This window comes from Takifugu flavidus, chromosome 4 (genome assembly GCF_003711565.1).
Source record: "Takifugu flavidus isolate HTHZ2018 chromosome 4, ASM371156v2, whole genome shotgun sequence".
Classification (NCBI taxonomy): domain Eukaryota; kingdom Metazoa; phylum Chordata; class Actinopteri; order Tetraodontiformes; family Tetraodontidae; genus Takifugu; species Takifugu flavidus.
The window spans coordinates 6,930,924-6,991,871 of NC_079523.1; the positions used below are offsets into that span (position 1 = coordinate 6,930,924).

General features: G+C 42.9%; 3 protein-coding genes across 3 annotated transcripts; 2 read left to right on the forward strand and 1 right to left on the reverse strand.

Moving 5' to 3' along the window:
- Positions 1-7,304: 7,304 nt before the first annotated feature.
- Positions 7,305-35,159, forward strand: LOC130524375 (neurexophilin-4). The gene is made up of 2 exons (XM_057030452.1): positions 7,305-7,746; positions 33,813-35,159. Exons 1-2 carry the CDS (start codon positions 7,693-7,695, stop codon positions 34,617-34,619), a joined length of 861 nt encoding a protein of 286 aa, XP_056886432.1. The 5' UTR covers positions 7,305-7,692; the 3' UTR covers positions 34,620-35,159.
- Positions 35,160-36,334: 1,175 nt separating this feature from the next.
- shmt2 (serine hydroxymethyltransferase 2 (mitochondrial)) lies at positions 36,335-51,375 on the forward strand. Its single transcript, XM_057030451.1, has 12 exons — positions 36,335-36,487; positions 41,530-41,721; positions 43,267-43,346; positions 44,636-44,836; positions 44,988-45,069; positions 46,636-46,758; positions 48,224-48,363; positions 48,583-48,745; positions 49,006-49,105; positions 49,682-49,837; positions 50,276-50,383; positions 50,478-51,375. The coding sequence occupies exons 1-12, from the start codon at positions 36,455-36,457 to the stop codon at positions 50,603-50,605; spliced, it is 1,506 nt and encodes a 501-aa protein (XP_056886431.1). The 5' UTR covers positions 36,335-36,454; the 3' UTR covers positions 50,606-51,375.
- A 5,026-nt stretch (positions 51,376-56,401) lies between these two features.
- LOC130524631 (cytochrome c oxidase subunit NDUFA4) lies at positions 56,402-60,575 on the reverse strand. Its single transcript, XM_057030913.1, has 4 exons — positions 60,396-60,575; positions 58,458-58,543; positions 57,373-57,436; positions 56,402-56,575 (listed from the first exon to the last, which is right to left on the reverse strand). Exons 1-4 carry the CDS (start codon positions 60,435-60,437, stop codon positions 56,519-56,521), a joined length of 249 nt encoding a protein of 82 aa, XP_056886893.1. The 5' UTR covers positions 60,438-60,575; the 3' UTR covers positions 56,402-56,518.
- Positions 60,576-60,948: the final 373 nt, after the last annotated feature.

Sequence of the window (60,948 nt, forward strand, 5' to 3'; positions counted from 1 at the left end):
CTCCCCATCAAGAGGCCGTGGGAAGTTGAGGATTCCCCCCACCAGCATGGCCGCGCTGGAACCAAGCAGCTGGAATCATCTGCGGTGTGCTACACAGGGAGTACACAAGGAGTTAAGGGTGTCATGGAGAGATGAAGAGAGGTAATGTGTGCTAAAGGATAAAGAGAGAGGTAAGCAGTGGGAGGTGAGAGGTAGATAAGCCTGCAAAGCAAAAGATAGAGCAACACAGGTAGAGAGAGAGAGAGAGAGACTCAGTTCCAAGTGCTCTCAGACAGGCCCTCTTCCCCAGAGACTTCCTATCATCGGGGAGATCTTTGACTCGATAATCCTGCCTCTTGTCACATATATCACCCTGGATCCCCTAAAATGCACACAAGTACGCAAGCAAACTCACACACACACACACACGCACACGCACACTAACACAAGCAAATACACTCCCCCCCACCAGTGCACCCCTGCCCCAGGCCCAGGGGAGTGAAGAGCAACAGTAGCTGTCACTGTGCTTATACCTCCAGGCAGCTTGTGGGGCAGGGTGGTAAGAGGTGGGAAGTTGTCACTGTGCCCAACTAAGAAGTCACCTTTCGGGGATATGAATCTTAATGAAGTAAGGATGGTGTGTGTGTGTGTTGGGAGGGGGGGGGTAGAGGAGGGTGGAGCAGATGCGGACGTGTGTTTGTGTGTGACAGATGGGGAGTTGCAGAGCGCTGACAGGGCCTGTATGCTTCCTGGCTGCCAGATTATTTCTGGTAATTTATAAGCGTTGTTGCTTAAAGTGGCTTTTATCTTCAGTGGCTTCTGATTTGACTCTTCTCAGAAGCTCAGCAGCTCTGGAGACCAGCAGTCCACTCTGAGGTTCTGCTGTGTTTAGTTGTGTGCCGATAACATATTTGATTGTGTGTGTGTGTGAGCCCAAAGGTTAAACTTCAACACTTATCTGCTGTAATGTTGTTTTAATTTTACTTCTTATTTTTGTTTGCAGTTGAGGATAAGAATAAAAAGCAAATTTATTATGTTTTTATCAATTTCTCTGCCTCGTGTGTGTATTGAGGGTCATGGCTGGGGGCTGTAGAGCTCACTCCAGCAGCCACTGGACAGGTCACCAGCCCATCATAGGACGCTCAACCTTCAGTCACACCTCCAGATGTGCACTTTGGTTTTTAGGACTGCAGCAGCTCCACCGCTCTGACGCCTCTCCCTTAATGCCTGCATGTTTGTCTGGTATATACTGCATGTATCTCGTGTGTAATAAAGGCTGAGTAATTAAGTAAAAAGAGTAATTACCTTACTGTGGGATTAATAAGTTATGCTTTGGTTCTTCCCTTCACACGTTAAAAAATGTGCAGTTATCCCAGATCCAAATTAACACTTTAAGTTTCATAGTTTTTATATTCTAAATAGGGAAACTACTGGTCATCAATGTAATTTTGCAGCAAAAAGGTTTCTTTCTCTCTCACAGTCCAGAGACACACGTTATCCTAACTGGAGACTCTAGATTACTGCTGTATGAAAGACTGAATGAGCAAGTCCAGTATAGTTCAGAATATGTGAGGTGGTGGGGGCTTTATTGTCTTTCCCATGGCAGCTTTTTCTAGGCCTTTTCCTACAGCAGAGCTCATCCATGTGTTGTCAGTGTTGACTTCTTTTCTGAATCACTCAGTCTGTCTCTGGGACACGGCGTGCTTTCTTTGGCAAATGGTTTTGGAGCTTCTCTTACCAGTGAGCTCGCCAGTTTGGAGCTGGGCAGATAGTTGCCGTCGCTGAAACAAATATAGGAGACATGTGGCAGCAGCCATTGACCCATTTTAAAAGGTAGACAATAAAATAAATACATGACAAAAAGAGATTCCATTACACAGATCCCAGATAGAACACAGGCAGACTGTCATCTGATTTAAATGGACTACATCATTGGAGGCATTTGGACAGAGCCATCAATGGAACCAGAGGTCAGAGAATGTTAAGGGTTATTAAACATTAGTTGCACTCAACAGCGCCTCAAGGCCCGAATCGACCCTTTCATGACTCGTATCCAAAAGTTATTTGTGATCTATGCAACAGTCTTTATAATTCATGGACATCCCGAGGCCTTTTATGGAGTCACTGATGGTGAGTAAGGTGCATATATAGTGTGTGTGTGTGTGTGGGGGGGGGGGGGGGGGGGTATCTTCACTACAAAGGTAACACCACTGCAACTTATATTTAAAGAGGTGTTTTTTGCAACTTTATAAACAGAGATTCCTCCTGAGTCAGTGTGCTCCAAGAGCAAGAATAGGATAAAGATGACCCCTCATCATGCACTTGAGGTCATAGTAGGTCAATGTCCATAGAGCCCAGGGTGACCCCACCACCCCAATCTGGAGCAGAACCCTTTTATGTCCCGTGCTTAAACCAGGTCGCTGCCTAAACCACCAAAACCTGAACAAGATTAAGACAAAAGTAATTGAAATTAATTCCTATTGGCAATGGCACCACATTGATGACGAGGCTACAATTCCTGCCTGGTTCTTCCCATTCTGACTTCCCAAAAACTTTGAGGCTCTGTGGCAGTGTCAAAATAATTCCAGCTTCTATTAAGCCTGCCCTGTTCTGACAGACAGATGTAATCAAATCCAATTATCCCACTTCTCCCTTTGCTTCCCATTAGACTCATCTCTCATTCTCCTCTCAAATTCCCTTCCTGCAACAAAACATTTGAATGACAACAGCCGAGTCCTCACACACTCAACACACACGTCACACTATCACTCCTCCGCCGTGCGTCTCTCACCGTCGCTCCTGTCCACATGCTCTGCTTTGTAAAAGGAGAAGCAGGGAAATGACTATTTCCACGCACAAAAGGCTCCATTACTGTCAGATGACCTCACGTCATTGTCTCCCTTAACCCCCGACTTAGACACCCAAGAAATCAGGGCTTCGACGTGTGTGTCGGCAGGTGTGTGTATGACATCATTGTGCGTGTTCTGGCCATGCAGCAGAACAAATGACATTTGTTCGGACTTTTTTTTTGTATTCATGTTTGCAGTTACTGCACATCTTTTTTTATTATTATTATTTAATGAAAATAGTGCACTAACAGTGGTTTATGTTGCATTTTCAGGCATACAAATTATTTCAGAAAAGATGATTTTAAAATAATAGAAAAAAAGAAAACGTCTATGCGGTGTTTAAATGCCTCTATATTATTAGCACCTCTACAGAGAGTAAGAGAAAAGTTAATTAGCTTTTCAGGTTGACCTTGTCCAGTTGATTTTCTGTCTCCTTCAGCCTCCCACGTTCCACCTCCCTTCTTACTGGCCCTCCTCGGTGAAAAGAGCATATGGTCTAAAACCAGCGAGCAATGATGATGCCTTTATTTCCACAAAATAATCAGGATTTAACAGTGTTCATGCGAGAGATGATGCTTTCTTTTCTTTTTTTTAGCAAAACAAGCAAGCTCTTTTTGACCTCCACTTTGCTCTCTGACATTGTAGTAATATGTGACACACAGGTGTTGTGCCCATAAAGGTGGACATGACGGCTATAAACTGAGCCAAGAATTATTAAATGCTTTGATGTGGTTATGTGATTTGGTTATATGCATCATTACAACGCAAAGTTAAGCTCACCTGTCCTTTTCATCTCTTTGGCTACTGTCTTCTGCCTCCCTTCCTGTCCCTAGCTTCACAACCCTCGCCTTGATCCCAAACGCCATCATATTTCTTCTTCTCATAAATTGTTGAGGTTTCTGTTCCCATCAGGTGCTTCGCCTGACTCCAGCATACACAAACTGACGCGGTTATTTTTCAACATCCACACCTTCGGTTAGTTTTCTCATAATTCATCATAGTAGTTTCATGTTAAATTGCCACTCTATAACCGAGGTGATGAATACATCCAAATGAAAACATCCCCGATGTTTGCAGTTTTGGAGATGATTAAAGTTTCTGCTGAGGAGAAGAAAAAAAAAGAATGACGCAACCGTCATTTTTTTGGATAAGTAGATGCGCTCGCCTCTTGTTCCGAGCATGTTCATTCATTTAGAATAACCATGCAGCCACCGAGTGAGTTGGAACAGAAGCCCCAGTTTAAAGTGGAAGAGAGCGGGGGAGCAGCTGGACCAAATTCACCTGCCACTTCCAATGTGTATCAGAAATTGCACTCACCACCAGCAACCCCACTCCAACAGTAGGGGAGGGACTGCAAAAAAGTAAAAAAAAAAATAGTGGAAACTGAAGGCCAGTGTGAGCTTGGATCACACAAATCACGGATACTAGATCGAATCGAGGGCAGCGACGGAAATGGGAAATGGCTACATTCTTTGAGACCTGCTGTGTTTGATAGACAAGGTTTCATGCTTCATTAAGGTGAAGGAATGGCTGTAACATTGATTTACAGCCGGTGTCCAATCTGACAGGGAGTAAAGCACAACTTTTGTTGTATCTGTTGACTTCGGAGCTACAGTGACCGAGTGGATGACCATGGTTCTAATTCATCGTTGAAATTAGGAAGCGTGTGGTGGTTGTCAACATTCATCGTGTTTATTTCAAACTTGCTGTCCGTGATACGTGACCGCTAAGCATCTGTGGTTCGCTAGGTAATGCATGTTTAAAGGCAGAGCATTGAGGGCACAAAACACCAGAGGTGCCAATAAGGAGATTCAGCAAGGAAGAGTTCTGTTATTTTGGACTCAAGGTTAGGACCCAAAAGCACAACTGATGGGCAAAAATCGCTTTGTATCCTTCATAAATAGCAAAAAAAATAAATAAAAAAAGAGGAAAACCTAAAAACACAAAGACTTGATCTGATGAAACCTGACCTTAATTCTAAGGATCATTTTTCGGAGGTAGACCATGTTGTGCTCATCAGCTGTCCACCCCCCTCCCTGCAGGTCTGCTGGTCCAGACTCAGCCAGAGACCAGACTGGAACCCAATCAATGATCCCTATCGAGATCTGAAAAGGGCTGTCCACAGACAGGTCCCATGGTACCTGAGAGAGCACGATGAATTGCACGTTATCGGCCAGGTGATGGGCAGGAACGAGAACACGGGGAAAGAAAGATCACATAAATATAGAAAGCATCAAAATAAAACTAAACAGAATAACAACAACGGAAATAGTTGAATTGAGTTCGCAACAAGCTGAGCTGGCACAATGCTACTAACTGGCTTTTTGGTTAAAAAATGAAAAATAAAAAAGGTTAAAGTAAATCTGGATACATTCACTTGGATCGAAATGTGATTAGTATATTTCAAATGAATCATGGTGGTGCAAAGAGACGGGAAGCTATGTTTTTGTCATTGGCCAAATAATTTCAAACCAGTTTTGGAGTGCAGATCACCTGGAGAGATAAGCATGCAGCTAAAATGAGAGTGTGTATCCCGGCAGGATCATGTGGTCAAAGCGGACATGTGTGACATCTTCAGCAGCATTTATCTGTCCAAGCGACATCTGGCAGATGCGCTGTATAAGGAATAATTACATTTCATTATTGTTTGAGCTGAAATGATCTCTGCTTCTTTGAAGACTGTATCCCTCTTTTTATAGATGTTTGGTGCCACTGTGATGAGAACTGCACCATTTAAATGTCAGAATGATTATGAAGCATCCTGGATGCAGGAAGGCGGTGAAGATCTGCAGATCTGTGGCTAAAACGCACAGATCCCAATGAACCAAAGCGCGGCTCTTCCAGGCTGTGCTTCTGCGTGCAATGACCCGATGCCTCACATGGAGGCAGTACTGCGTCACGGTAACGCTGAGGAGAGACGCAGACAGGCTTCGCCAGGCCTGCGAGGGACTGCGTTCCTAATCTAGGGTGTATAAATCGACCGCAAAACAACTGATATCCTGATTATTATCCTCAGTTTCTCGCAGAACATTTGATCCCAAATCTGCTGTTTTGTGATCTACAGCGATCACCTATTTTCTTTTGTGCTTTTAATTTAGTTTTCTTGTTGTCTAATAAATAGGCGAAACAAACTGACACAGTAGTTGGAATACACATACACATTTCCTTATAGGACAATATACGCTTAGATGTCTTGAGCTTAAATGTCTCTTGGTCAAAGGTGAGATGTGAAAATATTACCTGGCTTTTTTCATTCGCAGCTAAATGCCAGGACTGTCTCTGCGTCCCGCTGTGTCCCAGTCCGCTGTGTCCACACTCGTGATGTTAATAAAAAGATAATCCTGGCCGGAGCTGCTGTAATTCACTACTGACTGCCTTCCACTGGTCCCCCCGCCTGTATCCATACCCAGTCTGGCGTCCAGCCCTGATCAGACGGAGCTGACCGCAGTGACTCCTGCTGCGATAAGAAACTGTCAATTAGGCAGATGGCTGACTGAGATAATCACAGGTTTGTGGAAAGTCTTGATACACCGTTAGTTTTCAAGGTACCATCAAATTCATGGTAGAAAATGCTTCTTCCGCCCCCCTTAACGGGTAGATAACTGCTGGTGCCGAATGCTGTATATAGATTATTAATATTGATGAAAACCACAAACAAACACAAAATAAATGAAAACAGTCACATGGAGAGATCGAGTAAGACACAGTGGGAAAAACTAATACACTCTTAGCAGCTCAGTCAATCATCCAGACAGGCAGTTATCCAGGGGGGACAATTCATAATACGGAGACAGAAAGTCAAGACGGACATTATACAGGGGAGCCATCCGCAGCCAGCCAGTCAGAAACGTATGGCTGATTGACAGTATCTTGTAAGCCTACACAAACAGAAACTCCATCAGACAAACACTCCTCCACAAGGACGCACACTCCAGATAGGCGAGCAAACACTGCGCGTCCCAGATCAGTTCATTTTAAAGGTCCACAATCAGGCAGGCAGCAGCTGGGTCTGGCCATCGGGGAGAGATGCAGGGCCACGCTGCCCCAATATATCCATGCAACATTAATATTTCAAAATTGTTTCTCTCTGAATTTATAGTCCAGCCAGCTTGTGCCATCGGGTTCCATCACACACGGGCACTTACAGTAAATGTTGGGCGAAAATAATGGCTGCTCACATGAAGATGAGAAAGGAATCACTCTTTTCCTGGACTGAACTGTCACACTAAAACACAGTCAAATTACATAAAATAAAGCCTCTCAATCCAAATATGTGCTCAATTTTCTGTTAGGAAAACGTTTAAATCCTCCTATGTTGGTATTGTGTAAACAATTTTTGCTGCAGTTACACAACTAAGACGTGAAGTTGTTTGGCTTTGTGGAACTTAAAGAAACCCCATAACCACAACCGTGCCAGTGAGGTTGCCAGTGCATGAGATCTGCTGTGCGCGGCAGGCAAGGGATGGGAGAGGGGGGAGAGAGAGAGAGAGGGAGAGAGAGAGATCTTCCTTCTAAACCAACCATCCAGCGATGGCCGATGGTCTTCATTGAAACCCTCTCTTTGACTCCAGCCCGACTGGACGTGCAGCAGGAGCGTCCGCAGACAGCATGGATGTGCCACATGAGGCGAACCGCAGAAACTGAAGCGAGCGCCGCGTAAAGTTTCCCCTGAAGAAAACAGCGTGGCCGCGACCGAAAAAGCGCCCAACTTTACGCGCCCTCTTGCTCGCTTTTCTTTCACTGTCCGTTTGTTGGGATTGTTTTGGATTCCGCCGTGTGGCTTTTTTATGATCTCCCGGGGACACGTGTAGTTTTTTTTTTAGTTTTTTTTTTAGTCGGGGTGGTCTGCCATAAGTCAGGAGACATGCAGCTTCTTGGTTGGACCGTCCTTCTTCTGTGCCAGTGGATCCTGCGTAAGGTGAGATTCTGACTTATGATTTCTAAGCATTCGAAGGAAACAAACATACAAACACAAATTGTCTTTTTGGAGGTGTGCGCGTCTGGTGCGTTTACGGCCGCCATGTACGTCTCAAACATGAGGGTGCAGTCCTTAGAAATTAACTTGATGGAAACTAAAATAACGCTCAGTCTTTAAACTCGTTATGATTTCAACAAGAACTGTTTCCCGCATCTCGTTTTTAAAGTTGGCAAAGACGCGTCGGCGTTGCTACATCGAGTTTTGATAGTTCTAATCATAATATGACTTTTGCCTCATTAAAACGCGCGTAATTTCTCTTCTCTCCGCGCGTTTCTGCTCCACTCCAGACACTCCAGCTGCCCTCTTATCTATTTATTATCTCTCTGCGCTCGCAGCAACTTCTATTAATTTTCCTTCTGAAGTTTAACACGCCCGTGGCTTGTGTTATTATCTCAGTATCGGAACAGTTTTGTGATCCCAGCTTGGCTCGGACGCTGCTGCCGCTGCCGATTGCGCGCGTCCGTTTGACGCGCGTACACGCGCGCACATTTGGCTGTTCTATTAGCGTTGACTGCGTTGCAGACACAGTAATAATACTAACATTTATGCTCATGAAGAAAACATTTGAGCCACACAAGAGAGGGCTAGAAGACCCCCTGTCCTTGATGCACAGTCTCCGAGTTATGAAAGGGAATAAAAACATGACCTTTCACTGTGATCTGCTTCTCCTTCCTCTGCCTCACCTCTGACTCTTCTTTCTACTTTGACCATCTTTCCTCTCTCACACATTTGTCTGTTTCTCCTCTATCCCCGATGATTGTACATTTGGTTGTAAAACGTGTTTAAAAAAGACAGTGTTGTTAAGAGAAGAGGTGGAGGGAAGTTCTTCCAGGTTTTTTCCAGGTTTCTCCCCAGACATAAGAGTATAAAATGGGGACTCAGAGCAGTTGTGTGTGTGTGTGTGTGTGTGTGTGAGGGTTTTTTTGTTTTTTTTCCAGAAACACACTGCTGACTGCTGGCAGATTGGGGTTAGGTTGTATTGTGACAGGTAATAACACGTACGCTGCTTTTGAAGATTGAATGCAAATCATCCTTTATCCTGGGCGGAACAGCTCTCCTTCCTCATGAGAGCGCAAGTTGGGTTCGACTATGATGACCGACTTGCTATTAGATTATGTCAGCTGTGCTTTTCAGTAATGCGCCATTTGAATATGGGCTGGATCATTCTCCTTTTATTTATATATTTATTCATTTTTGAGGGAAGAAGGAGCCATAAGAGACTTGTTTGTTTTCAGCAACAATGTGGCGTCGACGACACGCCGATTCTGCTGACATAATATGACACGTTAACGTCCCGAGAGCGCCATTAGTTTGAGGGATTAATGGGGGAGAAGGCGAAGGTGATATTTTCACTGTAGGGAGGAGGAATGAGGAAGAGGAGAAGTGAGTGGCGGGGAAGCGAAAAGCACCCCGAACCACATCTCTAACTCAATTTCATGGCCACTTTGAACAAATCTTTAGCGAGCTATTACTGTACAGCGGGTTTGAGGCCTGTTAAAATGCATGTGTACGTGCATCAGCGTGTGAAGCGAAAGAAGACCAAATACCCTCACAGCCAACCCTCCGTTTCTCAGCAATATAGACCCAATTTTCCAGATTTTTAAAAACAGAGGAGGGTTTACATTGAATACCAATATCTGCAGGTGGGTTCTCACTTTCTTTTTTTGGCTCTATAAAATAAATAAATAATGCACATCTCCAGCACTGCAATATTATCTTTTTTTTCTCTACCTTGTGCTTTGAAACGATATCAACAGTAACAGCGCTACAGAAGCAGAAAAGATGTGTGAAAAGCCTCTTTGCTGTTTCATGCTCCCAGTCGGAACAATAGCATTAGCCGGCATCTCAACCTGACAAAATCCTCTTATCTCTCCCCATAAACCAACTCGCTGTATACCCCAGGGATATTACAGCAACTGAGTCACTTTAATTTCATTATATATATTCTGACTTCCGTTGCAATCTCGTATCATATATTCTGCACTGCTTTGCATTCCAGGCAGCCTCGCTCCTGCTAAAACATGTGCCTCTTGTTCGTGCCCACATGTTTTACACTTTTACAAGCTGTCAAAACAGCAGAATGGATTTTTTTTTCTTCCTACTGTGAATTAAAGCAGGTGGTTGGTGGTTTCCTTCCCACTTCCTGTATCCTTGACATCTTGTCCATGCGTCCATCTGTGGAACATCTAAACTGTTAAACAGCCGAGATTTAACAGGCAGGAGGGAGGTGGGGGTGCGCAACACCACACTGTAATCTCTGCAAATGATATTCCCTGTTCCCATGAACTGATTAGATGTGTAATCTGTTGAATCATGATGACAAGCAATTACATTAGTGCGGTATCCAGTGACTTATCCCAGAGATCAGGACATTCTTTAACTGTGCTGGGCTCACATTTGGGCAGGATTTAATGGAGACCAACATGGTTTGTTCCAGATTAATAACAATATCTTCTTAATGTTTTTCCTCCAAATTTTAAAAAATGAGCCATCACATGCTTGGTTCCACCCTAGTCCATGAATCAGCCTGAAGGAGAAGAAAATTTAATTTAACTTCATGAAGATGTCATATCTCTTAGACTAATGTAAAATAAAGCATCGCCGCTGACGTGCTTTAAAAAAAAATAAAGACAAATTCGGGTTATAAAAAACAGCCTCATAATCTCACGACTGTTCTGCAATTTCTGGATCCGGCTCGTCACAGATCCAAGTTTAATAATAGAGCCTCAAAAATGAACACTGCATTGGCAAAAAAACTCAATTACGAACAACAGAGTGCACTTTCTGCCTGACTGACAGCTCAACTAGACCTGAAGTTCCAAGAAAGGAAGCCTTATTATGTCTGCAATTATTGATAAGGTATCATTTTAAAGGCACAAAGGAGAGCTGCTGATGCTGCTCTCACCTGGACGTCGACCTGGCTCAGACATTTTGCTTATATTCAAGCATTTAAGTGCATTGCTGCACTTTTTTAATGGCAATATCATCCATCATGTTTGTAGGATAATCCTGCTTTCGTTAAAGCTGAATTTTGTGCTATTGATTTTAAAGCAACGTGAAAGCGTATTTAAAATCTTTATTTACTTTCAATACTCAAGAAAATGATCTTTTTTTCAACCGAGAATGTCTTTAGCCCAGATTAACTTGTGCTGCGTCAATCTCTTTTTCTGTATTTTTGCTTCTGTTTCCTTGCAGAACAGAGCCTGATGTAAATTAAACACGTGCCTTCATATATACAGAGACAAAACCAGACAGACGGAAGAGAAAGTTGTGGACTTTTCAAACTTGAGAAGTTAAATGTCTCATTTTTTGAAGCCTGGTTGCATATAAAGGTGTTTGCAGCCAGTCAGGAACACCAGCTGATGTGTCTGCTGTTTACTTCTGTAGGTAGACAGAAAACAACTGGCATTTATTCTGACATTAAAAAAATGATGTTTGAATAAAGGATTTTCATCACAAACTTTGTTACGCAGACATAAAGCTGTGTTTGATGTGAGACTTTGTGACATTCAGTCACCTGAGTTTATTTTGCTCTAAATATATAATTTCTGGAACAATTAGCATGTGGAGGTGCACGACCATCTGACGCTGACAGAAGATTAAATTGTCTTCCTGCCTGCCTGTCGGTCCTTCCGTCCATCCGTCCGTCTGTCTGTCCGTCCAGCCAGGAAGATAGATAGATAGATAGATAGATAGATAGATAGATAGATAGATAGATAGATAGATAGATAGATAGATAGATAGATAGATAGATAGATAGATAGATAGATAGATAGATAGATAGATAGATAGATAGATAGATAGATCTGGTCAGCAATTCAACAGCAGCAATTCAACCATCCCATCTTTCAAGAATCTGTCCACCGCACCATCTCACGAATAAACTGTCTTTTCTAAATTATTTTTGTAGAACAGTCAGTGGGAGCAGATGATTTTCTATTACCTAAAACAAAAACAATAAAAAAAGAAAACAGGAAAAAAAAAGTCTTTCTGTTTAATTTTACAAACGCGCCTCCAGCTGTCAGAAGAGCCTCGCTTTGGTTTGGGTTGAGTAGATTGCCAGATGGTGGGCTTTCAAGCTGCAAATAGTGTTGGTGATTGGATGAAGTTTGGGTTTTTTGTTTTGTTTTGTTTTATTTTAATTTGGGAGGAAAAGTATGGAAAGTCTGAGAAGCAGACGTAACAAGTTGAATGCAGAAACCATTTTCCATTTGCTTAATTTAACTTGTGATTCCACCTGTCATATATTTTGGACATAATGTGTATTTGTCTTTATTTAGATTCAGAGTTTTAGGACAAAGCGTCACATCTGAGTCAGCAGGAGGAGACATTAACACACAACATCGCTGCTCCCAGGGTCTGCAGTATTTTCCTCAGCTGAGCTGCATCATGCTCGATGGCTCGGACACTGTAAGCCAGAAATATTAGTTGGACATTAAATTGATCAAAATACAATCTTCCCTTAATGCTCTTATACTGACCTGTAACAACAGAAGAGTACTGCTGACATATTGTCACTTTGGAGATTGCTTTAGACATTTATTGTGTCTATTTCTAAGTGCTTTGAACTAAAAGTCTTATTTTAAGGAGGCTGCAGCACTGAAACGCGTTGACATTTTAGAATGTGAGCATAAAACCAGCGTGAAGCTCCATTTTGCCTGAGAACCTGAACCTCCTCTTTGAAAGCCTAACCCCATCACTACTGATAATGTCCTAAACCCTTCGGTGACACTCTGCAACGGCGCCAATTCAGTTCATCCAGTCATAATAATCTCTGTCAAAGAAACAGGAGGAACAGAGAACTTCTGGAAAATGGTTGAAGCTAACACCGAATGGATGACTGAACAAAGCTGAGCTGGTTTTTACCTCCCGATCGACACAGACCACAGAAATAAGGCTTGAACCCAACAGGTGGCCTGATTTTTCTCAGCTCTGCTGCTGTGTATTATTGTCAATGAAGTTGGAAAAATACAGTTAATGACTCGTCTTAAAAAATAACACGTGACCGCCCCTCGTCCTCATAAAGCCTTCCCCTGAACATAAAAATCCCTGACCTGTCACTGGAAAAATGTGGTTTGGAGCGGCGACGAGAAATACGGCCAGAGCGACGCAAAAGCGCAGTGCCGGGCTCCACATCAGACTGCGCGATCTGCGTCTCGCTGCCAGGATAATCTGGAGAAGACCTGCCCACAGCTGCTACCTCAGCCCCAAGAGGGTCTTACATCTCACAGCCTGACCCACTGTCGAGCCCCCGACACGGCTTTCTATGTCACTGCCAGCTGGATCGAGGGGGGGTTTGGTGTGTCTTCAATGTCAGAAAGCAGTCAGAAAGTTCCCCGATTCTCGATATTACTGACCATTTTTCTCCTCTGAGGCTTCCGCATTTTCCTCCCTCCTGTGTGTGGCAGGGAGAAGGAGGACAAGGGCGAAGCGCACATGGAGGTGCGGGTCAAGATAAACACACCTGATCTGTCTTGAACTGAGTTCCACCTAAACTGCAGCGCACACTCACGCAGCATTTTAATGCATCCCCGCCCGCCTCAAAACACGCGCGACCATTATTACAATAGCACCGTGTGTGACTCACCAAGACTTATAGAGCCAGTATGGGAAAATTGCTCTCCAAGAGGAGCTGCAGGTGGACAAAAATGTCTGGAGGGATGATAATGCCTGAAAAGGAATCAATTTGAAAACATTACTCCCGATTTGTTCGCCGCAAAGATATGCAACGTAGACACGTATGCGGCGAATGGGGGATGAAGTATAGGTGTAAACACACGGGTTCAAGCTGCAGCTGCAAGGTTGTTCGTGCCATCATGGACAAGGTGGAATAGGCAACGAGCTTATCTGAAGCAATTACCACTGAGGCAATATAGGTGTGATGGCAGAGCGGCGAGAATGAAGCAGGGGTATTAGAGCTGGGCGTGTCCCAGGCATGTAATGCCGTTTGCTAAAAGGGATGCATACATCACTGCACCGGGGCGGAGGGACAGAGACAGCTTCAATCACCATTACCCAACAGTTCAAAGGCTGAGTTTAATGTTTTAATATTTAAACTTGATTCTTGCACATTCGGGCCGAAGCATTCATTCCATTACATTCCCAACAGACTAAAACATTGGGGTGGGGGGTTCCATTTCTCATCCAAATGGTTTTTTCTTAAAATTGTTTTAAATTAAAGCATCCAAAACCGCCTCAACGGCGAGGCTAATCCCAAAAGCCCTGATTGTCCAGCAGGAGCCGGCCCCCGGTGCATTCCTTGGCCGATACTTGTGGCGGCTCACAAACAGTGATAAAAGTCTTAATCTGCTCTAACAAAGATTTCAAACATGTTGTGAGTTAGTGAACTAGAGTCTGATGATTTAAATCCTGTTTTTAAGCACGTTTTAACTTGGACCGACTTGTTTGTCATTGGCGTCTTTGTTAAGTTTGGATGAGTAAAGCAACGTGGGAAGACCCCGGGGGGCAAATTGGTCACCCCCAACATCACACCACTCCACTTCAGGATCAATGAATGTTAGCAACATTTTCATCTTTGTTCCTTTCCCTCATTCTCACTTCTTCCCGCTTGTGAGGAGGTGTAGAAACAAACCGCACACGCTTATGTCTGACATGTGTGACGGGCAGCTCAGGCTCTGTGGAGGCCTGCAGGCATACGGCATGGCGCCGCTGCCTGTGGTCAGTGTGTTGCCTGGTTGCAGCTCCCCCCTGGGAGCAAACACATGCTGTGCTTCATCACTTTTGCTATTTGATACAACAGCGTGTGACGGCAGCAGAACACACGTGCTCACTCGTGCAAGAGAGAAGTATATGGACTGAGCAGGGGATCCCACAGTGCCCACAAAATGTGTTGGTGTGTGTGTTTCCCTGTGTGTCGTGTTAAATGTGATTGCATGATCGCAATAAATGTGAGCGTAGGACGTGAAAGTATTGGGCATTCTAGGGTTTGTTTTTTGTTTTGTTTTTTGCAATATTTTCTGATTAATAGTGACACGTCTTAAGGGGGGGGGTCACATGCAGCAGGAGCGGGTTTTGTGCATGTAATGAAATATTAAAGTGTAATCCAAGTGACACCAAATATCATAACTCACGGTGCAGCCGGCGGAGAAATGCTCAGGGTCAGCTTGAAGTGAAGACCTTGCCACAGATGGGATTGTGGGAGAGGGATTAGTTTTTTATCATTTTTTAATATCCCCACCTTGGCCTGTAATGTATTAATTCAGACATGCATTGAATTTATTGGAAAACTGCGACTGGAAAACACACGCAAACACACCCACACATCTCCGTATCTGAGTTAGACTGATGACCCCGTTGCCTCGTCTGGCTCTACTGAACCCTCGGTGCTCTTAATAAACAAAGGATCCCGCTGGAATCGACTGGGTATACAAAGATCTGGGGATTTGTCGTTGTTGGTAGGAGACATGTAATAAAGGAGTGTTGTTTGTGTTCCTGTTGGATTTCATGAGCGACGCTGGACGTGTCGTCGAGATGAAAGCAAAAGTGCCTGCATGAGCTGCTGCGCGGACCTGGAAAGATCTTCATATATTGTGTCTTGGACCAGGTGGTGATGGAGAGTGGCTCGGGAGATTTCAGTGGAGAAGCGAGTGCTCGGCTCAACCATTTGGCGACAATACCCTCGCACTTCTTTCACTCTATTTCTCTGACTTTCTCCCTGACACTGTCTTTCATCTGACACCCCTCTCACCTGTCGCCTGCCTGTCGACACATTTACAACCGAGCTGCTATTTTTCCCTCCGCTGCCACATTTCCACTGTTGCATGCGTCCCCTCCCACTACCACCTCTATACCGGCCACCTCACGCTTCTACTTTGCCAGTGAGACTGATTCAAATGTGGCAGGAGAAGAAATAATATGTGTGACAAGAATCTTATGGTTTCTGGGACCAGCTCTGCGCGCCGATGGAAACGACATTTGGCATTAATTTTTCTGGGTTGCCATATTTTTAAGCACAATGCTTCTTAGAACTAAACACAGCGAAGCAGAGAGGACGGAGAGATTGATGGGGGTGGGGGAGAAGGTCTGGTGTCTGCGGAGGCAACCAGAGTAGACATTCTCTCCTTTAACTTGGTCCAGATTGGCCCAAAGGAGGCTGCTGGGGAGGCAGTGTAGGTCAGGGCTGAGGACGAGGGGGGGGGGGGGGTGAGTGAGATGAGAAGATCCAAAAAATCAACCACTCCTGAGTAGGGTCAAATAATGTTCTATTGTTAAAGCTTGAATTTTTTTTTAAAGGTTTTAGTCAAATTTATATTGATATTACATTTGCATAAAAACGCACAGTTTAATTCTTAGATTAAAGTTTTTAACTGTGTTTTTTAAGATGCATCAAGGCATCTTTAGGTAATCTTTGTTGCTGCCTTACTAAAAACAGTTTCTGAGAGTTAGAAAGTCATGACCTACTGTAAATGTGGATAATTCAGTAAAAAGTCTATTATTCTGTTGGTCTGAACCATTGTGTGAGCGCATCAGTGCAAAGCAAGTGTGCAGCAAAAGGCAGGTGATTGTGGATGCTGAAATTGTATGTGCACATGCGTGCGCGGACCCTGCCAGCTGCACCGTAGTGTGCTGGCAAATGTTTTAGGTTTTGGCTTCATTTCCCTGCGCGTCAGGTACGAAACAAAGGCTCAAACCTCTGCTCTGCTTTCACTGCGACGTTTCTGACTCTGAGTCGGCAGAGCTGGAGTTGCCACCTTGGGAATGTGGCAAAAATACCGACTGACGTGAGACGGCGATGCTATTTGCCTGTGCACAAGCCTGTGTTGTGCGTTTGTGCCCTTTCCCTGGAGAGCTGCATTTAGTTTTAGGACAACCAACCATAACTGCAGCACTCTTCGAGAGAGGAGGAAACCGATCCCGAGTTGCCGTTCACCTGGAGCCGTAGTTGTCTTTGCTCACCAGGTGTCACCCTCCTCTCAGTAGAGGAAAGACCCCGACCTGCATGCAGTGACACGACAAGGCTGTGACAGTGACATAATGTGCTACCTGGAGAATCAGACAGAGACCGAATGAGGGCTAAAGTGAGAGACAGAGGAACAGATGGAGAAACAGGCACATATGGTCCAGCAGCGGGAGTCTGGCCTCTCGCTGCAGAGCGCCGCACCGTTGTTTGTTCACCGCAGACATAACGCAGCCCTGGAACACTGGAACACCCACAAGACCTGGTGGGAAATGCTGATCGAACTCTTCTCTTCATGATGAGCCGCCAGCAGTGACGTCTTGAGCGCTGGACGATTTCCAAAGCAGTTTGTGTTTAACCGGTAACAGCTTTGGAATGAAATGCCTAGATCAATTTAATATACAAACTCTGGGATTTATCTCCTCATGGACAGAAGACTTCATTTTTCCTCATTTCTTCTGAATAATATGAGCTTTGTTGCCGGTTTATTCATTTGACCTCATTCAAATATTCAGGTCATCTAATTTGTGACCGTTTCTCTAAAACAAACAAGCAAACAAAAACAGCTTTCCAGTGTTTGTGTAGATAAGAACAGATCTGGGGGCGCTAGCTTATCTGCGCATCAAAGTTTGGCAAAGTTGATCCTTAGATGATGGAAAATATGTGCGTACCTAAAATAACTCCACATGTGACAACTAAGCATGAGGGCAAAGGCAAAATCTGTGAAGTTTATGGGCTGTGAACCACAGCGTCCCACCTGCAATGGAGACACAAATGGTGTTTTAAGTTTTGTTTTTTTAAAAAGCCTGAAGATATTTTTATTCCTTCTTTTTTGGAACACTTTCCACTCCCCAAGTCTCCATCACATTTATATTTCCATACAGAATCATTTTTGTGGATAACAGAAAGAGCTAAGTATGAAAAATGTGAATGCTTATCACGTTAGCATTGTCATTTCAGTCCTTAACTACCCTCTAAGTCCCAGGCACAACGCCGCTGCACTCCATTGGGAACTTTTCTTGTTTCGGGCACTAATTTCCTTCACCTCCTTTTCTCTACCACCCTTGTTGGTTGGGTGTTTTCCTGCAGTCGAGATAAGGAGGCTGGCGTGATCTCGTGTCTCGCAGCATCAGACGGCAGAGTATTGCGAGTTCAATGGCCCGCTGAGCCACATAAATCAAACACATGCACACACAAGGACACAGAGAGAGATTAAAAAGATATCTGTGAGAGATTGACTACCGTGTTGCCTTGTAAAATTGAACCGCCGAGAGGTTAAAAAAAAGCAAACATACCTCTGTGTACGTATCAGCTCTCCCCCTCTGCGGGGGTTGCATGAATGACTAAAGCTCTCCATTAAGAAACACATTCACGGTGTACGACCCGAGGACTTAACCTCGGAGCACTATCAAAAATGAAGTGTCCGCTCATTTTTGCCTGCGTGTTTGTGGGTCTCACAATTTACAAAAACTACTCACCAAAGCAATTTGTATTTACCTCAATGTGCATTAGCTGCAGATTGTCACACTGAGATTAAAATGAGGTTTGCAAATGAATAGTTAAATCTTTTTTTTTGTAATATCCTCCTGTTTAATCCATGAGGTCAGTGGTTCACACGAGCCGCCATATCAATTCTTGTAATTCGCATTGCGGCCCACCGTGCTTACATCCCATACGCTGGTTTAGTTATTGTATTTTACATGACAGATTACAACAGGCTTTCAAATTTAATGTGCATCCTGAACCGCTGTCTCCGCAAACGGTCTCCAGTAATGATTTTTTTTCCCACCCCTCCCCTCAGCCACAAACACCCTTGGTGTCTTTATGAACACTGCTTCGACTCTGATTTCTATATTGGAGAGAACTGATTTTCATCCGCGATAACAAATGTGCTTTGGTGAGATATCAACACGCCCTCCTATTTCCATTTACCACATCTGATGTAGGAAAGATTAGATTCTGTTGCCAAATAGTTGACTTAATGATTTCATTCTTGTTCCTCATGCAGATATCAGCCAGCGCTGTCTCATTTCCAGTGCTGAAGTGGAGGTTAAACTCGGTCACGGCACGTCGTACACCTCAGACTGTCACGTTCGCAAAATACGAGTGTAACACTGCTGCCTGTAGTGTATATATTTGAATCAGAAGAATCTCTTTCAAATGAGAGAACTTGCAGTGCAATATCATAAAGAAATTAATAGTTTGAGGTTAATTGTGTTCTGTTTGAAAAATGTCACTACTGATGCTTCTGTAATCATTTTTTATATATTCAACAAGTCCTCTTAGTTAACAGACTTGAAATATTATATCCCTACTGTGAGGGAAAATGGGTGAACAGAGACTATGTTATTAACTATTTCAGTGCAGTTATCTGCGTTTGGTTATTCAGTTTTGTCGGCAGCATGCACCTTCTTAACATTCAAGGGGTCCACAGGCTTCTCATGTTTGGCCGAAAACTAAACATCTGCATTCTCGTGGTTCTGTAAATGACAAAAATCATTAAGATTAGAACCCCGGTTGGATTTGTGACTATAGTATTACCGGATAAGTTTTTCAACATCTGGATGTTGTTTTGGAAACTGTCTCAAAATGTACAAAGACAAAGTGGGATTCGAACACTTTTGGCAACTTCTGAGACGTTAGTGAGCGGAGATGCATAATGTCATTACTGATGCATCCAGCAGAGGGGGATGTCAGGGAGCTCAGAGGGACTGAAGGTGAGGATAATGGTGAAAAAAGATCTCAGGTTAAATTAAAAAAAATAAAACCCAAAATGAAATAAAGATGAGTCCTCCACTGAGCCACAGAGTGAATATAAAATACTTCCGTGAAATATACATGGCCGTAAGGGGAGTCGAGCAGAATGCAAAACACCAAAGTCCACCCGTAACCTACAATAACACCCTGATCCTGAGCCCGCCGATCATCTCAGAGCGTTTACGCCTCAACCCAACCGCAGCGGTACGTCCGTCATAACCTGCTTACAAAATGAGAGAGGAAGACATGGAGGAGTAGAAGCCATCTTCCACATTTAATATGATTTGGTGTTATTTTTCTCCTGTCTGTGAAGCCTTTATTATTGCAGATTAGCTTAGCGGTGAAAGGTATTGATTGTGAGCCAGAGCCCCAACTGGGACAGAGGATGGGGGAGCAGAAATGGAGACTATGGGCTGTTAACAGCAGGTGTGTTTTTTAAAGAAATGCTGTCTTACACTGCCAGGTAATCTGCTGTTTTCCCCCACATGATGCATTTCTGCAACAATTAACTTGATTTTTATGAACTTCATTAAATAATTTGGAGATATGTGAACCTAAATGAATATATGCTCTGGGAGTGTCGATCCTAGTATCAATTTCAAAACTGAAATTAAAAATCTGTAAAACTATTCGTATTAGTATTACATAAAAGTCTGAAATTAGACACTTTTTTTAAAGGTTAGTTCGATGCTCTACTGCTCATTTACCAAACTTTCCCATGTTAAACACACAGAGGGACATTAGTTTTGTTTCTTTAGACATAATAAAAAAAAAGATTTGTTGAGGGGTAAAGGAAGAGAAGACATATGGAGATAGTGAGTGAGTGGTCCTATTCTTAGCCCTTTGCAGTGGGAAAGAGGACTAATGATGCCTCCTGACCTTAATGGCTGGTACTCAAGGTCAGCCCTCCACTGATGCATCGTGGGTAAGGTGTTCTAGACCGCTGAGGTGCACTGAAACTTGTTTGCTTTGCCATTTGAGTGTTATTATTTTCCACAGTTCAAGCTGGTTCCTTGAGTAAGAGGTACACGTGCGATCAGAAAATGAGCTATTTATTTGGCGGTGCAGCAGCTGATTTCAAACTAACACAGTTGGTTCCATAAGTTGAGCCTGCTAAAAACAAAAGTATTCTATAGTGACCATTTTGCCTGATGGCTGATGAGAACATCAGAGAGGCCGACAGGACACAATTTGCGAAGGAAGTGGGACTAAAGTACTGGAAGACTTTATTGTGTTGTGTTGTCTATTTATGCTTCTTCAGATGAGTGAAGCCAAATCAAAATATCGCTGCAGAAAACAGTCGCTCATTGCTGCCGCGGGTCAGTGCCTCAAAGCAATCGTCTGATATTAATTTGGAAAGAAACGCACAACTCGTGTCCCTTCATGTCCAACCCTGGGAGGAGAATTAGCTGGAACATCATTTAGAGCGTATAATAAGTCTGAAAACATTTCTTATGTTTGCCAACAGTCATCAAAGATATGCATATGAAAACAACCAATAAGCGAATGATAAATATACCCAGGTATGTGCACACACCTCCCAGGATTCTGATGAATCAGCATGTCATTAATTATATCACGACTTGTGTCTTGGGGGGGTTAGACTTAGAGTTAGACTTTTAGGTACGGGGCTCTTCTGCTGACAATACTTTGTCTGACCTGTCTTCAAAGAAGTGATAAAATCTTGAAGGTGGAAAGACAGAAAGCATTAGGAGAAGAATAATGAGAGCCCGACTGGATGGACGGCTTAATGTTGAGTAGAAGGAGGTTGAGTCGCTCCGTCTCGCTCGCTTGGATCGTTAATTTGTGGACTAATTAGCAGGAATACCACAGTTGGACTGCGATGCCTGCATGAGGATGCGGAGCAGGCATGTCTCTGTCCTGTGTCTGTGACCTGCCTTGGCTCCAAGGCTCCTGGCTTGTTAGAAATGACAGATTGGTGCACCCCCTACCCTGCATAGCCCACCACCTCCACCGCCATCGTTCCTCTAACCAACCCACCCATCTGCTCTGGATCTGTGCCACACACTTATGGTGTGTTTGAGCCGTGTGGGTGTTTGCACGCGTGCCCGTGTCAGTCTGTTCGGGTTTGTCACTGTATGTTTGCATGAACCAGTGGGGGTAAACTTAAATCCAGGCCTCCGTGACTTTGCTGTCGAAGATGCCGGCGCCGAGCTGTGATGTCATTTGTCGTCGTCTGCTCTGTTTTCTATATATGAACACTTAATGCGTTCCTCTGCTCGAACGTGCAGACGATCTGTTGGCTGCTGATTTAAACTATGAATTCGGCTCAAAGCGGTTGGGAATCCTGCACCCCAGCCGTCCGAAGACTTGTGCAAACGTGCTCGAATTGACTCCGCGGGTCACTCTTCATTTCCTGTGTTTTCTCTTTCTTTGTGGATGAACCACGTCAGCCGAGCTTTTCATCAGCTGTCCTCGGATTTTTATTTATTTATTTTTTTAACGACCCAGACGGCACAGTGAGCCCTGCCTCCCCCGGGCCTGAAAACATTCATTTAGATAGTGCCAATATCCAATCTTCCAATATGTTTCTTCTGGATGTTTCTGTAAGGGGGAAACAGAGGAATGTATCAGTGTTGAGATCCTTTGGTCAGTGACATCACATTTATAACGTCCGCATGTGTGTGTGTGTGTGTGTGTGTGTGTGTGTGTGTGTGTGTGTGTAGCATTGTAGCCCAGGGACAGTGGAAAGCTGCCCCAGACAGTAATTGAACCACATTCTCACTAAACTATGAGTCACCAGACTTTGTTGGTTCAGAATCTTTTGAATCAACAGAAATGAGAACACATCAGTCATCCAAATGCTCCTTTGGATCGATATTCCTTTCAGCCAATCAGTAGGCATAGGCAGGATAGTCCACATATACTTGCTGGGTGACAACAACATTACTGTTAGGACATAAATGTAAAAACAAAAACTACAATGACAAGCCTGTGAGGTGGCTGAGTACCTTATCATGGGATCGTATCTCAACAAATACTTAGCATGAAATACGACATCTCTAAAATATTAAAACACAGCACAGCTAATCAGATCAGAGTGCTATTGTTATGTACCAGCTATCTCACGCCACGCCTCAGGACACGCCACGTTAACAAAGGTACAAAAGAATATTGTGCATATCTCATGTTATGCCTGTGCAGTTTTAGTGTCTTTGTTGTTGGATTTCTTATTTCAAAACAGAAATGCCAGGAACAACAAGCCTCCTTGTTTCCCTTTACTTCCTCTTTAACCACTCTCTTTAATCCATTCTCCTGCCATAAGTGGAGCTCCAAAGCCATTTCTAGAAATTAGATTGCCATTCCAACATTTATTTTACTCTACGTTTGCCTTTACAGCCTGAACACCTGTAGCCGTTCATGGGGCGAGCGACCATCCCATAGATAGATGTGGGGGAGTGCCGCAGCCATAAATTAGTCTGCTGTTTTTGTTGTGAGACTGCAGGCAGACAACTACAGTCGGTGGCCTGAGAGATACCGCCTTCACCTAACAGAAGCAAATAGCAGGACACAAATAACAGAAGTGGGCACAATTGTCTGTGAAAGGCCACGCTGTCTTTTCTATTTCTGTTCGCATCTACTTTGATATTGCACCTCAGGATGTGAAGCTAAAACAAATGAGAGGCTGACAGCGCTGTCGGAGTGATGCAAGTGAAAGAGTAAAAACAAAAAAAAAGCAACACAGAGGGGAAAATACAACAGATATACATCAAACAGTTACGGTTGGATGGATGGATCAGCTCACCTATTTAGTGTCATGTGACCCAGCTTTGCAAAACATGTAAAAAGTGTTGAATCCAACTCAAGACCAGGTTCAGACAGGGTTTCATATGAAGTATATTAAGCTTTAAGCAGTTATTGAATCAGGCTTCCAGCTGGGGTATGCATGTGACCCCCGTCTTGCTGAAGACAAGCAGGGCTGCCGGTCAGCACTCTTGTTCCCCTGCATCCAGATGGTGGATGTGAAAGATCCCAGTCAGGGGTCTTAATGCTATGTCCTTGAAACCAGATTTCTACACCAGCAAAGGCACACAAAAGGTAGTAGAGGGGAAAACTGAGTCTAGCGCACACATTCAACCTTCATTCTTCGTGTCTGTGATGCTGTGTCCAGGGTCTTCTACTCAAATATGTTTCCTTACTAAAGTTGCATGAGTGTTTATCTCTTTCTCTGTCTGCCAGCCGTGCTTTTGAGTGCTTGCTTTATCCTCAGAAGCAGGTGTGTATTCCTGCGTGTGTGCATAACCTTGTGAACAAGGGAATGTCACCATGCCCTGCTGCCAGCTTCTCTGGGGGGTTTATTCATCCCTACCTCTGACTGTTTTCTCTCCAATTAACTCAGCCATCAGACCTCGTGAAGACGTTCTGCCCCCGAGCTGGAGGGACACCGTCCCCTTGCTGATTTGAGCTTTGCCCCCACCCAGGATTGCTGAACCCCACTGGGCATCAGACCCTTAATGCAAGAGGATTCTTAACAGCGGGGAAGCAATAGAAATGGAAACCCTTGGTCTTTTCATCTCTGATTAATCACACCATCACATCCTGGGTTGACTGACTGTTTTTCTGTGTGAGAGGGAGTCGGTGGATAAAGAATCAGAGATGGAGCACCTCCAATTAGAGGTTTTATGTTGTTCTGTGCGTCTTTGTTGTGCAGTACCAGCATTTTTCGTTGTTTTTTTTACCTTAGGAAAAAAACGAGATTGTTTAATCCCCTGTGTACACTGAAGTCTGCTGAGAAGTTTGAAATCTGTTGGCATGGTGGGACAGGTGAGAGCTGGAACCTAGGGAATAAAGAGAAAAAGTACAAAATGTCTTTAAAACTTGATGGATGGATGGATGGATGGATGGATGGATGGATGGATGGATGATGGATGGATGGATGGATGGATGATGGATGGATGGATGGATGGATGGATGGATGGATGGATGGATGGATGGATGTCAAAATGAGTGCATTTTCATGGCTATACAGGGGAAGGCACCATGGAAGAAATGGGAAGTACCAAATAAAGGATGAAAATGGAGGAATGGCAGAGAGGTCAGACAAATGAGGAAAGGATGAAAAAACTGAGCAGTGAAGGACGACGGAATCCAAGTCAGACTGAAGTAAAATGAAATGAAATGTGCAACTGCAGGTGGCTGGAATAAAGGGAAGGCAAATGGAAGGAAAAGGAGCCGGTCTTTATTATGGTTAGTGACTCTGACACGCTCGTGTTGCGCTCAGCGCCAGTCCATCCGTCATCTAGGTCTCCTACTGATGAGCGCTGGAAACAAATCTGAGGAAGCCGGGCTTTATTTCGCTGCCTGACTGCCTTGTAGGAGTCGTCACAGGCCCGCGTATCCGTCCAAAACTGACACCTTCCGAGCTCAGTCTCACCCACTGGGGATCTCTGCATCTCGTCTCCATGTTCCCATCTATCTCATCTATTCATTATTAGATTTTTTTTCTTCCTTTGCTGCTGGTCCCTCGTGTGCATTTCATTATTTATCTCAAATGTTCCTTCTGTGAAGACGATGCCTGGTGTATATGCTATGAGTTGCGAAACACAGAGGGTATCAATCACTGTCACTTAGCGTCTCCAAGCGTCACTCGTGGTGCCAGTAGTCCGAGTGCCTTGCACCTCGCCTGAACCGCTGTTGCGCAGTCTAACCTCGATGAATTTCCACATCTTCCAATACATAAATCCTTGACAGAATAAAATGGTGATGCTGGTGGTGTAGGAGGAGGAGGAGGATGTAGTTGTGGGGTGATGACTACAAGCATTTTTTGTGCTTTTGTACTCAAATGTGTGTTTACGTGTTTCCAAATGAGAAATCCAGCTGCACCACGTCACTTTTAATATTCGCTGGTGCCCATGGCGGCCTGTCTGGAGAAGCTGCCTCCGGTAGCATACTTCTGAAACAGTTATTTAGATGAATGATTAAAGTTAAGCCACAGCCAGCCAGTCTCACCACTCTTATTTAAGGAAGAATGGGATAGCTGTCATCTTTTGATGCATTGCCTGCCATCCTGCATGCAAATACCCGAAGCCTCCCTTTCTCCTTCGGCCCTCCCTTCCCCTCCGGTGGGTCCCCAAAGAGTCACCGTGGGTGATTGATCGGGTTCCATGGCATCGCTGGAAATGTGTGGGATGTCTGCCCACCCACCCTGCCAACCAGGCAGGCAGAATCACTCCTGCATACCGATCTGATGTGATCAGTGAGATAGGAGGAACAAAGAAGGAGTGGCGCACACTGTTGATCTATGGCCACTGAAGTCAGGCCCCCGAGAGCAAAATCTTCTTACTTCTGATAGATAACGCTCACTGCTGTTTGTATTCTCTCTTATCCTTATCTGAAGGCCACACCAACATGCTAGAAATCTCAGAAAGTCGTGGTTAGGGTTAATCTACTTTATCCTTCAGTTGTGAGATTAGCTCTAAATCACAATGTTCTGTGATATCAAAAGGATCCTAGATGAAGAGATTAACATTAACAGCTTTGTATTACTTTTACTATCCTGCTACCCTCTCATAATATCATATTTTAAAAGTTTCTTTTATTTCTTGTCCTAAACTCCTTGTCCTATATTGTGATTGTTGCCATTATTCCATAGTAAATGTTTTTGTTTTATTTTTTAATAATTTTGACATGAATTTAAGATGTAATTGCAGTGCTCTGATTGATCCAAAGGGACCTATATTAGTGGTTTGGGCTGATCAGGTGTGTAGAAAGTGGATATCCATGTCTTCATGCAGATCTGGAACATTCCCAGGGATTTTATGCATTACAAACTTTGCCCTGCCATATGCCACCACTAGACATCACCTGCATCGTCTTTAAATGTATCTACAGGTTTTGATAATCAGCTCTTCAAACAACGCATGGCTCCACTGGTGAGTAGTCTTGTGAATACGCCACTCTGCTTGTAAATGAGTAGCTGTTTTATCGGGTTGATCTTGTTCTCGTATTGCAGACTGGACCGGTGCAGTTTCAGCAGATGCTTAATATTAAACTACTTGATCACATTTGGGAGATGGGATTTAGGTAAATCTACACCGGCAAGAGGGTGATGAGCAGGGATGTAGGCATATAAATATGAAGGGTAAATGACAACTTTAAGAGCACTGAGAGGTTCAGAAGAGCAGAAGAGAAAAATATCTTACATTTACTGATAGAGCTTGAAGACGCTTCATGAGGAGGACCAAGACAATGACATCGAAATGGAGGTTTATACTGCTGTTCTTTGAATGTCTCATATCTGTCTTATTTATGTAATATTTTGTGCGGCTGGCATTTCTGCAGATTCTCTTCAGTCCAATCTCAGTAGTATCTGCAAGACTTTGCAATAATGTCACCATATAACACTTAAGCTAGCAGACAATAGCTTCATAAATCCCCCAATATGCACATAAAAAGGCAAAGTTGCACCCTTTCTTTCTTTCTTTCTTTCTTTCTTTCTTTCTTTCTTTCTATCTTTCTTTCTTTCTTTCTTTCTTTCTTCTTTCTTTCTTTCTTTCTTCTTTCTTTCTTTCTGTGTACAACAGATTGGTGCACCTCTTCTTTCTATTTTTCTGATAACCTGGGAAAATACTTCAACCTTTCTTTGCTAAAAATGATTTTGGAGCTGAGCTGGTCTTCTTGAAACAATATTACAGATATTACTTTTCAAGAAAACTCTGATTATTCTCTTTGGGGTGAAGTGATTCTCATCATTTCTTATTGCACTCATAATCTCAGCGCTTGTCGTATATATATTGTCTTTTTACCTATTCTCCCTTTCTTTGCACTTTCTTTTCATATTGTCTTACAGACCTCTTTCTGCGTTCTACAGTAGTTCTCTTATTCCTTTTTTCTTTTCCTCCTTCACTGTGTTATCTGCCGCAGCTCCATTTCCTTGCTCCCTGATACTCCCTGACTCAGTAGCTTTCATTTTCATGATAATCCAACAACACCACTGGACTGCGAAATCGCTTTTGGTGCCCCCTCCCCTCCCCCTTCTTTGCCTCTCTCTCTTTTTTCATGTTCCCCATATCTTTTTTTTTCTCTCTTGGCTTTATTTTACTTTATATAATCAAATGGCATTTTTGGGGCCTTCTGTTTTAAGTTGTTTTGTCTTTTCAGCGAGTATATGATCATTGTCAAAACACCGTTGGTGGTCACAACATCACGCCCCCGGTGACTGAATAGGTTTAGTTAGGTTTTCCCCATTTTCGGTGACAGCATTATGCAAAGACATTCAACCATCCCTTGATGTTCTTCATCTTCAGGCTCAAAAGCTTTGCGTTACAGTCAGATTTCGCAACATTCTCCTTATTTAGGGAGCTCATTTATAAAAACTAGTTTAGGAAAGTGTTTAAACAGGATCGAGAAAAATAATCCAAGTTCTAACAAGGATTTGAAAATGTTGGCAGTCTCAGTTGTTCTGTTCAGATACTGCTCCACAGAATCCGGCCCGCCACCACCACCACTCTATTTTTAACCTGGATTGAAGAACATTGAGGAACAGGTGATTGTCTGACCTCAGTGCTCAAACTGGAGCGTGTGGAAGCTCTGACAAACAGGGAAGTGACAATCCATGCAAAACCTTGACAACAAGCAGTGAAATTGTAAAATCATTCCTGAAACAGACAGAAAATCGGCACATTGAGGCCCAAACGCACTCGGGATTTTGGGCTAATCTCAACAGCCGAGCTTCAGAATTCTGGACTAACAGCATCTTAACCCTGAGTTCTGAACACTGTTAGATTTGTAGTAAACGGGGGAAGGAGAGACCCAAAAGAATTCAGATTGCAGGTACACTTTTAGGTATAATTGCTCAATGCAGCCAGACACAACAACTTTAGGCATTTAAAGAGGGAAAGTTTGGGACCAATAAGGCTGCAATAAGTCTTAGATAATTTGTACATGATCGGCCAAAGAAAGAGGAATTGTCCCTAAAGAAAGATGTTCCACCAACAAAGAAAGAAAAAAACATTGTTGTGTTGCTTTTAACACATTTAGGCACATTAATACCCTGGTATCCGCTCAGATGGGCTAGTCAGACCAGACATTCTCTTGCATTGACTCTTGCATACAAACCAAGAAATCCTCTACATTTGATCCCAACATGTAATAAGCATCATTAACCCATATCAGTTTAACCCAGCTCAGGTCATTTTGCTCCAGGACAAATTATTTTATATGCAGTTGTACCTGTCAAGTGTTTATTGTGCTGAGAGATTCAGTTAAGGCCATATCTAATTTATAATTATATGTTAAGGTGATGTGGCCAAAATCTGCACCTTCTTTTAATTTGAGGTCACACTTGGTGTTATTACAAGAAGGGTAAACCAACCACAGATTACATCTCTAGATCATTTATTGATTCACAGTTATGGTGAGTGTGTGGTTTAGTAGTTGATCCCTGATCTCAGTGTAAAAAGGTCTTCATTTCCAATCCCAGCTTGAGGCCATGTTGTCTCTATGTTTGAGTAGGAGAAGGTTGATGTGATTAGCATTTTTAGGAAGAAATGTTCAAATAGATCAACACTTTTAATGAGGCTGAGATCTAAAGAGACAATGTCTCTCACCTGGGAAATGGCAGCTGACCATTGACCCTACCGTTTACCATGAATGGTAATGAAGACACAAAAGAATCCCCAGATAAAAAAAGAAGTGCTGCGATACAGCTCATGGGCCATAGGGGGCGCAGTCACTTAAGGCTTACCAAAGTCAAATTTTAAACTTTATTTTACAATTTAAAAAGAAAATAGCTACGCGCTCGCATCATTGCGGATCATCGACCATCTCCCGTTATCCTCACTAACCAAAAATCCAGCTATCTCGTTTATTTAATCATCGACCTTTCTCAAATCGAAGGAGCCGATGTTTGGGTCTTTTCAACACTAAATGTTTCACCAAATTTCTTGACTGTTACAATTTGCCTTTTAACGTTGTGAATAAGGTCACGTACTTTTTAGTTTTCCATCAACACCCTGAGGAGATTATGGAATTTACCTCTTCCATAAACAGGGAAACAGCATTTTAGGTGACTTCAAAGTAAAAAGAGTGAGGTGCGCTTAGCTTTAAAACATCTTATTCTGTATTAGTGTCAATCGACTGCTCACAGATGGGCTTTGGGTAGCATCCTGAAAAAAAGCCTTCAAGTTAATTTTTGCCGTGCGTCTCTGCAATTCGTAGAATCTAAAGAAACAGTGAGTAAAAAGAATAACGAACATAAATGTCCATGGCTGGCGCTACAGCCTGTGGCTGCCTGCGTTGTGGGAGCAGAAGTGTGCATTTGACTTTTGCCTGTGACAGCAGATCAATGCAGCCTGCAGCCTAGAGAGAAATGAATTGATTGTCACTAATAAAACTCCAATTAAACAAAAGAACAAGACTGGGAGAGTGCTTCAAGTCAAGAGCTCTCATCTTCTCATCAGTCTGCATGGGGAAGGGGGAGTGTGAGGAGGGGAAAGGGGGATGGGTGAGGAAGTGGATGTACACGAGGGAGACGGTGAGCCGGGACTTCAGGATGCTCTTACTATGAACGAGGTGAGGAGGTTAGAGGGGCGAGCTGCAGATCAAATCAGCGGAGGATCGTATACGGGCAGGGAGGCAGTGCAGGAGAAGAGGCGGGGGCGATACCATTGATCACGTCTCCCTTAATGATGAAAAGAGATCGTAATTGTGGTGCCATTTGATATTTGAGTTTCAGCAGTCAATCCCGGAGCTCGCCTGACCTTCTCTGCTTTAATAACTGCACGTAAAGCCCTCCACCGAGCAGCGTCTGAACCCTCCTCACTGCTGTTTTTTTCCGCCTGCCATCCTGGAGTGTGTGAGGTACACTTGTAATCGTCTCGCTCAACAAGCCCTACATTTCATTCTTCCATATACGGTGTGGTTGGTTACAGGCCTCTCATCTTAGCAGCAACTCAAGGCACTTTTTGCTCATATGAACCTCCAAATGAAGTTAAAGATGATTAATGTTCTCCATTCCCAGAAAATGTACAAGATCTCCTTACTCTCTCCTCTTCTCATCTCACTTGCCCACTAATAACATTTTCTTCACTATCTCCCTCTAACGCCTGAGCTCTGTAATCTGATTCTTTGCTCTAATCTTGGATTGTGCTGTTATTGAGTTGCCTATATCATACATATGTAAAAGTCCCATTCATACCCCCCCCCACCCCCACCACCACCACCACCAACAACAACAACAACAACCAACAATCAACAACCAGTTCTAAATGGAGGAAATGCCGGTCAAAGGAGGCAACCCAAGGCTCTAAATATTGTTCGTCTGTTCAAGTTCCATCCATCCATCCATCCATCCATCCATCCATCCATCCATCCATCCATCCATCCATCCATCCATCCATCCATCCATCCATAGTATGAAATTCAACGTGACAAATCCGGCCAAGATTAATAGTCATCCCGAGCTTGGAAGCTGGTTTTCTTAGAAACTGGGATTTGGTCCTATAGAAATTGTTAGGTTAAACAAAAGCATGGTTCAGACTGGAATATCACAGCAAGGTGTGCAAAAGTTTCCCAGAAGCAATATTCGTAATAAAATTGCACAGACTTTTTTTAAATTAATTTTTAGATATCAATTTTGACATAAACCTTTGCTGTAGTTTAGCTTAAGATCCAATTTAACATAAACTTCTGCTTTAGTTTTGCTTAAGAATACACATTTTTGACAGTTTTAACGCTGTTGCTGCTAAAATACAAGGTTGAATCAGAGGTGAACATTATCATACAAACTGATTTGACTTACAATAAATTAAAGCATCCAATTTTTTTTCACACAATAAATAATTAATTACAATATTATTGTATGGCAAGTATATACAGTGCAAGTGTCTTCTAAAATAAACAAATCTAAGATGACCACTCGACGTCTAATGTCAGTGTCCCATTTTCTTGAAATAATGAAGGATAAATTGACACCAATATTTCCCAGAGACCTGGAATTTTACTTTATTTCACTCATATTTTAAACACTGTTCTCTGTATTTATTAAACATTATTCTGTAAGCAAATGTCCAAGAGGCAGACAAAAGTACATAGAAAAATTAGGATTAGACTAATGCTGACTGATAAAGGGTATTTACTGCATGATGGTAACTTTCCACAAAATGATGGATGCAGCCCTATGGGTTCCAGATGAATCACACTCTACTGCATATGTTCAGTTACCACCTACCGGCATCTGAAGTTGAGTGCCATGACTGCCAGAACATAATGCGTCTAAACTGTGTTTGCATCTGTGCACCTATAACAATATCCAGCAAACATCCATCTGGCTGTAAATGCTGCTTCTCCCCCATTAAATATGCGAATGGAGGATAAGAAGAAAGCTAAGCAGGAAGATGCATTTTTCACCGGCTGCAGCCACCTGATGTGACCTTATAGCAAGCATCCACTTTCTGCAAAAAAGTCTATAGCTCATGGATTTAATGTCAGGAGAAAATATTTGATTTCTCTGCTAACAAATCCTCACACTTTAAATGGATTTAGTGTCCAGGAGAAATCATATTTATGCTAATAAAGCCCATCTATTTATTGGTTTTTGTTGGCAATTTATTACTTTGCTGCCATAAAAGTGGAAACCCCTCTCCATACTCATCTTTTCCCACTTAATCAATGTTTGTTAAGGCTGCTGACGGTGTAGCTTCCTCCTCTTGTGCAGGATCACCCACACTGACCTGAGACCTCATCACTTTAGATCTTCGGACGTTTGACCTTGAGCCCAGGCTGAGGTTCATGGCACCATGTTGCCACTGAGGACGGTTAAGGATTATGATGATGGTGTTAGTTGGAGCTCTTTGCCATCGGCAAGAGGAATGATTAGGACTGCACCAGCAGCGCGTTAGCCTGACAGATGGCAACACACGGAGGTAGCTGACAGCACTGCTGACAGCGCGTTCGCAGGAAGTCCCCATCTTGCATCTTCCATACACACTTTTTCCCTGCCTATGTACCGATGCTTTCCCTGCTATCGTCGGCAGCTTATTCCTTATCAAGGGAAACAGCTTTCATCACAAGATCACAGTGAAACTGCAAGATGACTGGACAAGCCGAACGTCATCGCATCACAGTGACACAAGGGCACAGAGCCATCACCAGCCATCAGTTATCACACTTTTTTGAGAATTAGTTGCCTCGGTAGTCGATAAATTTTGTCACGTTTCCATAAATCAATCTGTGGTGAAATCAGCAGTGTGGCTGATTAATTAATGGCCTGATGCATTCATTTTAATGACTATGTTGAGTAAGAATGCTATAGACACTGCTATAAATGGCACTACGGAGTCATTTTAACTGATTATTTAAAATAAAAATAAAGACCCCACTGTTCTGAATATGTTAGAAGACAAAAATTATCTCTGCGAAAGGAGCAAAAAAAGATCTGAACCTGCTTTGTTTAATCACCAGCAGAGCAGATTTCAACTCAATCCAAAAACATCCTGGGGGGAGTACATGTAACCTCTCCTCTTCCTCTGCGATGCTTCTCGCTGTCACTTCATGACAGCTGAGGAACCTTGGAGCTCGCACACGCGGGTGTCTGTGTGTGTGTGTGTGTGTGTGTGTGTGTGTGTGGTGTGTGTGTGTGTGTGTGTGCGTGCATATTCTCGTAGGGTGAGAGTGTGTGTGTTTTTAGAACTTCAGTGTGTGACTTAACATGCGCAGAGATGAGACTGATGGCAGATGAAAAGACGACAGAAGAAGATTTCCAGTCAATCGATAAACAGCAAGGCAGCAGATTAAAGGCACAAAGCTGTCTGAACTAACAAAGACTCACATCCATTACCTTGCATGAAAAGTTGTTTTTCTCACTGGAGCAACACTGACAACAAAATTAAAGCGTCCCTACAAAAATAGATGGTTTTGTTTCTCACATTGGAGAGATGAAACAGAGACAACTAACTTATGTGATGCCAGTGGCGATACGGAAGAATGACCCACGAAAAAAAAAACTAAATTAGCATTGTGTTTGACAAATGAATGTGTTCTTATACATATATTTGTATGCAAATATATTGAATGTAATATGTGTATTCAAGATTTGCAACAGGTTTAGCGCTGCTACTGTGAAAGATCTACAAAACCAAGACATGATTTAAATATTTACATCTGTTGATTCAATGTTAATTTGGGCCAGTGTTAAACAGTTAAATGGCTCTGGAGAAGCTGTTTGCAGTCTTGTGCTGTAGGACATTCATACTAAACAGTTTATTCAATGGCTTAAACTTTATGAACATTCGTGCTGGTGTTATTAGTTCTGTCTGTTTTAAAGAAATTGCCAACTTTCACCCATATATTTCTCTTTTTGTTTGTTCTTTAGGTCCAAGGCTTGGAAAAGCAAGTGGACTCAGACCTGGGACCAGTTGGGTCTGTGATGAAGACGCTACCATACGGCATGGGAGGAGGCTCGACGGGCACGACAGGGGGTGTAGTCAAGCCTCCATACCAAACACGCGTTTTTTCCACATCGATCGATCAGACACCCATGAAATCCAAACCGCCCACTTATAATTTCTTTTATCCATACGACTCCACCCGGAACCAGTCGCTGCTCCTGGACCAGACAGGCTATCGCTCCAAGCGCAAGCCCTCACTAAAGACAGCCATGAAGACCAAGAAGATCTTCGGCTGGGGCGACTTCTACTTCAATGTCAAAACCATGAAGTTCAGCTTGTTGGTGACAGGGAAGATTGTCGATCACATCAACGGAACGTTCACGGTTTACTTCCGCCACAACTCATCCAGCTTGGGCAATGTGTCCGTCAGCATCGTGCCGCCCACCAAAGTGGTGGAGTTTAAGGTCCTCCAGCAGCAGCAGGTGTACACCGAGCAGGACGTCCTGATCCAGGAGACCCACCAGTCCACCATCGACCCTAAAGAGGCAAAGACCTTTAACTGCCGCGTGGAGTACGAGAAAACCAACAGGTCCAAGAAACCCAAACCCTGCCTGTATGACCCGTCCCAGACCTGCTTCACGGAGCACACCCAGTCCCACGCGGCCTGGCTCTGCGCCAAACCTTTCAAAGTGATCTGCATTTTCATTTCCTTCTTTAGCATCGATTACAAGCTGGTTCAGAAAGTGTGTCCGGACTACAACTTCCAAAGCGAGCACCCTTACTTTGGATGAGTGAGAATGAACTGAAGGAAAAAAGAAAAAGAGACAACGTTAAATGAAATGTTGATGATCATGGAAACAATAGTCATATTGATTAAGATGACATAGGGGACAGTTTTTGCCTCTCCTCTGCTGTGAATTGTGGATCTAAATCACATATAATCAAGAGTTAAGGATGGTTAGAATATGGCAAATTTCTCTGACTTATTTTCCAACTTTATATTTGCTAATTTGACTCCCCTCTCCCCCCCTTGTAAATAATGTATTCAACTTCAGTCCACTTCCTGTTTATCCATATTAGTTTCTCGGTGTTATATTTTGCATTTGGAGTTTATTTAAAAGTGGCCGGAAGCAGTATTATGCCCTTTGAGTTTGACTAGGCTATGCTGTATCATCACTGTATGACCGATGTAATGTTACAGTGGATGATTGGTTATCTTCCCCCAGCTTCAAACCCTGGATGTTAAGAGAGTTACATGTATGAGAAATGCTATGCGGGATACGCAGACAAATTACTGTATGAAAAAGCACATTAAAGTCTCCTAAACTGTCTCTCTCTTACTGTGTGAATATTTTTGTGTGAATGTGCACAGCAAAGTGATTGCATCTAATCTTTCAAGGGCTCCACAAAGAACCTTCAACCCTGAGCAAACCCTGATTCAACCCTTTCCTAGTTTTCTATAAGGAAAGGTTATTTTCATATTGAATGGAGCTGCTGTCTTTGTTTAATTATGATATTTTTTAAAAAAAAAATGAAATATCATTATTGTGCATTACAACCTCATTGTTATAGTGCTTTTAAAATATACTAAGTATCTTAAATGCCCCCACTTTCTTCTAAATCTACCATTTCTACCAAATTTACCATTTTTCTCCATATGTGCTCAGTCCTCTGCTCTTTGCTCTCCTCACTTTTGATCCAGCTATAATGGTGCACAAAATTTCATTAGAAAATATGCAGTCAATGCTAAATGAATCTTCATCTCACTCTTACTGATCAATTACGCAGCGAAGGTGTTTGTCATACAAGCATTGTTGTGGACAGTCTGGACACAGATTGACTGTGGTGCAGCCTTCCACTGTAGCCTTTCACTGTAATGGGTTCTACTTTCCCTTGTTATGGCTTGAGCCTTACTCTGTGTGTGAGACTGCCCATGTGACTGTCTTTAGCTAAATTAATTGGACCTGAGTGATTCTGATGGTCAATATATTTATCTGCATATGCAGCTATAGTTGTACACGTCCTTTAGGTAAATTAATAAAAGTACAGGAAATCAATACACAGCAATCTGATAGCTTGTATATTAAAGATAACGCTTTAAATCAAATGGCTGATATACTGATTATAGAATGCAATTTGATTATATTGCTTGTAGTATATAGTTTAAAATTAGCTCTTTGAACCCTCTGTTGCAAAACTAATCCATTTCCTTCCTGCCATTCTATGACTGACAAAATAAATGAACATATCACAGTAAACAAACTTACCAATGCATTATGATGTCTGCAGCAAATATGACATTAATCAAGGAAAACACAGCAAGTCAGTGATCTCCAGCAAGTAAGTTGTAGCATATATGTACATTTCTCAAATAAAAAGTGTCAGAATAAAACAAAAAGTAAGATTCCAGCCTGTTGTTCATGGACATATTGATAAATAGATTATTGTTAATTAAATTCATTACATTTAGAACAATTTATATGACTGGTGTTTACACTGCCTACATTTCCCATCATTCCTTGTGGCAAGAATAACGAAAAACGTGGTAACGTCCCACAGCTCGGAGCCTGTCAACGTTGTGCCAGCAGGGTACACCGACTCTTCCCCTGGTCTGAAAACAGAAAACATGCTGTCTTTCGCTGTGAGACAACTCAAACGGGTAAGGAACGTGATGTTTTTATTTGCTTTGAGTTAATCAAGTGGCGCTGTGGTGTTCGAGTGGTACAGGATCTGGCTGAATGTTTAGCTAGCTTGATGGTGTGTGGGTCTGTACAACAGTAACCGCTTGCCCTACCTATTTGTCCTACCTCGCTTTCGCAACGTGCACGAATGTTACCAAATGCAAAAAATAAGACAGCCCTTTGCAAGCTGTTATTCTATTCGCAATGCATTTTAATCCCATGTGTAGGAGCCAGCAGCCCTTTCTGGCCGTACGCTATGATGCAACAGCGACGGCTCCGTTTCATCATTACACACTCCATATCACCAACTTCTGTTTGAGACCAGCGACGACTAAAACGTTTGAATATTTTAATTCCGGATTGCATTTCATTCATGCAGCGACAGCAGATTGACGGAAGCCACTCTATTTAATGTTATCAATGTAATTGCACCAGTGCTAATGCTTGGTAACAGTATGTAACACAAAATAGGAAACGTCAGTTCAAACAGGGTCCCGCGTCTCTTCTACTTAACAACTGCTGTAATTACAGCAGTTATTTCATTGCAGAATACAAGCTTGCCAAGAAAAAAATATATAAATGTCCTTTAAGAATAGATGTAGAGAAGTTTTGACTCCTGTTGTCCTTAAAAATGACTTTGGAGCACAAGATTCTGGTGCTGCAGTGGGGTCATATAAGGGGGAGTCATTCATTGAAATCATTGAAACTTTAAGTCAATTCTAAACTGGACACGCAGCATGGATGGTGGTCAATGATTATGTTTGTTAAAACTTGTTAAAAGTCAGGCTGCTTCAGTTTGCATGAGTTGGAGGCAGGATAGGGACCTTTGGGAGAGGCTGGACAGAGTGGAGTGGCTGTATGGGAGACACTCAAGACACTTTAATACTTAAAGTTTAGGTGTAGTTTGTGACTAAGACAACTAGGCTATGGTCTTCATGGATCATGTGGCATGTTTACAGACCTCTTTCTTCTATGTTGCATTTAATGTTTGGAGGCTGAACTGATTCACGTGCTTGCATGGTTTTCTTGTTATATGTAATTGGTCAAGCCTGCACTCTTATTGAATTTTTCAATAGATTTCCCTCATGATCTGTATTAAACATTCAGTTATTGTGCTTAATCTCAGATGTTATGTTGCTTTGTATATTAACCGCTGTAATAGATCTTTTCTTTTAAATTGTGGGTGTGTTTTACTCTGAAGTGGTTGTGCAAAGGCCTAGTTTATCCTTTCACAATAAAGTAGAGCTAAAATTTAATTTAGCAAATCATCTGAAATTTATCCATTAAAAGGAATGTTTTCTATATTAATCTAAGGCAATTGATGATGGTTTTCAATTTATACAGGAATAAACTATGTAGGCTTTGCATGGATGTTAGTAGATACTGGCGCCTGACTGCATGGTCAAAAAAGCCATTTTAACACGCTTTAAAAATGAGTATTTGAGTTTTAAAGAATATGTCTCCCAGATATACTTTGATTTTCATGGGAAGATGCGATTAGATTTCTAAATTCTTCTAACAGTATAATGTAATTATTATCACGCACGACAATGAAGTTACTAATAAGTAATAGTAATCCAGAGTTTTCTGTCTTAAGTATAATGTCCCTCAGATATGCTCCTTTCTTTACGCTGAGAACATGTCATTACTTTATATTAATTGTCCTTCCTGTTGCTTAGCATCATCAATGAGTAAAGCATTGTGTTACATCCTGTGTGTGATGAATGGCGGAGTTAAGAAGTGGCTAATATCAGCTATTTATATTTTTTAATATCAGCTATATATGTGTGTGTGTGCGTGTGTGTGTGTGTGTGTGTGTGTGTGTGTGTGTGTGTGTGTGTAAAACTTTAAATGCATGAAAGGGAACCTTAAAAAAAAGGATTTTTTCAATGGTTTACCTTGCAACATACATCTGGGGCCACAGAGGCACCAGCTGTGGTCTCTCTCATATCATCACCGTCACCATTATCATCATCACATGCTTTTGAGCAACGATGCCACGGAGCTGTCGTTCCTCTCCGTACACCTCCCCACGATTGGTTGCTGGCGTCGCTTAAGTTTCAGATTGTCACCCTGACAAACCTTTGACCCAGATCGAGTGGAGTCCCTCATGTGGACCTTCATCCAGATTTCTCAGGCTTGTGTTATCTAGTCTGAACCACAGGGTCATTTGTTACAGACAGGCCTGTTATTAGTCAGTGACAGCGAAGAGGCAAAAGCGTGTCACACTGACTGATGCAGTTCTGTACTCACATCTTTTCTCAACCCTACATATCTTTTTCCCCCCTCCGCTGCCTTCCCTTCTGTTTATCTTTTGTTACCTCTCTGATTGTTGCCGGCTATAGCCACTGATAGACAGCAGTCATCTGTAAAATTGACCTGCCTTAGGAGCTGCCCCAGGAAATGAACAAAAATAATACGGCGCAAGGATTAATGAAATGATTTTCTCTCTCTTTTTTCCTTCTCTGTCATTTGTTTTTGGGCACAGATGTATGACGGGAAAGGTAAACTGCAGGCTGTTACCTTGTCATTGTCACACAGATGCAACACATCTGCCATTATTGTTGCAGCCTGGTTGATGTGGCCTCTTCTGCCTTTTTTCTCACAGCCGAGTTTCATGAAGATCACCTTCAAATGACAGCATCATCTGTTGCCTAAAAATAGTCCCACTTTGACATATTTGGTGCTCATATCTTGGCTCACTCTTGGATCAGCTCATGTTTATTAATTAATCTCCCATAATGATAAGGGAGGGAAGCGGAGAGGCAGACCGCAGGCGCTGACCAGGTTATTGTTTTGTGGCCATACTGATGAGAACAAATACAGCCCAACGCGAGTGCCGCTGCGGCGGGTAAGGTGATATGAAGGGGAGATGACCAGCACGAAGAAAAGAAAAGCCTGTCTGAAGAGACCTCCTTGTCCAGTTTGCAGTCTTCAGTAGCATTTTTATTCTTTGTTTTTTTTTACCCCTCTGCCTTCCCCTGTCTTTGGTGCATTCCAACAAAAATAGACAGTACAGGACAGTTCCTATCAAGATCTAATGACCCGTGTGATTTCTGTAGGAGAAACTGTTTCTTTAAGGGGAGCTCAGCGTGTCTCCCCCGGCCTTCATCACCTCCACTACCCCCGGGGAACCGAGGCCTTAGACCACTAATACCCCTGACAGGATGCTGGGGTAGAGACTGAGTATGACCATTAATGTGCCAGAATCCCCCCCAAATTTACCACTGGCCCTTCTCTGCCACCTTGGAAGCAGATGAAGAGGTGGGGCAGGAAGGGTGGGCCCAACAGTGATGAGGAAGATTAACTATGTGCAAGCTGTTCCAAAGGATAAAGGCTACTGGCTAACGGTTTCCCTTATTCTGCATATTATTTAATCTGTATAAATGAGATGAAATTGATGGCATGTGTATATTTTTCAGAAGAAATCTCAAACAATGTTACATCCCTCTTTTCACAACACATAGTATAAGCATGAATTCTTTTCTTATGGATATCCTCAATCAGTCCCAAGCTTTGTGCTAATTACTTTTTAATGATGCTATTAAAGGGAGGTTGTGTCTCCTACCCTGCCAACACCTGTACCGATGATAACTATAGGTTTCCAGGGCTGGAATTGATCTCAACTTAGAAGCATCATCATATTTTTGATTAAATGATCAGACAAATGAGCTCATTTGGTCTGTGTGCAATCAACCTGGCAGGCAGTTTTTTTTGTGTGTGGTTTTTTTCCTGGCAACTTTTACCTGGCAATCATTTTGGCAGTATTATGACATGCCCTTTGGCAAAAGTGGATGGAATATTTTAGTAAGGCAGGCTCGGGTGGCCTTCCTATCACAAATGGTTTCCAGCCATATCCTGGTAGACGGTAATTGGTCATTATTGCTTCCGTAAAGGTTTTTTTTCCAAATACCCAGCGAGTGGAAAAGGTCCAATATGACTATATATATATTTCAATGAAATTCTTCAAGTACTGGAACCAAAAGAGAACACATTTTACTTTAGAAATAACCCTGCAGTGAATAAAGACGGTGAAGGCAAATATTGGAACAGCTGGATTTTTAGGCAAATGTATTTTACAAAGAATATTTTTTAATAAAGCCTTTAGGTCTCAGACAGACCAGGGAAAAAAAACACTGTCGCTTTATCATAATGTAATATCTTTTTTGAAGGTACCATAGTGAATGATTTGTACTGACACAATGGCAATTAATATTAAAATGTAAATACCGTTCTCCTCCTAGAGCTGCTATTTTTTATATTGTTCTTTATTACTTTTGATGTCCTCAATAGGGAAATAGTTTCTTGCAGCTGAGGATGTATTAGTAAAGAAAATCAACCATGTTATTTCATTTTAAATAGACATTCCTCCCACCTGTAAAACGTAATTAGTCCACATTCTGAGAACCTTCAGTCTGTAACCAAACTATCGTGGACCGATAACACTGACAACCTATACAACATGGATAAATAAATAAATAAACGTTACCGTATTGATTTTTCACCTGCTCATTGACACAAGTAAGCAAAAGCCCAGCGTTTCCTACGTAGGAAACGATGCTGTGTGCAGTTCTGCAGGATGAAATGGTGGAGATGAAAAGTGTTTGAACAGGGAGACAGTGTTGGTTAAAATTGTATGGACTCGTATGATCAAGCGCTGCAGACTTGCACCAGTGGGAGGAGGCGTGATCGTCAACCCCCGTCCAGATTAGATAAGGGCAGAAGTGCTGAATTTGTTCCCCACATGCCTCCTTCAGTACGTTGAGCCTGTAAAAGTCAGCTTCTCAGTATGTAGAAGTGCTGATAGAAGCATAATTAAACAGCCATGCTGATTATTGATATGCAAACACGCCCATTTCTAATTATACCAGCCTGCGTGTCTGAGTGCAGCAGGAACAGAGGAGGGGCGCTTGGAACGTCAGAAAATAAACCTACCATAAAAATATCAAATAATACATATTTTTGTTGTTGTTTTTCCTCTCTCTTGTACCATTTTCCCATCCCTGCTGCTTTCTCTTAGCCACTGTGCCAGCGAGCCCCAATCTGCCTCAGAGTACGTGGTCAGCAGTCCTATGCAGCCACCCACACCATGGAGGACGATCGTCCGTGGACCGGCCAGGAGAGTCTCGCCCAGGACGATCCCGAGATGTGGGATCTGGTGCAGAAGGAGAAGGACAGGCAGCGTCGGGGACTGGAGCTCATTGCATCTGAGGTGAAGTATGCTTCACTCAAAATGAAAGATTTATTCCCACACTTCCCTACAGGAGCAAAGCCTGCAAAGAGCAGAAGCCTCACACTCCACTTATACCCCGGGTCCTTGTGTTTCCCTGTAATAACAGCTTAATTGTAGGGGGAGGGTTGTATCACCATCGTATATGGATCCATTTGGATGCTTTGAGCATGTTATATCAGGTGGCCTTTGTTTGTTTCAGGTGGTGTATTGAAAAGGACCTTTTTGACTTTTTTTCCCCCCTTTTTGTGTTGACCACTGGGTCCAGAACCAGAGCCTGAATTCCTAATAATAATATACCAGTAATATTCAAATGTTGTTGGCTTTTTCACCTGCATCTAACATGACTTAACAAATTAGTATTATGTCAGTTTTTATCTGAGCCCCTTAATAACTATCTAATACCATTCAATATTTATTCTTTTTGCTACCCCTCCTGGTTAGGTAATGTGAAAGTAGATGTTTTCTCTTCGGAGTCGCAGCAGTGTGGGGGTTTTCCTCTCTCCTCCTGTTTTCTCCTCGCCACAGTAGTTGAGCTGTTGGAGTGTATCAGCCTCCTCTACACGGAGCCTGGCTGCTCCAGTGTGCGATAAAACTGATATCTTAATTCTGCCTCTCCAGTACTACGCGGTACAACTGAAGAGAAAATTCCTTGGCATGGAAAGCCCAGGGATTTTTTGTTCTTTTCTACACAAAGACACTTAACAGTCTCTGAGAAGCAAAAATTTTCATATCTTTGCCCTGTTTTCAATGTGACAGACGGAGGAGCAGAAAGCTCTTACTGGAGCTAATATCTGCTCTGATCTCCTTTTGGCTGGCAGGTGAAACATTAGCATAAACACACACAACACACACTACAGCTTGTGTGTCTGTCAGGCCCTGTCAGTGGTCACCGTAATGCTGTCTGCAACTGTGTGTTGCTGTTGCAGATCTTGTTTAGCCTCATTTTCTTCAGAGGGCTGTTGAACATCGATTTTTCAGGATGAGCAAAAGTTCAGACAAAGTTTTTGTTATTATTTTTATGATTGATTATTCCATGAAACAGAAAATGTCCTGTTAAATAAGTGTAGTGTCTTCTGTTTGTGTTATATGTATAAAATATGAAGCATGAAAGAGAGTTTTAAGGAAATAATTACCCCATCCTCATTTCTTTTCCTGGAATATACGTTGCAGAATGATTTTAAAAAAAAAAAAAAAAAAAAATGATGGCATTGCACCATACCATTGTATTTTAGTAGTGTGCAGAAAAGTTTATTACATTATCTTGTATCCCCCAGCAGCGAGGCGATAAGAATTGTGAAGTGCAGAGTGCTAGTCTATGGAAGTCCAGAGGTTCAATACAGTAATGATTGCCTTTAGCTACTGTTGGATTCCTCACTATCACTTAACAGACTTTAATTTGCAGTTCTTGTCCCTTCTGTCCATTCACACCATTGATCTTGTGTGTGTGTGTGTGTGTGTGTGTGTGTGTGTGTGTGTGTGTGTGTGTGTGTGTGTGTGTGTGTGTGTGTGTGTTTGTTTTAACAGAATTTCTGCAGCCGTGCAGCCCTGGAAGCTCTTGGCTCTTGTCTGAACAACAAATACTCTGAAGGCTACCCAGGGAGAAGGTGTGCTTATTCACTTACAACCCAGCAAATTAACACCACTGATATTAAGCGCTTTAGGATATTTGTTCAGATGCATACTCCTGCGTAAAAATCAAACCACACAAGGCACAATCGACAGCCACCATCATGCCAAGAAATATTCACTAGAGGACAGAGGAGGTATTTGATGCCAATACAGTGGGACCTCTACTTACGAACATCTCTGCATGCAAAATTTTCAGGTTACGAAACGTCTCAAGGGACGTCAACATGTACAAGTTTGTGTGTATCCCAGCGTCTTCTTCGTCGTCTTCGGGATTTATTGTGGGTGTTCGTATGTTTGTCCATTAGATGGCGGTGTTTCCACAAGTGTTAATGTTCGTTGCTAGTACGGTAATGACGGCTAATGTAAGATTAGCCTGTAATAAAGTTCATTTTGTTCCTGGAGAAGCCTTGCACTGAATTCCTACATTTATTGTGCAGTAATCTAATTGTAACATGTATTTGTTACATGTTTTGATGCATTTTTATGATTTATAAAAAAATTATGTCTGAATTTTTGGGGGCTTGGAACGGATTAGGGCATTTACATGGAAAACGCGTCTCTACTTACGTAATTTTCAGGTTACGAAACAACTTCCGGAACCAATTAATTTCCTAAGTAGAGGTCCCACTGTAATGTGCATAGCTTGCCTGTTCTGGTTGGTAGGTTTCCGTTTTATTCTTTTAAATTTACCTTCATTTAGCAGAAGTAAAACAGGGAGCTGACATGTTATGAGGCCTTTTATTTTTTTTATCCTGTGAGATTCAGGCCCACCATAAAGTTCTCGCCCTGTTTTACATTCCCTGCCCCCACTTTGACATCGCCAAATCCCACTTGTACTGTTTTATATTTTAATGCAATGAAACAAATGGGGAACCCAGTGAAACGAGCAGTTTGTACAGCAACCATCTGTTTTATCTTTGATCCCTCTGTTCTTATCAATCCCAGCTCTGCTCCACCGGTTTTTAGTTTTCTGTCGTTTCTCTAGATTTTTCTAACAAATGACGACGACTGTAATTATTCATATTCATACATAAGCCTGCTTGGTGTGTGTGTGGGGGGGGGGTCGGGAGTGATAATTAACATACTTGCTTCATCTGCTTTCACACGTGAAGTGATAAACCCAGAGAGAATTAACCCATCAATCTGTAACTTGCCTATGTTAAACTTGCACATACAATATTTTATTCAGATATATTCATTACTTTATGTATTTTAATAGCAAAGACTTGAGGTTGTGTAACACCAGCCACCCCCACCCTCACAGGTACTATGGCGGCGCAGAAGTGGTCGACCAAATTGAGCTGCTGTGTCAGAAACGAGCCCTGCAGGCTTTTGACCTGGACCCGACGCTGTGGGGTGTCAACGTGCAGCCATACTCGGGCTCCCCCGCTAATTTTGCCGTCTACACCGCGGTGCTGAAGCCCCACGACCGAATTATGGGCCTGGACCTGCCTGATGGGGGACAGTGAGTTGTCATTTCAGCTTTCATATTAATACATTAAATATATACATTTTCTATTTAATTTATCTGAGCTTCAATATACATAAGCCATAGTTGTTTGTCTAAATTTGAGTGACTTATTTCTGTCGCCTAATCCTTGTTTTTGCTTTCACAGTCTGACTCATGGCTACATGTCTGATGTAAAGCGGATCTCTGCAACCTCAATCTATTTTGAGTCCATGCCCTACAAGTTAAATGTAAGCAAGGCCCTCTAATATCAAAATACAAGCTCATGCTTAGGAACAGGGACAAGAACAAGGCACCTAGCCCACATACTGTGTGGTAGAGTTTCGTCAGCCTACTCAGTTGTTACTGATATCACTGTTATGTTAAACTGTTAAAACATCACCTGCCTAAATAAGGCAAAAATGAGATCCACGAGTTCAAAAGACTTGCCTGAAGCGCTCAGGAACAGAGGTGTAGCAAGACACAGATCTGTCTTTAAGAGGGTGTGAATTATTTCCATACCCACTGTAAATATGTAATAGTTTAGTCAAACTCAACTTTTTGGTTTGAAGTGCCATTTTAATGCCAACTTTTCATTATGGAACTTATTGTGAACAGTTTTGTGATTGTAATTATTCCACAGATACCCTATACATCATGCTTAGGAATAGTTTTTACTAAATAAATGGTGTATTGAAGCTTAGATGATAAGGTGAGTTCTTTTTTGGGCTTATTTGGAGGATAAAACCAGTTGGCATCATTTAACTTCCTTCCTCACAAGCATGCCAGCCTAATATAGGACTTTGCTGAAGGTGCTTTGGCTGATATTTGGCCTCTTAGTATGCAGCCAACCAGACTCCTCTTCCTTCAGTGGAACTCACTACCAACAATGTTATGAGGATCCCTTGTGACCCGTTTATTTTTTGGGGGGGTGGGGGGGTAGCCAGGAATGATCTTGTAGATATAATCAGTGTATTGCGAGTACCGGTAAAAGTAAAGTACTTTATCCCTGGGATTACAGTTGTGTGGTTTGTGTAGCATCTGATGGATTGCCATCAGAGTTTGCATGTCCAGACCTGCTGATGTATGGGCAGGCCAGACCCCTCTGCGAGAGAGATAATGGGAAATCGACAGGCCGGCCAGAGCCGCTCGCTTTGTCTTCACAATGAGCGGCGTGATGGAGTGAGGGGGCATCCACCGATGTGCTCTGGAGATGGGATATTATCAGATTGCCTAAATAAAGCTTCCCCCTCACCTGTTCTCCCCTCCTTGTGCCATCTTTGCCTTCGTCCTTTATGGTTCTCACTTCAATTTAGCTGTTCTCATTTTTCTCTCCTTCGTGTTTTGATGTTTGAAGAAGTGCAGTTAAGTACAGTCACTCCCTTTTGTATGACGTTGAACAAAGTATGTGTGAAATATTTGTTGAATTGCTCCCCTTAATGAAAGAGAAGGAAAACCCGAGGTTTGATGCGCCGAAGCTCTTCTCAACAGTTGAATATATCAAAGGAAAGTTGAATTAGGATAAGTACAGGTGTATTACTGCAATTGCTCCCTCTTCTTCATCATATGATAGATGGAAATATCGTCCTCATAAATCTCTGCTCTTTTAAGTTATCCGAAGGTCTTAAAACACATCCCCAGCAAAGTGACTTTGAATGAACAAAAATAAAATCTCTGGCTCTTGATCCTCACTTTACATATTTTCCTCCATCATCCCTCACTCCACTTCTATCATCCTCATATTCATCCCTTTTCCCCTACACACTTTCTTCTCTCTTTACTCCACTCAATCTGTTTTCCTCTTCGTTTCTCTGCAGCCGGCAACGGGACTTATAGACTACGACCAGATGGAGATGACAGCCAAGCTGTTCCGGCCCAAGATCATCATTGCTGGCACCAGCGCCTACGCCCGCCTCATTGACTATGCCCGCATCAAGAAGGTGGGCAAGAACTTTCTATCTATTCTCTCCTTTTCTATCTCCTGCTGTCTGTCTCCTTTCGAGCTCCAGGTCCGCTGCTGCTTGTAGTTTTTCTCTCTCGTTCTGTGTTATGGATGTCAGAAAGATATGAATCTCATCCAAGCTTTCTCGCCGAAATGTCACATGCAGCCACTCTTTAGTGATACATCGCACAAGTCCGTCCAATGAATGGCTAAAAAAAACAGAGCTTTCATTTCCAAACTGCTCATCTGATTTATAGGGTTCTCCACACACAGCAGCTCTTTCTTCCTCTCTTGCCTACTCATCCAAACTGGACATGGATTTTCCCACCGCACAGCATCAACTTATGATCACTTGTCAGAGCCGAGAGGAGCTGCCTTTCTCTGTTTTGTTAGGTTCACACACTCATACGCTTCATTTACTCCACAACCTCTGCCCTTTGTAGCAGATATGCTCTTTAGCTTGCACCATCAGATGGAGCATCTGATGGTGCAGATGGAGCTGTGTTTCCATTAAGCACCACAATGTCTTTGTGAGGCCATATTTACCCCCAGCAAGCCTCTGTAGGACTGTTTAGTGTTTCATGGCAGAGTCTGCTCGATCGAGCTCCGCTCCAGGTTTTCATTGCTGTGTTACCAAACCCAGAGTGGCTGCTTCCAGTTTCCCTGCTGGCGTTCATCCGCAAATGCACAACACAAGACTAATGTGCTCTACCCCCTCCAGTCACCGTGCCATCCATCCTTCCTTTTAATCTCATAAACGTGGCGATCTAGATTCGATATGAGAGCACGGGAGATTGTCAGGATAATACATATTTAATCACAGCACTTAAATGATTGCTTAGCACTCATTCTACTCAGAAGTCATTTACATGTCACTGTTTGTGCCATTTACAATAAGTGTTGGCAATGTATGTTTAAGGTTTACCATCAATGTATGGTTAACGTTTATCTAATCAACTAAAAAAGCTCATCATGAAATTGCAATGAGTAAAAAGTTTGCCCAAAAAGATGCAAGCTCACATGCGGTATATCTCTCAGTTAACTTTATCAAAGCCAAAAGTCAAACTTAATCGAGGGTTTATTAATCTGGATGACAATTTAATAAACCCGGGGACTTGCTAGCAGAAAAATAGACCATATTTCTAGTTTTTATAAGCAATGAGTTGCAGGGTTCTTGCCCCATTAATCAAGAGAGCATTTGTATAATGAATCATCAACCGTTATAAATGTGAGTCGCTGCCCTTGTATTGGTCCTGTGAACACTTTTAATTAAAACAAACCAAATATTTAGTCATGATATCATCTATATTGATCACCACAAGGGTCAAGACCAGGTCAGGTCAATAGAAAACAACAGGATAATGACTCAGATAGGCCCAAGGCGCCTGCAGCCAGGACCATCCCTACATTTGAATATAACCTTTTTTACCTTCTGTTAAAAGAGTTTTCAATCTCTCTTCTAGCTCTGCAGCAACATTAATGCCTACATGCTGGCTGACATGGCTCACATCAGTGGTCTGGTGGCAGCTGGAGCTATTCCCTCTCCCTTTGAATATGCTGACCTGGTCACATCTACCACACACAAATCCCTCAGGGGGGCCAGGTAAGACTGAGAGAAATGCCAGCAAAAGCTGACCAGAGCTTCCACGCTGGTGTGACAGCTGAGCGCATGATGTCACTGTAATTAGATTTTAATAAGATGAATATTATTAAGAGGCCGAGATTCATTTTTGGCATTCAGTATATCATATAGGGAAGTTTTTGTCGGGGGAATACTTTTAAATGGTAAGGATTTTTCCACTCAGCAGTTCTCTTTTTTCAGATCTGGCCTCATTTTCTACCGCAAGGGCATCCGCTCTAAGGACAAGAAAGGGAGGGAGATCATGTATGATCTGGAAGACAAGGTAAACTTCTCAGTGTTTCCCTCCCTGCAGGGCGGACCTCACAACCACGGAATCGCTGGCGTGGCTGTGGCACTAAAACAGGTCAGCGCAGCACACAAACTGGATGAAAAGAAACTTTATTTTTACTGATGCAACACTTTATTACCCAGGTCTACTATTTCCTATTAAGAAGTTGATAACTGCTGAATCAAATGTTACAGTGAACCAGAATCCTTGTGCTGGGATGCTTCAGCACAGCCCGACCCAGGGAACTGTTCCCTAAGCTGCTGAGGACATAAATATTTGTTTTTGGTAAACACTGTATAACTTCTCAACCACTTGTTTCATGTGTGTGTATCCAGGCGCAGTCTCCCATGTTTAAGGACTACATTGCCCAAGTATTAAAAAATGCCAAAGCTATGGCCACAGCGCTTATTAGCAAAGGATACACCCTGGTATCAGGTAAACAACTTCTGTATAGCCCAGAGAATCAGTTCTTCCAAAACAAGGCAGAAAGAAATGAAGAAAAATCAGAAGATTGATGTAAAAATGCTAATGTCAGCGTAGGTGTCCTAAAACAAGATAAATAAATGTCACATAAATGTCACTTCCTGGTTGTGTACTTGGGTATTGAGCTGTTAGTTACATCTGGCAGATCTTTCAAATTTGCTTATTTTGTCAAATTGAGCTTTTGTTTGTTTAGAGTCACCGTTAAATTGGTTTTATTAAAGTCTTATTATATAATTTTTCACAGCTCATCCTTTGCTTTGACCTCATAGTGATTAACTCAGATCATTAAACATATTGAGAGAAACTTGTGCAATTAATATAGTTCATATATGCTGTTAGTCAAGCGAAACACACTGTACAAAATGGTGGTTTAGATGATGTTAAATGATGTTTCACTAACTTAAGTTAATGACCAACGATTGATAACAAAGCAAGTTTAGAGCTGCAAGTTGAACTGGGAGTTCCATTAGAAGAAGTCTGAGACTTTCCTCCACCATAACAGATCTCACTTCATGCTGAATATTTCAGGGGGGACTGACAACCACTTGGTCCTTGTGGACCTGCGACCCATGGGCATTGACGGGGCCCGCGCTGAGAGGGTGCTGGAGCTCGCATCGATCACTGCCAATAAGAACACCTGCCCCGGGGACACGAGCGCTCTGACTCCTGGTGGCCTCCGGCTGGGTGAGGAAGAGCTTAACTTTCCCTTACACTTAGCATTTTAAACAAACACGACCAAAAAATGAATCTGATTCTACTGTATTTTCAACCTGCATATAAATACATTTATTTTAAAGTTTGACTCAAGTTTTCCTACAGTTTTGCATTCAGAAAACATTCAGCCACCAATTAAGCCACAAGCAGCGAGCAGATCCTGACTAATTAAGGATGTTTGTGTGTTTTAATAATCTACCAGGAAGTTTAAGGGCTCCACATCTCCAGTGCCACATTTTTAGCACGTGCTTAAGGCGACAGTGTATTCATTAGATCCAGATCTGGTGACCTCACATTGCTGACGATGCGTTGATTAAGTAAATTCATATTTTCCTTAGGTCACAACGCATTCCTCCTAGGGAGGAGGAATATGCAATTAGTTTGACTTTTGAATGTTTTGTGTTCCAGGTGCTCCAGCTCTCACTTCCAGACAGTTCAAAGAGGCAGATTTTGTAAAGGTTGTTGAGTTCATGGATGAGGGCTTCAAGATAGGCTTGGACGTCAAGAAGAAAACCGGTAAGCTGAAATTCAAAAGGCCAAAAAAATCGAAATAATAATTTGTTTGAAGTGGCGGCAATCTTTCTATATTTTCTTCTGTTTTCCCCTCCAGGAAAGCTCCAGGAATTTAAAAACTTCCTTGTTCAGGACCCAGAGACCGTGGCTCGCATTGCTGATCTGCGGCACCGCGTTGAAGCTTTTGCCAGACCATTCCCGATGCCAGGCTTCCACGACCATTAAGCAAGTCGGCGTCGTCTGGGGCCAGAGCAGACCGGTGCCAGAAGGGAGGAGGAGGAGCAGGTTAATGTGGTTTGTGCCAATCAAGATGATGACTCCATTTTATTTTTTTCCTTTTTTACAATCAGGAAAATCATCAATTAGCTATTTGCAGTCTGCTCTGGTAAAAATTTGCCCTCAAAAAGATCTTCTTTTGTACGTGACAGCATTTGACGTCTTTGTATTTGGGGGGATATTCGAGATGACACTCCAAAGTGGCGGGCGTAGGATTAGTTTCTAGAGGAGTCACTAAAGGTCTGAACAATATAGAGTCTTAACTAATGTCACTAATGTATATTCAAATTAAGGTGACATGATGGCTCCCTGCTACCGCCTTCCGCACTAATGTGATACATGGTGAGGGTTTTTTTGATGATGGCGATGATGATAGTTCAAAGTCGGTGGTTAAGTGCAATACTCCTTTTCCTTGAGTTTACTTTGAACATCTCACAGACGCAACTGTCATTATCACTGCATCAGTGAGCAAGTGAGGTGTGTTTATGAACATTCTACTGCACAATTGGGGAAATTCATCTGTTATCCTCACATTAAACAAATCTGTGGTACTGAACCCCTTCAATAGATCTTGTGTTCATATTAACCTTTGGTAGCCAAATCAACAGATGCAGTATTTTACTACCATATTCACGTCAGAGCAGCTTCAGTCGAACTTTCTTTTAACAGATTTTTATTGTTAACGATGTATCTTGGCTAATAAAATAGTTCCAAAAACCTTCTTTGTCTGATCATTGCAAAATCCAAAATCTAATTTAACTTTTAACTTAGTACCCACTGCAAGAAGCTACAGTTCTAAAAACATGGGGGGTATATCTAATTCCTAAATGAAGCAATAATGCAAAAATGGAAATGAAACATATGGTTAAAGCAGCACAGTTTGCGTTGTTCTCAGCAACAAAGTTGCTTTGGCAGAGAAGGCTGGTTGTCCTTCCAAATCTAGCTTCATCCTGATCAATGGAATTTATATGAGGAATGGATTTCAATCCAATACGGAAAAACCAAACAATCTGGAACCTTCTCGGCTGCAGTGTGTGTTACTGAAGAGCAGTGATGAAGTGCTCTTTGGCAGCCATTGTCATAATTGTAGATAGTTTTACCATCTGGTGCGATTCCTCAACGCGCTGATCATAGATCAAACGCTCTCGGTTAGTGTGATGTGAGGCAATAATAAAATTAATGTCTTTTAGTTGTTGATGTGACAATAAATCACATCGGTGTAATGAGCAGACGAATAAATGGGGACGTCAGTGGCGTGATAATTAGACGTGTATCTTCAGATGTGAGCGATCTGCAGGTGTGCAAACGAACTTGGGGAAACTTGAGGATGTGTGTGTGGATGAGACACGCAGCCGGAGTCACACAGTCCCATAATAGTCCCAGCCTGACTACTGTGATGCAGTTATTCCTAGCCCTCATTGAAGCCTGCGGCAGCTACTGACACGTGCGTTCATAAATCTTTGGCTGACCGATGATTTGCTACTGTAAACAGTAGGAATAATAAAGTGTATAACTAATATAATATAAATAAGTGATATGCTGCGGAAAATGAAAGATACAAAGTAATAATTCTGTTTTGGAGCATTATATACATGTAAATCAGGATATTATAACTTATAATTTGACCCAGATGTAGACTTAAGGTTAAAGATCGTTAGAGGGGTCAGATCTGGTGACATCTAGTGGTTAGAGCAAAGATCACACGTACCTGCTGTCGCTTTCCGAGGATGATGGAGAATAATTTTTCACAAATGTTTCCAGTGCAGGGGTTCCTTTTCTGTAGCTATATGTAGAAATAAGCCTAAATTAGACATTGAGATTTTATGTGATTATGGCTGATGAGAAATAGAAATTTGAATGATTGAAATCACAGCAAAATACAGGAAGGCATCATAATTTGTATAAAACCTTCTACCCAAGTAAATGAAAACCAGCGATTAGTGTTCTAAGATTGTATTATATTATATTCACTCTCTGATAAGAGATTATTTAAAAAGCTTTTAAATTTAAAGGTGAAGATGTTGCAGGATAAGCTCAGAGTTGGGGTCAGAATTAGACTGAATTAATGACTGGAAATCAGTTTAAACACCCATGAACGACAAGTGTCACTGAGTAAGAGTCCCCATCTTAGTGCGTACAATTGTGGCTGCATCTTAACACATTAGCCGTGTTTTCCTACATTTACCTCCAACAGTTTCCCTTAAATAAACATATTGTCGCACCGGCAGTAAACCTGCTGCAGCAGACAATAATTGAAACATTCTTTGCGCCTAAAGCGATAACGGGATCCTCGGAACCAGACTGCCGACGCAGCATAATTCTTTGTCCTGCTTTTGGCACTGTGGGAGCCATTTTCACACTTTACTTTATAAATATGCCACTGGTACATTCAGGAATTCCTATAGGCAGGGTGCTACTTTGTACTTTGACATATTTTTGGCAGGATGTTCCCTCTGCTGCTGCGTTTAGGAGCGGCTCTCCTATCTTCATGTTTGTTTTTTATTGGTCAGCTCAGCACACTTTAAAAGGAAAAGTTTGGATAGTTCTGTGCACCGTTGAAATGCGTGGAATGTTTTTTGGCTGCTGTGATATTTTTGTTTGCACATTGGTTACGTGATGAGAAAGCTGACAGATATTGTACACAAATTCTCATGTTTGCAGACACAGTGGGCAGTTTGCCTGACTGTTCTCTCCAGATCCTCGTTTCCTCCCACAGTCCAAACACACATTAGCTTGACGGGCGTCTCCAAACTGCTCGTCGGTGTGAGTGTGAGTCAAAGGTGAGTGTGCACTGAGGAGACCGCCATGTTGATCGTATGTCTTTCCTTAACTTCCATCCCAACAGGTTTTATTTGCCTCAATATTTCGTCCGTATTTTAAGCCTTTTGCTTTCCTCTTTGAAGGGCGTGTGTCCGAATAAACTATTGATTGACCTTTTGTGCGCCTTTTTCTCGACCTGTGGTCAGAGGTCTTGCTGTCTTTCTTTTTTCTTTGCGTATCCTGAAAGCGGCGTGCAACCTCTCCTTTGCGCTGCGCCGTTTTGGCGTTGGGGACAAACGCTTTGATTTCCCTCCTCTACCTCTGGGAGAGGCAACATTCAAGGATGAAAGGCCCGATATCTTTAGCGGATCAGTGTGGCTGCCCAGGGCCTCGCGTCAACAGCCGCTGCTGCCATCGTTACGTCCTGTTTTGCACCATGTCCTATTTACTTATTTATTCAACCCCCACCACCCCCCGCCCACCGCTCACTTCTTATCTGGCCCATTAAAATTAATCTCCAGCTAAAAATACCTACTCTGGCTCATCAGAGGGGACGTAATCGGGGGGGGGGGGGGGGGCTCGCCACTCTCGCTGACAAGTGTGTTTGACGAAAGTCCCTCTCTTAAAGACTTAAACAAACACTGTGTTCGTGTGTCTGTCTCTGGGTGTTTGCCTGTCGGATGACCACGCTGGACGTCCAGCACGAGGACGCAAAGCCGAATGAAATCAGACAAGCAAAACATGTGAGCAGAGACGAGTTTAGTCAAGAAAACACACCGGGAAGCAAAAGCACAGCGATGGAGGCGGGCGTCAGCGTCAGCAGGTTGATGGCGAGCGGCTGGTCGGTCTGCGTCACCCTCATCCCTTTAGCGCACGAGAGCAATGCAATCACAACAAGCTCCGAGGCTTGGACAATAACTGTCGTACCCCCCACCCCCCGGCGAGTGTGACCTTGTGATTATGCCCCCAGTGTGATGCTTTGGCCCAACTGATTACCTGTCAGTAGGTTTCGTGCATCTTTCTCAAACACACACACACACACACACACACAGGCAGGTCCACAGCACAGTCGCGGGAACAATAGTGCTGCCTTTAAAGAAACACACATAAATGGGAGCATACAGACCAGAGCCCTGATTGTCTATCAAGGGTGTATTAAGGGGTCTCGGGGGTCAGGAGCTGAGACAGTTTCAGTGCCACCAGGACGAGACTTCATATCGCTCGTTGGTGTAAGTGCAGGTGCGCTCGTCATCTAACCAACTGTTGGGACACTGTCTCAGGATCTAGTGAGACCTCCCCGCCTTTTAAATGGAAATGATGTTTCGGTTTTTACGTGATTTGTGTCTTCGGATTGCATCTGCCTGGGACTGGAAACTGGTTTAAACGAGCTCTGTGACCCGCCCAAATATTCATCTCTGATGATTGATTTCTATTTCGGGCCTCTTCGGCTGCAGCTCCCTGGCTCAGCGTGTGCGCGCGTGTGACTCGCTTGTCTCAGCAGTCGCCGTGTGATGTGCCCAATAAATAATGTTTCTTCTCCCTTTGGAAATGTTTAGCAAGAGTTTCGATTTGGTGGGTTCAGATATATAATTCTGATGGTTGTGACGAGTTCCATTCTTCCTCATTTTGATGAATTCTACCACTTTAGGGTTCATTGATACAAATCGGAGCTACTTAAGCCGGTGCTTCGATATTGGGGTCCTCGGGCGGATCAGAGGATCAAAGTGGTTTCTGCATTATACCAACACATCAACATGGGAGCAGATCCAACAACATGCCGTTTGTGTCACAACCTGATCCCTGGGTCGTCCCGCATGTTCTCTCCTGGATTTTGTCCTCTACCAAGCAGGCTGGAGACGTCCTAGAGACGTCGCTCTCACCCACCGGACATAATAACTCAAGACCTGGAGTCCCGTAATGTGAGTCTGGAAGGACTGACCCAGTTGGAGAAGACAGATCAACATGGGAGGGCAAGAGAGGCAAGAGAGGCAAGAGGGGCAAGGAAATCTGACTCCTCTCCTCTCCTCTCCTCTCCTCTCCTCTCCTCTCCTCTCCTCTCCTCTCCTCTCCTCTCCTCAGCTGTATTCCACGTAGACCTTTTCCTCATTGACCTATTACGTCATCAAACAAAACTGTAGCGTATCACCTATAAATCTCTGTCCTTATATATAGATGCTGTATGAATCCCTAAAGCATGTAAACATCCATGTACAGAATATAAAAAGATTTCCCTATAATTAGAGTATCTTTATTCAGGCTGTCACTCATAGATTTAATCTGCTTAATCTCAGGGCAGTTGTGGATTAGTCACGATTAATCCCAATTCAAAAATGTGCTGATCATTTCCAATTCCCTCTATTTATTATTTTAAGAGAGATAAAGAAAGGCGAAGGCACACATTTTTATTCAGACATCACCCCAGGAGTTGAAGCACCTACTTGCACATGGTTGGCATTGGGATTGGATGTCAACCTTGCACTCCAGTGAAATGAAAACTCCCGCCTGCAGTGTGCACAGATTACTACGTCCTTATTAACAGGCCCCTCTTTGAGTGGGCCACGCATTGATTTGCTTGATTTTTTTTTTTTTTCATGCCACTCTGCTCAGCTCCCTGACAGCTGCATCATTAGCATGACAGGCATGGTTTAATATTTTTAAAGAATAATAACTCTGTGGCCCATCAAGGATAAAAGTTAAGACCCCCGGAGCTTTGAGTAACCTTCTTTTCACTTAGTTTTAGATTCTCCAAACACCTGAGTCCTGGGGGAAATATGGAGGTCTTTAGATCCAAACCCCTGCTTCAGGGAGATCTTGAAACTTTTTAAACTTTAGGCTGCATTGTTGTTAAAATAATGTTAATAATACCTAAATAATCAGTAAAATGATGCTTAGAGCTCTCTTTTGTCAGTATTTTGATGGTTCTTGCTTTAATGGAGCTTTAAGCAGCAGCAGATATTTCATCCTCTAAATAATCACGCAGCAACGTACGAGCTTTCTGCTGTAACTTTAATGAGATTTATTAGAGTCTTAATTCACAAAGACAGTTCCCATCACCGGAGCAACAGCAGGAGGTGATGGTGCCAGTGCTCGACTGGAGGACTTTTAGAAGTCAGGACCTTGTTTCTTCAGGTTCTTGTAGTCCGCATTGATGGCCACAAACTGTGGAAGACAGAGGGAATACATTAAAATCCCCTCTTCTTAAATGAAACTGACTAGAGTCCTCTTTAGGAGTATCACAGAGAGAACAGAGAAGAGTGGCCGATCACCTAGCAAAACTACAGGGGAAATGTAAAATAATCTTTAATATTCATATTTTTTTAAATCCTCCAGTCATCAACACTCTACTTCTCTGGCCTCTCTCTCTCCTCCTCCCTCCCATTATCAACATTGTTTGGACTTCGGTGGAATTTTGATGCGCGACCTTTGCTTTGCCATTGAGAATTAAACATGCCGTGTCCTGACCTTTTGTCTGCAGCGACTTTCATTCTGCCGGTAGCCGACGTGGCCTTGAAACCCTCTATAAACACTCTTTTCTATGAAAAACACATCACTCAGACATCCTCTACTGGGACTCATCACTTAGTTGTTTTTCTGCTCCATTTTGGGTCAGCATTGATCATGTTTTTATTAGAATGCCTGTGGCCCTGTTCGACGGGAAAGTCAAATTATTGTCAACCAAAAATAAAAAGGAAGCGACCAGCGCCCTCTGCATTGATTTGTTTGGGAAAAATGCTCTGGCTTTCTGTCTGTGTTTGGTCAGATGTACAGAAATCCTGGGATGCGGTCGTGTTGATCTGACATCACTCTGGCTGGGCTGTCCTGTCCTGTTTTTCTAAGCTGGTGACAGCTGTGAGTTTTCAGTGACTCTGTGACGCGGCGCCATTTTTTCCCTGGCAGGCGCGTTTGGGATGAGCAGACTTTTGCAGCTCTCCTGTGTTTGAGTGGGAATGAATCACCTTGTACTGGTAGGTCGGATCGAGCTGGTTCCAGGGTTCTGGGTTGTTCTTCTTGTCCCAGAGGCTGTAAATGCAATAAGATCCAGGACACCCACCATGAAAGGGGGTGGGGGGGACAAAAATGACAGGAGATTAGTTTAAAAAGGTGGCATAAAATGTGGAGAAGGGAGATGTTGGACGGGAACAGTGGAGACAAAACAAGATAAAATAGAGAGACGTTTGGTGGAAGAAAGGTAATTATGGGATGGAGTGAATTTAGCCCAGTGATTTGGCAAGGATTCAGATCATTAACCAAAGTCTGGATTTAACGGTGGTGGTCCATCTCTCCTCCTCTCCCTCTGGCAGAACATCACCATTGCCAAATCACAAACAAAGAGGGAGCTATAGTGGAGAGAGAGACCCAGCGACCAGAGCGCACAACTGCAGCTGGTGCTGAGGTCAGGCATTACAGCCGAGCCTCCCAACAAGTGCTTCTGTGCAGCCGGAAATAGCACGCAGTGTTTATTCACCGCCGCTGGTTTCTGGGTTGTTGGGAAAGCTTCTAGATCTAAGTAAAGCTGAGGCAAAAAGCCAACAAAAACAGCCAAAAGTTCTAAAACCTGAATGGAAATAACAAGAAAGCTGTACTTTGGTGAACCAGGATGCTTCAGTGCTTTTACCTGCTGTTTTCAAAATGTGCAGCACAGATCAGTGCTGATTGGATTCGTGAAACTCATCACGTGGAATCATGTGTACTCACACTCTCTAATATGCAGAGATGATTCACCACTGGGAGAAAAAATACTGTTTAACCAAGTGAACAAACAACCCTGCTCTTCTACTTCCTCTTCTTCTTCCTACTAATACTCTCTAATGCAAAAGAGAAAAGCATCTCAAGCGCCCTCCGGTGGCGGGCTGCATCTAGCCTTCATTCCTGGGAATATCACTGGTGGCAAAAAATGAAACTATGGAGAGGAGCAGAGGGCAGAATACCAAAATATTTCCCTTTTTCTGTCATATGTTAACAAAGTCACCATGGACACATCAGTCAAAAGAGGCTCCTCTATCTTCAGGTGTCAAACGGGAGACATTGTGAACACCCTTACGTGACATGCGGTCCTCTTGCCAGGCGGATCAGATAAAGGGTGGCCCCTGTGATGCCCAGAGTCATGAAGAAAAACTGAGGAATTAACTGAGGAGAGGAGAGATGAATGACGCTCAGAAACATATGATGGTAAACAAATCAAATCATCCCATCGAGTGGTTGACTGTGATATTTATTCTGAATAAAATACTAATGCAGAATACACACACGCACGCACACACACACAAACAAACAGGTAGTTGTTATTCCTGTTTTTCCTCATCCCGCTCTCCTTCATATGTATGAGGCCCAGGCCATGTGTGAGGCGGCTCCCTGTCAGCCTGGGTTGAATGGGCAAGGACACGAGTGCTGCCGCGTCTCTGCGTGTGCCAGCCTCTCCTCAAAACTGAAGCTGTCAGAATGAGCGACAGCATCTCCCACACAGACACACACACACAAACACACACGCAAACACATTTTCTAAGCTGATGATGACGGGATTTAAATAGAAGAGCACATCAGGATACGGGGGAATAATGCGATATGTCATCTTAAACAGTCGGAGCTTCGTGTCTGACTGCGTTGCAACTGTTTATCAAAGCTGCACTGCCATACGTGTCCGCTTTACCGTGTGTGAGTGTACGTGTGATGGACGGCGGGGGAGAGGGGGAAGCAGAGGGACTCGCACTCCTGGCTAACAGCTGTTCGCACCACACTTAGTTAAACTGTAAAGAGATGACAGTTTGATGTGGTTGAGCTGACGGATGTCTCTGCTCAGCTGTATCTGGACATCTGTCTTCTGTCTGATTGCCTTGTCGTTGATTAAGCGAACGTCTGATATTCGCCACGCTGAAACTGTGCAGAGATTGATGAAGGAAACGCGCCTCCCTCAGCCGCTATTCTCAAAGCACAGCACATCATTTTCATATAGCTGAAGCTGCAAATAAAAGCTGGTTTATCGCGGGATGCATGAGTGGGGGAGCTGCGGCGCTGCGATCGCTGTCACCTCGCAGCAAGATGGTTCTGGGCGCTCCGTTCAGCCTGTCAGCTCTGGAGGTGGTTTTTGACCTCAGAGCTTGATCTGTGATCTGCATTATCAGCTTTAAGAGACCTTATAGAGACACTGTGTGTCTGTCCAGATCGTGTCCAAATGACCTGAACAGACTCCAGTCAAGGTGGAAAATCTGCTGACAGATGATTAGAATGAAGCTAAATTTCTGTATCATAGTAAAAGGGCAGAATACTTTCATTCAGTTAGCTAAAAAGATGAGTTCCCCTGGTCATTCTGAGGATTGAGTAAATAATCTAAGCTTCTTTGAATAATATATTCAAATGGCGTCGCTGTATGCATTTAAACACCGACGAAATAGTCTGACGTGACTGCATCAGCTTTCACTGCACACACACGCACGCATGCACTCACCGAGGCCTGTGGTCAGAGAGCTTGTGCGTTCATACAGCAGAGTGTTTCACCTTATAGTGTCCGGCCTGACTGATGGAGGAAGTGTTTTATTCGTGCTGGGGTTCGATACTGTTGTTGCCCTCATTACTGGTCTGGTAAACTGCCAAACCAGCTCTGTCAGTCCCTGAATGTGGGTCATCCTCAGTTAAACTGAGATGATGAATACAGAATAGCAGAGACTTCTTCATTGTCTTCCATTTCCTTTCATTCTATATGTGATCAGAACCTTGATGATTCAAAATTATGTTCTAAAGTCTCAAGGTGTACTTGTTTTAAGCCTAATCCCTCAAGATGACAAGAAGTTTAAGCTTTTAAAGTTGTTTCAAAAGAAAAAAAGGGTTCGGCATTGCTGGCTGGAGCCATTATTGACAGTTATTATGAGCTCAGTTTGTATTCTCTATTAGTATTTCTAGACAGCATCAATATGTTCAGCTGAGAGCTTGTTGACAGTCATAACTAACAATTGGAGCGGTCAACAGAAAGTATGATCCAACCTACCCCTGGATGTTTCTTTGCATGCTGAAGCATGAGCTTAATCATCTTCACTGCTCTTCCCAGAGGCTGAAAACAGAACTATAGTTGGTTACGCGTCCATGCGAGCGGATCTGTGCTTGCTGAAGTACAGCAGTGAAACTTGGTGCCAGTCTCACCCTGCCTCCCCTCTGCCGCTTTCTCTTGCCCCCATTGGATGAATGAGAGGGTCAGAGGGGAGCGGGAGAAGGGGGAGAACGGGTGAGACAGTGCTAATCCTCATAATCACATCTGTTGAGGACGCTGTCTGTTTCCACTGGGTACTTGTTGTCCTAAAGCGCCTCGTTGCGCAACTATTTGGGCGAAAGTGCTTGAAGTAAAGTAATATTATTATTTTCACCACAGATTGGAGAAAATTTGACAGACATTGCTGCCTAAAATGCACAGCTTCCTCTACCAATGACCTTATTTTATAGGCTAATCTAGATTTTTATCACTGCAGGTGTACATGCAGTCATTTCCCTGATAGATTCATGTCGTGTGGTCATTTCTGGATATCCACGTGCTGGTTTTAGATACT

Excerpts from the sequence above, each read along its gene's own strand:
- LOC130524375 (XM_057030452.1), top strand. The coding sequence starts at position 7,693 with ATGCAGCTTCTTGGTTGGACCGTCCTTCTTCTGTGCCAGTGGATCCTG. Across the intron at positions 7,747-33,812 it reads GCCAGTGGATCCTGCGTAAG|GTCCAAGGCTTGGAAAAGCA; the intron begins GTGAGATTCTGA and ends TTTGTTCTTTAG.
- shmt2 (XM_057030451.1), top strand. The coding sequence starts at position 36,455 with ATGCTGTCTTTCGCTGTGAGACAACTCAAACGG. Across the intron at positions 41,722-43,266 it reads TGGAGCTCATTGCATCTGAG|AATTTCTGCAGCCGTGCAGC; the intron begins GTGAAGTATGCT and ends TTGTTTTAACAG. Across the intron at positions 43,347-44,635 it reads GAAGGCTACCCAGGGAGAAG|GTACTATGGCGGCGCAGAAG; the intron begins GTGTGCTTATTC and ends CCACCCTCACAG.
- LOC130524631 (XM_057030913.1), bottom strand. The coding sequence starts at position 60,437 with ATGATTAAGCTCATGCTTCAGCATGCAAAGAAACATCCAGGG. Across the intron at positions 58,544-60,395 it reads ATGCAAAGAAACATCCAGGG|TTAATTCCTCAGTTTTTCTT; the intron begins GTAGGTTGGATC and ends TCCTCTCCTCAG. Across the intron at positions 56,576-57,372 it reads ATCCGACCTACCAGTACAAG|TTTGTGGCCATCAATGCGGA; the intron begins GTGATTCATTCC and ends TGTCTTCCACAG.